The sequence below is a fragment of the Rhagoletis zephyria genome, unplaced genomic scaffold, assembly GCF_001687245.7.
Source record: "Rhagoletis zephyria isolate East Lansing unplaced genomic scaffold, Rhagoletis_zephyria_1.1 Rzeph_scaffold_00225, whole genome shotgun sequence".
NCBI lineage: Eukaryota > Metazoa > Arthropoda > Insecta > Diptera > Tephritidae > Rhagoletis > Rhagoletis zephyria.
Genome location: NW_016157309.1, coordinates 119,898 through 191,986, shown reverse-complemented (window position 1 = coordinate 191,986; position 72,089 = coordinate 119,898). Strand labels below are relative to the sequence as shown.

General features: G+C 33.9%; 1 protein-coding gene across 1 annotated transcript; it reads left to right on the top strand.

Moving 5' to 3' along the window:
- The first annotated feature begins 15,355 nt into the window (after nt 1-15,355).
- serp (chitin deacetylase-like protein serp) lies at nt 15,356-42,675 on the top strand. Its single transcript, XM_017609465.1, has 5 exons — nt 15,356-16,436; nt 25,656-25,816; nt 29,089-29,338; nt 40,495-40,813; nt 41,021-42,675. Exons 1-5 carry the CDS (start codon nt 16,385-16,387, stop codon nt 41,847-41,849), a joined length of 1,611 nt encoding a protein of 536 aa, XP_017464954.1. The 5' UTR covers nt 15,356-16,384; the 3' UTR covers nt 41,850-42,675.
- Nucleotides 42,676-72,089: the final 29,414 nt, after the last annotated feature.

The following is a 72,089-nucleotide window of genomic DNA, read 5'->3' as shown; positions in this document are numbered from 1 at the left end:
TTGCATTTTCCCGAGTTCTATATACAATCAAAAATATTTATTCTTGTAGTTTTTTCTGTTGAATGAACCTTATTTTTTAAAAAATAAGAAAAATTTTATATGGGGAATATAAATAGATATGTACATAAAATCGTCAAGTATGCATATTTTTGAATCACACTACATTTATCGATGTCAAAGTCGTGTTTCATCGATACCACAATACGGCATCAGAAATGAAATATTCATCTCTTCTTATCTACCTATATTCAAACTCAATAATCCGTATTATATAACACTCTTATTGCTTATATAAACTTCGAAAACAACTATAACTAGATATTTCCCTTGTGATACTGTCATTGCAGCATTATCAAGTAAATATTTATTGACTAAAATATGCAAAATATAAACCCAAAATATTTCACCAAAAAAAAAGACCAAACAATAAAGCAAGTACTTACGCTAAGAACACGCCAAAACTTTGTTCGCGCAAGTCGCGTACCCTATACGTCGCAATTTAAAACAAAAGCAAAACCAATACACGGAAATTCATGACAGTATTTTGATATCCTGTCAACGAAACGTAATTTATGAGGCGAAAATTTTACTTCCTTCTTATTTTCCCTACCTCAAACACGACATGACAATGTACAAATTCGCCCAACAACAAAGCAAACCACAAAAGTGGAAAGCCAAACAGCCAAGTGAGCTGATACGTTGTTAGAGATAGCACTAAGGAAGATAGCGTCGTAATCTATTGTCAGCTGAAATTTTGAATTCAACCACAAAATTTGGTAGAGTCAAGGCTACAACGCTGGCTAAAGCTTCAGCCCAATAGCTCCACTGGGTGCATTTCAAGTGAATGGAAACGTAAAAAAGTTGCAACGAATGTGTACATACACCACTAGTACCTCCCTGCTAGTCTACTTTGCAAAAACTTCCTAGTTTTCAAATGTTGTGTGAACACTCGAACGATACGTTAACATATTCAATGTCAACCTTAAATGTATCGACGCTGCCACCTAACCGATTTGGCCAGGTGGTCGAAGCTACTTAGCGCACTTATTGCACTTACTTTCATAAGTACATGTGTATACATACATATATGTATGTGTATATTGCAGATTACATCAAAGAGAACAGCGAAAAATGTCGCCGCCGCCATCCGTTGCATTATTGGTGGTGCGGAAGTAGAGGAGTAACCAGCCGAAGGACAACGACAACCTGTTACAAGGCGAACGTAGTGAAGTGCACTGAAAGTAGAAGAAAAAATTCAGTTTATCACTGTAACAGGTAGTCCGGCTAGGCACGGCTTAACTACTACCTTGTTGCATACCGCTTAGCTTATAATGTACTTTTGCTCATTGTTATTGCAATTTTTTTTTTTATTTTTTTACCGAAGTACAAACGAATGTTGCTGGTGGCATGCAATGAATCATTCGCATTTAAGCTTTTCATAGCTTTGAGTAGAAAGAGATGAGAAAAAATGGTTGAGAATTCAGAGAGTTTCAGTGCGAGAGAGAGAGAGAGAGAGAGAGGGAGAGAGCACACGCAAAGGATGAGTGCATTCAAACAGTGTGTATGACTTAGAATGAATATGGATTTTTATTTTTTAACTCATTGAGCCTGACGATATTATAAAATGGGGTTCAGAAGTTAGATGGTGTGAACGCGTGAAAGACCGTCGTGATAGTATTATAAACAAGTATTTCCCAAAAAAAATTAAGACAAGCTTTTATTCGAAGTTAGTAACAAAAAATAAAAATCGGTTAGTTATAGTTATTTCTTTCCATTTAAGTAATATACGTTATACGTTATACGTTGGATCATAAATACGAATTTTCCAAATATCTCGAATACCGCGCCACCTTCCGGGCAACATTTTTGTGGAGTTATTCCTTTTCAGATAGGTATGTAGCATGTATACGTTTCAAATATGAACCAAAATGGAACGATAAATAAGGGTTTCCAAAATATCTCGACTCTTGAGCCACTTATCGGGCAAATTTTTTTGTATAATTACTCCCTTTTTTATAGGTAATATATATTCCAAATATGAAACATATCGGGCAATACATACAAATTTCAAATATCTCGACATCTGGGCCACCTAGCGGGCTAATTCATCTTATACATTGCATTGTCATCGGGTTCTGTGCTAATTTCTATCTCAATCTCTAATCTCTATCTCATTGGGAAGTCGGTTAAAAGTGTATTGTAAGGTTTGATTACACACAGTTGAAACATAATAAAGCTTGTAAAAACATACGTTGCCAGCCTGGAATTCATCTGGAAGAGGCTACTCTTAGGTTAAATCCGCTGTTAAAACATGGCAAGAAGTACCTGGGAACCGTATTGGATAGCCAGCTGTCTAGGAGGCTTAACGCGAAAATCATATACCACAAACCCACCTATATGCACAGATTAAATTGGTATTCCAATGGAGACTCAAATCAGTTACACTTCTACGTAGCTAGAAATAATCGGGAGATTTCAGGTTCTTGCTCAACATGCAAAACGGTTCACACTCGATCGGCCACTTCATCAAATATCTCACGCATCCTACGCATCTGAGGGGCTTTGGATCCAGTCAATGATGGTGGCTCGTGTCGTAGATCTTACGCCAGAAGTGTCAGGCAAATATAATGTCAGCAAATATGTCGTCAAACGGAGGTAGATCTATAATAGGATTTAGAGCTTCAGTAGGTGAAGAGCATAGAGCTCTGCTCATGCAAAGCTCCGCACTCCTATGTACCCTTTGCAGTTGATTAAGCGTTGTGGACTTGTTGAGGGCAGGCACCCGACTAAAGTATCTTAGAGTAAAATCGGACGCATAACCGCTTTTTTACAGGTGAAGAGCGGTGTTGTAGCTTACTTAATACGTTCCGTTGTGTTGACATTCCAGAGCAGCTTACTCTCGATTATCACCCCTGGATACCTGGCATTCTGTTCTGTCATGACAATTTTGGTTAGCTAAAGATTATTTTACTATATACGTGTGTATATATATATATTATAAAACTGTTTTTTTTTTTACTTTCCCATGTCCAATTGCTATTATAATTTTCCAGTATTCAGTTTGTATGGAAACCCTGTTAGTTTATAGTAAATATTTATATTCAACAATTTTATAATGAGCTCGAGGCCATTTTTAAATGAAAATTATTGTGGAAAAGCAACAACAATTTGAAAAAATGGTAGAAGTGATAGCTATTTCGGAAATCACCACATTTCCTCATCAGACTTCTTTCAGTAGGATTCGAACCGACGATCCCACTGACTCAGCCAGTTGCCCATGCACCGCGCTAAGACGCCTTGTAAATTATCGTTTGCTTATTTCCACTATTTTTCATTTTTGTTATGCCAACACAATGTTAAATGGCCAAAAAATAACAAAAAACAAGTAAATATTTATATATATATTTATAGTAAATATTTATAACAGCGTTACGTTTGATTTCACTTATATCGCAATTTAAAATTCAAATTTAATATTTCTCGCACCATAAAACTTGCTTCTCGCATTTACCAGTTCATCTAATCGTTAAGTCGTTAGACAGCAGACGTCAGAGATAGTTTTCGTGATACAGCAAAGCCATAACACGCCCGAAGTTATTCTATTGCGAAACGGTGTGCGCATGCGCAGCATATTTTTTAAAATCTATGCATATGTACGTATACGAGGATGTATGTAGTATTTTCATATGATTAAGAATGTACTATATATACCATACATATTTCGTTATATTTATTTAAATGAATCTACGTATGCATACAACCATTTATTTGCTATTCTATTAGCAATACACACGTCAATCGTGAGCAGCAAAACAGCCAGGCATCTACATATGTATGCATAAAAAAAGCGGCTCCACGAAATAGCAAACAAAAAATTGAAGAAATAGATCTTGACACTTACACGGCATCCAATAGTATGTAGTATGTACGTACATTGCGCGCAATGTTAGAAATGTAATTGTTTGCTTTAATTTGTTTTGTTTTTTTCAATCACTTTTAGTTTTGTTGTAATGCATTTTGCATATATTTATTTATAGACTGTAAATGTGCAGAAGCAAAAAATACTTTATTACTTGCGCTGTTTGTTACAACTTAGCTTGATTCCACAACTGCAAGAAACTTACTCATATATATTAAAAATATTCAACTGAAATGCAAAATAATAATTTATTTACAAAATAATTGAAATGAAATTTCTATGACATGGGCTATTTGGTCTTCATGGATAAAAACCAAATATGTAGTGTAGTCAATACGACAAGATAGGGGGTACACCAAAAAATCCAACGGCCCTAGCAAAAAATACTAGACGATTCAGAAAAAGTTCCTGAATAAAATATTCAAAAAGTAACAACGAGCGGGAGCAGTATATTACATACTTAATTATTTAAATTATTGAAAAACTAAAAAATGTTGTTGTTAAAAATAGTGCAGTGGAAAATGCCACGACCACTTCCATACACTTCGGCTGTTTTTCAAATCTGAAAGTCTAGAAACCCACGCTTCATCGAGATAGCGTAACCGTTTCTTTCGTTAGTTGCCGTAAAATATGTGCGTATATCTGTTTGTCTGTGTTGCCATCCCACATTTATTTTAAGTATTTAAAGTACAGTTGAACCTTCAAATTCCTGCATAATCCAGAAGAGCATCAAAAGTTTAGGAAAATCTCAAAAGCTTTCGAGGAAATCCTAACAAAACCCTAGTAAAACGTCCGTACATGACCCGAGAAAAATATCAAAAAATTTACAGATCACGAAAATACAGCCCGCATAAAACACCAAAAATCGGGAATAATCTCGACAATGTCTAACACATTTTAAAAGATTCCGAAAAGTATCGTAAAGGCTCGAAATACCTATTTAGAAAACCCCGAAAAAATGGAATATCATAACAATTGATCTATTTCCCAATAATATCCCCAAACCTCTATGGAGTCCGTAATATTCCAAATTAAAAAATAACATTCAAAACAAAAAAACTGTCAACGAATCTCGGCAAGATCACGAGAGGTCTTGAAACGTCCGCGCACGGAAAAAACTCAAACGGTTCTGAAGAAGCTCGAAAATTCCCGCATAATTACAAAGAAAAAGTACCCATACCTCCCCAAAGTGCTCTGAAAATACCTATAAATTCAGGAAACACAAGATATAACGGACTAAACACCGGAAGCCAAAAAAAATTCCGAAAGGTGCCTGGTAATCCTAAAAATTTCAGAATGAAAATACAACGAAAATGATACTCAAATAAAGTTCAAGTCAGGAAAAATCTCAAGAAGTCCCAGAAAAATTATGTAAGGTCTTGAAGAGTCCTTAAAAAAAACTCGAAACGGGCAAAAAAATTTGTTAAGTGTCCTGAAAACGCCAAAAAGTCACGTAGAAATCAAACGAGAACCCTGGATTTTCTTTAATGGTCTGTAAAAATCCTCAAAAGTCTTGGAAACAATAAAAAAAATAAACAAAAATTTCGAAATGTACCGGAAAAGCCAGACATGGACTTAAATCTTAACCATTCAAGTCTCAAAAAATCATGAAACGCCCCGAAAAAGTTATGGAGGATCCCGAATAGTCTCGAAAAGTACCGAGTTAATCCAAAAATATCTCAGAATTCCCTTGAAGGTCCCGAAAAATACTAATAATTTTAAAATCGCGATAAAACTCTGAATACAACAACGGAACTCAAACGAAAGTTTGAAAGGTCACGACAAGGCCTTCAATGCACAAATCCACAGAAAAATGCCGATAAAATTACGCAATCCCCATAAGGGCCTTAAAAAAAATTCCGAAACACACGAAGCGAGTTGCCAAAGGCCCCGAAAAGTCCCGAAGAAATTTAAAGAAAATCCCAGAACGCTCTTAATGTCACCAGAAATCTCGAAAATTAACTGAAACTCCCATAAGCGCCAAATAAAATAAAGGAAGTCCAAAAAAAGTCCGTAAAACCCCATAATAGTCACGACAAGGCCTAAAACTCCGAAAAAGCTGGTGAAAATATCCCGAAATCCGCACAAAAGTATCGGAAAAATACCGAAACGACTAGAAAGAGCGTAGAAAAAATTTTAAAACTAATTTTAAGAAATTCCAGAACTCCCTTAAAGGTCTCAAGAAAGCCCGAGTCATCTATCAAAGCACAAAAAAAAACAACGAGAGTAAAACACCGGAAGTAAAAAAAACGTACCCACCGCAGTCGGATCTACTTAACCGGAACGATCCAGCATCGCTCCCCAAAAACTATTTGGAAAATTTGTATGCTGTTACAACAACAACAACCGAAAGTTAAAATAATTTTCGAAAGGTCCCTTAAGAGCCACGATTATGCCTTAAATATCCAGAATTCGGCCGAAAAATAACGAAATCACGACAAAAGTCTCGAAAGAGTCCCAAAACGCTCATAAACATTTGACAAAGGCGCCAAAAAATCTCGATAAAAGCCGCAATCCGGAGAAAGCTTTCGGAAAATCTCTACAAAAAAAGAAACTTCGACTGTTTAAGAGAAAAGTGGTATGGCAGTGGTTTGCTTTAGCTTTGTAAAGCCTTTGATTATTTACTTCGCCTTTACGAAACGTACTATATTTTAGCACAACATCTATGTATGTATGTTTAACAACTACCCATCAAAACAAGTTTATCAAATCACTCACTCCAAAGTGGTTCATCATGACACGAAAAACGCCTGCTGCAATCAATTGGGTTACTAAACAATCAAAGTTTTAAAACAAAAAAGCAACTAACAGTAGACACTGAAACAGCAGCCATTTTATTTTATATAAGCGCCTAACTAATCGATGCGAGAGATTACGCAAAAAACAACAGCTATACTCCACGCCTCGGTCGATATGCTTGCAACAGCAACAACATATGTAGGTATGTAAGCAGTTTGTTTACAAACCCCGAAAACACAAACAAAAACCACGTAAAATGAATGACTAAAAACTTAAACTTATTAAAGATTAACATTGTATGAAACAAAGAAATTAATGAATAAGCACAGTTAAAAAAATTAACAAAGTGGGGTTGCGACAAAATAAAATATAAAAAAAAAAATGCACACGCATCATTTGTCACAGCTACTGGCGTGGTAAAGAAGATAAAGTCGAGGTGACCGATGCTGCTGCTGGAGATTTGACGGCGCAGCTTTGTGTTGCTGGTATGTGGTGATATTTATTATAGCATTTTTGTACATTAGGACGGGTCAATTTGTATAGGAGATTTTTTCGAATAGGCGCGTATAGCATAGGCGGACTCTCCGTGCAATTCTAAGAAAATTTGCCAAAGAAACCATGGACGTAAAATCAATTTGGAGTTTGCTAAATTAGGAAAATAGGTTTCTTGCTCTAGTATCGTAAATAAGGACTTAAATTTTGTATAAACAAAATTATATAATATATGTTATATATATATAATTTTTTGCAGTGAGGAATCCATTTCTGTACTTATATTATGAAATGGCATTTAATTCTTGAAAATCAATATTTTTCGATCAGAAAACTCTGCTCCTCTTCAAGAGACTTTCAATAATAAAGCCCAGTTATTTGTTTAAACATTTTTCAATACTAATTTTTCGAGGTTTTTGGGGTTTTTAGCGGACCTATAATTTACAGTTACATACTATGAGAAAATGGTTAAATAAACAATTGCGTATTATCCATTATCGGGAATCTCCTGTAGAGAAACAGAGTTTTTCTATCGAAAAATATTGAGTTTTAAGAATTCTATATCATTTCTATGAAAAGTTGTTTTTTTCATATAAAATACATGCACAACTTTGAGCGCTTTGAGCGACCTCTAAATATTTCTTGATTTCAAAACAAAAAAATACTGATATATTTTTTTCGGTATAGAACAATCCTTGGGGAGAGGGAGTAATAATTCCGACTTTACTTTTTCACATGCATTTTTGGACCCCCCTAATCTGCATACTTGTATTTTGTTCGCGTTGGCAGATTGTTTTGTCAAGGTTGACTACGCACGCTTTTTTAATAGAAAAAACTAAAAAAAAATCCTCAAATGACGTCTGGCGCAAAGAATGACAACACTTTAAAATCGTCACGCTTATTCATAGTGAAGCGTTTTTTGAGTCTCTTTTTTATTTTATTTTATTTTTTATTTTTTGCTTGTTTTTATTTATCTTAATTGAGCTTGCCAATTGAACACACCCAAACGCCTTAAAGAAAGCGAAATCGCCACAGCAATAAAATTAACGATTTGCACAAAAGGAATAAGCATTTCAATGATCAATTCAAACCTAACCTGTAGGAGCGACAACTACTAATTTTAAAATATACAAAACTGGAAATACAAATCTTAGTCCGCATCTACATATACACATTTTGATTCAACTGCCATACAAAGCAACGTAATCGATGGCAACAACAATGCTCGTAGCAACAAATGCTTAATAGGCTTGATTAGCAACATCCACTATTGGCAAAAACCACGCTGTTCGATAAAAAAATATATATAGGCTTTCTTGGCGGCCTGTTTTTATATAGTTTTTCTATTTTTTTATTTTTTTTGCCTGCCAACAGATCAGGTCACTACTGCGTCGATTAGCTGATCTACGTCGCCGACGAAAAAGTGTTAAAAGTGTAGTGGCACAGTGTCACGGATCGGCTATGGCTTGTGCCTATTAAACGCTTGTGCTCAAGGCCAGTGATGACGTTTAAAACAGCAGCAGCAGTAAATAAACGAAAGCAACATCAGCAATATCACCGACAACAACAACCACTTTACACACCATTGTCATGCCAATAACAGCATCTGCAACGCCACTCCAAGCTGAGTGATACACCACTGCTGACCAACGCTGCAAGCCCAATGAAGCGTATCGTCGTCATCGTTGCACTGCATAATGCAGTCAGCTGAGAGTGTATGCAATTCAACAGAAAATCTAGCGGCTTACTTTTTCAGCTAATGCATTTGTTATACTTGCTGCTACAGATTTTGAAATGTTGCATTTAAGACGGCTTCGTGTTTGTGTCTCAAACAAAAAGTACTCAGCTTCTAAGTAATGCTGTGGTAGAGCAGAATATCTGTAGCGCATAGAAAATGCAAATGAACCGAACCGGATTTAAAATCACTCCAAATAATTATTTTCTGTTACAAAAATAAAAACCGGTTGGCTAATGTCATCATAAATTTATTATATTTTTTCCTCAATTAGCTTGGCATACTATATTTAACTGTTTTCTATTTCCAAGAAATTTTTTAAAGACGTAAATGAAGCTAAATGAATATTTTGGTGATTTTTTGCTAAGCTGTAAAGTATTTGCGGTTTTACGAGGAACTTCTTTGTTGCGATTCATAATATTGCTATTGATTTGCTGCTTTTTTTAAGCAATGTTTTAGCTGTTGTTAATTAATAAATTTTTCATGGAATAAATAAACTTTCGTCCAAATTTTAGCAAACTTTATCTCCTTTAGGATCCCAATCCTGTGCTAAATGAAATTTTGGTATTTTTCTACAAACTTTCTGAGAAAAATTACCAAAAATTAAAAAAAAATTAATAAATTTTGAGTTGTAGATTTTGATTCAAAAAACTAGTAATTTTTAAGCAAAAAAAAAACCGACTTCAATTCTCATATAAACATTTATGAGCACCGTTAATTTGTTCATGATCCAATGGTCGGATCTAAACCAAATTAATATTGGATCACCTCTGAGAAACCACCATCGGTTAACGTGGTACACAGTTATACGGTAACGGTGATGAGTGGAGGAGGGGCAAAGTGGCCGACAAATATGCAATCTCTCTCTAAGTACGACGACGCCTTAAAGATGGTCTGTGTAATCCGAGGAATTAGGCGTCCCTTGTCTCTCCGTCGAGGGAATGATGCAAACATCTTCCAAATGGAAGTCTTGGGCATCTTTGAAGCCTGTACGGTTCTAGGAAAAGGCATAGGAACGATAAAGAAAGCAACAATATACACTGACAGCCAAGCGTCTCTGTTAGCACTAGCATCACCGATCACAAAATCCCCAGCTAGTACAGAGGTGTAAAACAAAATTATGCTTAGTGTCTGCGCCAATAAGCGTCTCTGTTGTCTGGGTTTCCGGCCATAGGAACATTGTAGGCAATGAGAAGGCACGAGCCTACGTGGAGCAATCCGAGGCTGTCGCACTGGGATGGCCCGTCGGAGTCGCTCATAGAGAAATTGGTTTACATTTGTTGGATTGTCAAGGAAAAGATGGTCGGATATACAGACTTGCAAAATATCCAGGCAACTCTGCAATATTATTTAGAATTGTAGCAACCATTACGAGTCACTGGCTCAGCATTTCCTTTGTGAATGTCCAGGTCTAGCCGCAATTAGGCATAAAGTACTCGGAGGACACATACAAATAAAACAAGCAGATATATCAGGATCTACTATTGGTGATGATTTTGTGAAAGCTTTATTTAAGAAGGAGATGCTTTGAAAATATTCTTGAAAGGGGTTGCCACATTTATAAAAGTCAAATTCAATTTAATGAATAAGTTGAATAAAATGTTACATGATGGGCGCCAATATAAAGAGGGGCATGAAATATTTGTTTTTAAGATATTTTTATAGAAGGTTGCAACCTGTTTAAACGCAAACTACATACATTACATACAATAGTACTGCATGCATATGATATAAAAATTGTTAAAAAAGCTTAAATACGAAAATATGTTTAAGGAGTTGCCAGCTGTTTAAAGTGTAATTAAATTTAAACGGTTAGATTAGGGAGGTTCCATGGGAAAGTGGACCTCAGTGCGAAAATTATTTTCTTTATAAAACTAACAAACGTCTGGATAAGTGTAAAAATCTTCAATCAACCAAAAAATAGCAAATTAAGACTTTACATGAATTTTTATTAAATTTTTTTGCTTGTTATATATTAAATTTTGTGAATCCTTAATCTATATTATGAGTTATAATTAAGCAGTCTTGGTCTTGTCCCACCCGTGACAAGAAAAAGGTAAAAGTTGTTATATTTAATTACAGAAGTTGAGGTTGTGTTTCGTGTTTGTTACATAATGTTAGAAATTCATTGCAAATATTTACCACAATTGCATTGTCGTTTCCACGTTGTTAGATAAGAATAATTCAACAGAGAAGCATGTCCCACCCGTGACAGCTATGTGTCGGACAGTTGTCAGAGGTAGGTTTACGGGGCTGATAAGCTTCATTTGTTAGTTGATGTGGACGTAGGGGAGGAGGGCAGTTGCGCGGACTCGTCCATTATCTATATACTCTTGTGGTCAGCTAATTAAGTGAAGTTACATTTTGACCAGTTTTGATTTTTTATTTTGTTAATATAATGTTTATAGATTTTTTTTTATAAATGTCTAGCACATTACCTAACCAGAACCACATAAGTCCACATTTCAAACTTCTTACAAAAATTATAAAAATTCAACAAGCTTTAATAATTAAACCCAAAAATTTTAAAATGTTTGTTTAGAATTTTTAGGTATGCAGTTTTGTAGTACATTAAATTTAAGTGAAAATTTCAAAACGTTAGAAAATCGCGTTCATTTTTAATAATTTTTTTTTTGCTGACGGTGCTAAGCATTTTCTTCTATATAAAAGGCATAATCCTAAGATAAAACGTGAGTGAATTTAACCTCTACTTCGCTTCTTATATTTTTTAATAACTAATCTTTATATATGCACCACACTAAAGGTTCCTTTTCTTATCAAAATTTGTACGTGTCCTTCCCGTGACAAACGTTGTCCCACCCGTTACAGAGGAATTTCGGATTTTTTGTATAATAAAGCCATCATTTTTTATAGGTTTTGCTTTGTTTGTGTTCCTGGTTCTATTTTTTATTATAAGACATCAAGTTCACACAGAAAAGTGAAATAAATTTGCAAAGTTCCCGTAAAATATATCTGCTCCAAAAAGCGGGTTCTTTTTTCTTGTTCCACCCGTGACAGAAGAAATAAATCAGATTTTGCCCATATAAAAGTAAGCTGGAATATTTTTCGTATTTTGTAATAACTCTTATAATTAATTAGGTGTAGCTTTATTAAAACTAGTGTTCGCCCAGCGGTTGAAATTCAACCTTTTAAAATAAGGGGAGCTGAGGTGGGCTGAGTTGAGCCGGGTTGAGTTAATTGAACTGAATTGAGGTGAAATGCGTTGAACAACATAGCAGAATATAACATAAAATAACATAACAACACCACATAAAACAACTCAACATAACATAACACAACATAACATAACATAACATAACACAACATAACATAACATAAAATAACTTAACATGTCATTCTTCAATTGTATCTCTTTCTTTTTCTGTCTTTGTCTCTACCTTTATCTACATATATTATTTTCTATATCTTTATCTTTTAATTTTTATATTTATCATTTCCTTAACTTTTAACCAGATCTTTATCTTCATTCTTTTCTCCATCTACATATTCACCCACATCTTTGCGATTACATATGTATACTATGAAGAATTTAAATTTACCTTTCTCTTTGTCTTCATGTTTCGGTTTCTCTTACTTCTGTTAATCTTTGCTTTATCCTTTCTTCTTCTCCATACTCAACTCCATACCTTCTTCCTCGTTTGAGTCTAATCTGTTCATGTACATACATACATACATACATCTTATTCCTAAACTGCTGCTTAGCACGTTTCTGTAATTCAGTATCAATATAAAAGCATACATTTAGGAGGCATTTCCGCCCCAACCATGTACATGTATGGCATTGGTATTGGTGTGACTTTTGAATTGATTTTTTCGCTCTATTTTAAACTAATTTGAAATTTGAAAAATTGCCTGCACATCAGCATCAAACTACCTTTCTAATGATATATAATTGTTTATACCTTAGAAGTATAGTTTAGCCGTAAAAGGGGTGTAAAGGAAACATGATTGCCTATTTATATAATGATGTAGAATTGTTCTGTACTTTATACTTAAATTTAAACAAGAAAGACAATTTTTTTCTGCACAAATGTCCAACTTGTGATGGTGGAATCGCCCATTATCGATAGGGGTCTTAGTACTGATCATAACAGTATAATTTTTTTTTTGGGGAAATAATAATTACTGGCGTTATTGAAGTTCAAAGTAGGGAAAATGTAGTTATTCTGCACTCATACTATAAACTTTAACAATATGAATATTAAACGAAACAAGTTCAAAAAATATTTGTGGCAAAAATGTTTTGAAGAGCGTTGCCACTTGTTTTTAATTAAAATTGGATGCAATAAAATACTCGTAATACAATATGAATTGAACAGTTTTGAAGAAGGTGCCACCTGTTCAAAAAATCAAATTTAATGCTCATATACATTTACTAAAAAATGAGGAAGTTATCAATTCGTAGAAGTACTTTTTTATGCATGTTACCTCATAACTTTGGACCACGTTAGTCGATTTATAGAATTATTTTTTTAAAGGAAAGTCGGTACCTACTAACGGTGGTTCCATACTAATTTGGATAAATCTGATCATTGGATCATGAAGAAATTAGTCAGTTTTGTTTTTTTGCTTAAAAATTCTTGTTACGGAAAAGATTTTCAATTTTTCCCAAATTTGAATCAATATATTATTATAATTATTAAACAAATTTATTTGACATGTGCCTTTATCCAGATACATTTTCGAAAAGGATTGCCACCTAAAAAATAATTTAACTGGTCCAAGAAAAATTTAAGCCGGAATTTTAATGCTCTCACTCCATAGGATTTTTCTATATCAAAGAAAAAAAATATACCACGGTTTTTTATTTTAAAATTAACAAAAATTTAAAGGTCGTTCAAAGCTTGAGCCGTTTTCCGTGTATTTTATATGGGGGAAAAAACATTTTTCGTATAAATGGTATAGAATACTTGAAAATTAATCTTTTTCGATCGGAAAACTCAGTTTATATTCTGGAGGTTTCCAATAACAATACCTAATAGTTTGTTTAACTCTTTTTATACCAACGATTTTTATGGGTTCCCCCTCCCTCCATTGCATTTTTTTGGCGATGTTTAATATTCAAAAATTGTTTTATAAACTGTTTGGTATTAGAATAATCGCAGGGGTGAAAACATTAAAATTCCGACTTTACTTTTTTTGGGCCGTCCTTGTGTATATATCGTATAAAATAAAGTATTTCGTTGAAGTTTTACACATTGATCATGGTCTGGAATTTCGAGAAAATAAGCTACTTTTTTGTAAATTTATTTATTTTCGGTGATATATGTAATATCTTTTTTCTTTTTAGTTACATTCGAAATCGTAACGTTGAAATGAACTTCACGCGAGTAGGGCCGCTAGCAAAAGCTAGGTCACAAGTAAATGTTTGATGAGTGCAAATGTATCAAAAATTATTATTGCTTAGAATAAATAACTGTGTATGTATGTGTTGATTTTGGTAAGACACGTTCTAAAAACTCTCTTTTTTCATTTACTTAGATAGTACCAACTTATACTACCAGTTTTTAATTATAATCTAAAAAAAAAATCTCATTATATTTACTGGTTTAGTGGTGTTAATTTCTTATCTTGTTATATAATCTTTCTTTTCTTTTAATAAATTATTCAATGGCAAATTTGAATAAAGAAGGTGTTTATGGTCGATAAAGTTTCGCGCTTAAGTCTTTTGTTTGGAATGTGATTGCATAAAAGCAAGAAAAGTGAAATAGAAAGAAATGTTGTTTTTTGCATTATAAGTGAAGCCAGACGAATCTTGTTTGCTACATATTGCATTAAATTAACTTGGAAGAACCATTTTAAACCAGCTGTATTAATACTTTCTGTGTGTAACTTTACGCTGATACAGTTAGTATGTTATTTTAAAATGAAATTAGCATGGTAGAGATGTCTACTTTTTTGACCATATACAAATTCTTCTTTTACTAAATTGAAAATTTTCACGCAGAACTTGTAAAAAATATTCATTTAAACATGTGTGTTATTTCTTCTTAATATTTCGCTAGGACGAAAACTTGTGTGTCCCTTAAAAATTACGAGCGGTTGTATAATACTTAGCCCCCATCGCGGCATTCCTTTTTAAATTACTGCAATAAAAACGCAGCTTCTACCCAAAAATGTACTTAAAACTTTATATCACTTCATTTGGGGTATAACCAGAAAGCCATTTCCAATAGCTAATCCACATTAAATTCGCCTCACACCCAAGCGTGTAGTGGTTATGTATGCGCACCAAAAAAACCCACCTCTCTTGCCAAGCCAGCAAACCTTCAGCAAGCGACACCAACGCGCTATGGGCCCACATTTCCCCTACCACGCGACTAAAAAATTTATTTGCCAACACCCATGTCAAGAGAAACTCAACATAGACGCGCGCTGCTCAGCCCATTTTCAACCAGACTGCATACCAAAAGCGTTTGACTATAAAAGCGTGTTGTTGTGTCAGACACTCTCTTAGCCTGGCACGCCGCGACACGTACAGATTTTTATAGAATATTCGCGACGAACGCTTTTTATTGCAAATTTATTAAAAAAAAACGCTTTGAATTTAGTTGAAAGGAATTTTTTTCCACAATTCAAAAAAATTTAAATAATGCGAGAAATACACGATCGTCATTGAGAGTGCGGCATACAACAGTGTGTTGAAAGTGCATAACGAATTGTGGTAGAAAAAGTGTGGAACTTAATTAACTACAAATTCCCCTGCAAGTGGGCATGGTGAAGAGCAGTTAAAAGCTTCAAATATAAAAATCGCTCTAGCCCCCTAAAAGCAAAAGAGTTCAACGTATTCACCACTGCTGTCGACGATTGTGTCTATAAAGTGTCTGTGTTGTTGCATTGTTTGTAGAGTGGCATATGCATTTAATTTTTCTGTAATAAAAGTAGTGAACGTCAGTGATTTCGAAGGTTGACACCACACACCAGCATAGTACATCACACCACACCACACCACACTACAATCATTTGGTTATATTTAAAGCCACCTTTTTGCTCCGCTCCTGGCGGGGTATGCTAGTCTTTATCGCTGTTCGTGTGTGTGCGTGCGTTTAAGCATTTCTCGTTCGAACGTTGGTTGCTCACTTTATTTACTTGTTCGCGGCAGTTGCTGCGATCTTTGTGGTGTTGCGCTGGCGCAGTGTAAGTGGAACTCTGCTAGTGATCGGTAGGACAAATTTGCTATAGTGCGCTTTGTACTAAAACGATCTCTCTGCTTCTTCTACTACTGAAGTAATATATAATTTAGTAGTGAGACTATATTGCTCGCTCGTCGCCATCGTCGTTGTCGTCGTCGTCGTGAGCCCCACTTAAACATTTAACACTGAAAGTTTGTGTGTGCTTCGAGTTATTGCAATTTCTTGCGTTGAAACGTGAATACCGTTCGTAGTTAGTTGCTGCGGTGATCATCGCTGGTGTTTTAAAAAAACTTCAGCGCAAGTAAAAAGACACAACGCGCAAAATAAAACGAAAATAAATACACAATGGCAAAACTTTTAGTAGTTTTTGCCATTTTAGCTGTGGCTGCTGCAACAGGTGAGTGTGGAAAAAAAAATTTTGATAAAAAATAAAAGTGATAACATATTAAATGTCGGAAAAACTAGCTAAGTGTAAAAAGGCAAAATATGACAGAGGTTCATATCCTACGTTGGATGCTATCGATTTTGAGTACATTTTTAATAAAATAATAACGGTTTTTTCTTCAGTATGGAAAACATTGAAATTTCTAGAGTTTTTATCAATTTTAACACTGGGATTTTTGGTTTTGCTACTGTAAGTTTTATGCCTTGATTTTTTTGGCAGATCGCGGTTAGAAGCGACTCAGAATAGCCGACATTTTTTATTAATGGCGAAAACAAAAATTAAAATTTTCCTAAAAAAAAATATAAAATATTGAAGCATACGAGCGAAGCTAAAAGCAAGAAAATAAATATTTGTTTAACAAAAAACTAAAAAAATTGCGTTTTTTCTTCAAAGCGCAAAACTAAAAAATCTACATTTCCTAAAAAAATGCATCGGTTAGAAATTATATTTTTTATGACCAGCAAAGCATTACACAATGTTCTTGTTGGAATATTTTAGCATAAAAATATTTTCCAAAAAACTTCAAGGAACGTCGCCCAATTTGCATTTGTTGGCTCAAAATCGGTTCCGTCCGAAGCTTTAAACGTACAGAAATATAATGGGAAATCAACCCAGACTAACCTTGAAAACATCGAAACCTTTGCTGAACTTTAAAATGTAATTTAGAAAAATTCGGCTTTCCAGTTATTCACGTTTATCGCTTGCGGGATCGAGTGAAGTGAGAATTTCTAATATGAATTTACATTTTTATGTTTTTGTTACTTTTAACTTATTAACAATTATGGGTATTAAAATTTTTGTTATTAAAAAATGGGAAAAAATTAAAAAAAAAAATAATTAAAAAATAAAATAAAAATATTTAATACATCTTTAATTTTTTCATCAAATATGTTAACTAGCCTCTAATTAATCAAAACATATAAATAAAAAAATTTTATTATTTTTCGTTTTATAGAATTTTTTATAAAATTTTTACTCAAAATTTTTAAATTTGTAATCTTGTTTTGAAAATATCAATTTTTTCAAAGAATGTATATCAAAAATATTACAAGTTTGATTTTGATTTGAAAATATTATTTTTTTTTAACCTGTGACCGGGTACTCATGCTTGCTTAAAATTTTAAACATTGTTGTTGTATCCGCATACAAAAACTTATACGATTTTAAAATAGGTAGATATTCTAAGTTTGAGTTCTTAGCATGAATTTTCTAGATCCGAATTGTTTTTGGTATCGTAAATGTCTAAGGGTTATGCGAATTCATAGCTGAATGCCCTTAACAATCTAGAAACTTTCGCAACTTTTGCAGAACTTAAATATTTTTTATTTCGAATTTTCAAGTTATTTAAATTTAACAACTTTTTCAAGAAAAATGTGTGAAGCTTTGGCAGTTTAGTTATGAATTCACATTTTTTTACTTTACATTGTTTGAAAAGAATATGGTAAAACAAAAAAATCATCAAACAATGTATGGTTATTTGGTCTCTAATAAATCTAAGTGCAACTGAAATTTTTGTTTTAATTTTTGAGAATTTTTTAGAGTTTTTCAGGTTAAACTTTGTACAAAAATAGCGAAATTTTGTCAATGATCGACTAGTAACTCCAAACTTTACATAAAGAACTTTATATATATATATATATATATATTTTAATTTAGAATTTTGAGCTCTCGAGTTATTCAATTTTAATTTTGTCGGAACCAAATTCAGTATTAGGTTGTTCACACATGCTTTGTTATGAGGTTATCTGCTTATGTGGTTATATTTGTTATTCAGTTTACAACGATAAAATACACTACAGAATAATAATTTTTAACCAGATAACCTGATAACCAAGCAAGTGTGAACAACCTATATGTTTTCCGAAAAATTATGTGAAATTTAAGAAGTTGGGATTATGAACTATCTTGTTTCAACCAAATTTTGTTTGAGAAAATAAAAGTAAAAAAATTTTAATTCACAAAAATTTTAATCAGACGCAAAAAATTTTCATCGAAAAATGTCCATTTGGTTCCTGATAAATCAAAAACTTTTATCAAAAAAAATTCAAACTTAGCCTTTTTCGTTTTGTTTTATTCATTTTTTAATTTTTTCGGTAGATTTAGGGTAAAGTTAGCAAAATTTGGTTTTATTTGGACTTAATAACCTGAAAAGGGTATGCCTTACAGGTTTATTCTCGCTGGTAACGAAAATGTTGTAATTTTTAAATAAAGCTGAAGCCGGAGCTTTTGTTCATAAAATAAATTTGTGTGTTTTTTTTTTTAAGACTAACGTAGATTTCAAATGAATGATTCACTTATGGTAGCTAGCATTTATTAAAATTAAAAAGAAAATTGAATTTTTTTTTCGACAAACATCGCAAAACCTTTTGCCTCAGCCTCATTTTTGCACACATTTTCTACAAATCATTTGGCTGGCACATCGCTTGCATAATTTTTGTAATCCAACTTTCTCCATTTTAGATGTGCACATAATATTTCATTTTTAAGCATATTTACTATAACTCTATTTTCAACGTTAATGGCATTATAAATACAGCATTATGGCACGCGTTTTCCTCAGTTTGCAACATTTTCCGTCGTAAATGTAAAATGCGTTTTTCATCGTCATTTGTCATACTTCACCCACTTTTCAAAAGCACAGACGCAAACTTATACATTCATATCCATGTATATAAGTTGCACTATTTTGTGGATAATCATTTACAAAAAATTTACATACACATAAGTACTGCCAGAAAAAATTGTATGGCAATGCAAGATACCGGAACCATTTGGTTACTCAAGTGCGCTTGCACTTAAACGAGAGTGCACGCAAACTCACAAATGCATTCGTACTTGTATGTGCGCCAATGTTCAAAGAGTTGGCGGATAAGCTAAAAACAAGTTTTTTTATTTTTACAGCCGGCTAAGTGCAATTTTTAGATTGAAATTTTACTCAAATTTAACTTTAATTTTAGTTTTGATTTAATTTTGTCTTTTTTTTTAATTTTTTTTTATAAATGAAATTCGTACAAGGTATCTACCAAGTAAATGATTTTCATCTGCAACTCTTTTTTGCTCTCATTGGCTGTTACAACGCAAACTTAACTGAATAAATTTTCGTAATCAGTATTTCTGAAAATTCCAAGGGCTCAGATATGGACTCCCTGGCTCACCCTTCAAAATTAACCTTGCAACTCAACAATTATGTTCTTATACATATTGTATATACACCCCGTGTCATAAATATAAGCTCACCACATATTGACCAGTTTTAACAATTTATTTTAATTATTTTTTTTTATAAAATTCAAACTGTGTGCAATATTTAAAAATAAATCAACAAACTTTCGCAAAAATTTAGAGTGTTCTAATTAGATTTTTTATTAAAATTTTGGGTATGCGGTTTTGTACTCCATACATATTTAGTAAAACAAGGTGCAATTTTGCAGTAGCTAGGACTTAGCGTTGATTTTTTACATTTTTTTTGCTGACGGTGTTGTGTATGTTGTTCGAGTATTTCACATTTTTTTTATATGGAAAAAAATTGGCAACACCTTCAACAAAAAAAATTGCCACACATCAACGGTAAGTCTTAGCTACTTCGACGCTTCATTGTACTAAAATTGAATGAGCTAAAAAAAACCGCATACTCAAAATCTTTATATTTTTATATTTTGTAAAATTTTTTTAATCTTGAAACTTTTTTTTGTTAAAGCATAAACCATATTTTTATAAAAAAATAACTAAAATGAAATAACAACAAAAAAATTTTAAAACCTCTCAATATGTGGTGCACTTAGTATTATAACACGTGTTGTAATTACATACTTATGTATGTACTATATGGAAACTCTGTGCAAACATTTCACATTTCTTGCAGCTCCTCTGCGCTTTGCTGCCCATTCATATGTAAAGGCAACTACCTACCTACTTATATGCATTGTTCACACTATGCAACTAAATGCGCACTTTGCTCTCCACTCTCCTTCTTAATTTTCTGCATTCCCCTTTTAATAAGCTTGACATTTAGCATCGCCATCGCTTCGTTTGGTTACTCACTCTAGTCAACCTTGACGACTGTGCTGATTAAAATTGTTTGCTTTTGTTGTTATTTTTATGCTTTAGGTGTTTGTGGTTGTTTGTTGTTATTTTTTTTTTCTTATTTTAATAGTGAAAGGTCGTTTTGGTGTTGCAGTGAAACAACTTTTATTTTTATGTGACATCGAGCGTATATTTAGGTTTTATCATTTTTGCATTATTTTTTTTTTTACTTGGTTAGTTGCAAACCAAATTCGCCTCATGCAATAAACTATGATTTAATCTAAAAGTGAACTGGTATTAAAATAAAGCTTCTACTAAGAAACCGGTGGAATTGCTTTTGTACAAATTTATTCAACTCTTTATTGAAATCAAGATGTTTTTTTTTTTTAGGTTTTATTTGAAAGTTAGTTTTAAATTTGAGTTCTCAGTGCACTTCTTATGAAAGTAGTATGAGTAGTCAGTAAAAATGGACAAATATAGAAAAATTTCTAATCTAGTTGAGCATAAAGAGTGAAAACACAGTTTCGTTACGCGCTGAATTAATATAAAATTGTTCGGCATCTGCATTAGGCTCCTAATTCTATTCCACCCAAAACTCTTCAACAGAGGACTAGGAAACCAAAGCTTAATTTACTTGAATAAAATCGAAATTGGATTTTAGGGTTGTGGATAAAAGGTGTCTATCCTCCACCAGCCTAAAGGCAAAGCAATTAGATAATTGTAGTGCTCTACGAGCGAAATTTGCTATCTAAAAAAAAGATAGATTGCTGACGAATTCTCCAGGAACTGATTTTATTAATCAATTAGATTTCCTGGATAAAACTGTAGATGCTAATCTAGACCAGTAAATAAGAGTCAGAAATCACTACTTATGAAGTCAATATTAAATGGTTACCTATCATAAAATTAGTTTTTAATTCGTGTTAATGTTGTTTGTGAGAATAAAGTGTAGTGTCTTCATAACACTCAACTCGTAATTCAACCATAGAAGTTAAATTTAAAGGTGCATGAAATAAATGCTGACAGATCTTTCTAGTTGTTGGTGGCCAAGCAAGTGTGATTTATCCATGGACGCAGTCTATAGTGCTTCCGGTGGCAAGGTGGTCGAGTTGTTGTTGCACGCGAATAATTGTTGGGTATTGTGATGCCAGCCGCGCAGGTGTTTGTTTTTTCTGAATTCAGCTGAGTATGTGGCTCTGATCGTTATAGTCGGACAGCAAGAGCAATAGCTGCAATCCATTTGGCATCCTAGTTCGTCTCTTGATGCCAAAAAGAACGTCTCTTGACGATATATTTATTTAGGATCAAGCCTTTTCGGACATTTCAGTTCCATAGATTTCGTGGCTTTTTGCCATGTTTGATATGGGTCGAAGTCGACAAAAAGTTTTAGTGTCAAGTGAAAGGACGGAGAAGGCTTTGCTGCCCTTTACACTTAGATCAACGTAGCGTTACATCCGTTAGCAAGGATGTGACACATTCTTTTACTACATATCGAGGGCATCTGGGACTGTCATCACTAATATTAATTTCAACTATGCAATTCAATAGTAAATTCTTCTAGTAAGCGATATACAAGGTCATCATCAACCTCGTCGATGACAGCTAGGTCTTAGGTGGATTTTTATATTAGAATCTCATTTCTCTGAAATTTGCACATAGCTTCTATTGAATATAAGCGCTCGATATACTACAGGAAATTTCATTCTCGAGAAAGCTCGTCGAGATGCATAGATTTTTCAATTTGAAGATCTGTCGAGAAAACTCTGCTGATCCTTTTCGTGCGCAATTCAGCTATCAAATCGCCACACACGCGAAAGATTGTTGTTCGTGCTTGTTGTCTAAATTTTTTCACGCGCTGTGTCCTTCTTTTGTGCCTAATGATCTAGCTGTTATCTCACAATATTCGTGTTAAGTGCTGTAGCTATCCATATTACTATTGAAATCTTCAATCAGATCATTACGTAGGACTTGCGCCATTATTTTTCTGTCTATCTAAAAATTACCCGCTCATTTTGAAATTCCCCACGCCAGTTCTTTGCTTGTTTTCGTAACTCAAAGTTTCGTTCTTTTTAATGTCTTCTATATACATATTAGCAAATAATAACCTTTGCTTATTTCACACTTTACTCTGTTCAGATCTAATTAACTTTTGCTTACAAACGACAAAGCAATCAGAACTTAATTTACTTTACAACTCCTTTGCCACTTTGTTGCTACTGTTGGTAACTCGTTTTGCTATTTCTTAGCCATTTTTACGGCTGTCACTTAAACTGGTACCATTTCGTGCCATGTTCATTATAATTTAAGTCATAAATTTAGCTCAGCATCAACAAGCAAAGCCCTCAATGATCAACAACCGGCTGCACCAGTTTCTATATATTTTGACCGCCCAACAAATAGTCTACAAAGGCGACTGGCACTAATGGGTGTTATGTGCCAAAAGCACACGTGTTTTAAAACACAACAAGTACATGTGTACATAAGGGTGCAACACTCGCCATACAAAAAAAATAAATAAAAATTTTGTACTATTGTTTTCATCAGAATTATAAAATCTATTCCATTTTGAAATTGCTGCCGAAATATTTCATAAAAATATTGAGAGTTACATACGTGAGCTGGAACCATTCCAAAAAATATCTCTAAAAATCGCGCTTTTTATAAATAAAAGATTTTTAAAAATCACTTCAAATTATAGAAGAGTTTAAGCTTAGAAGTTCTGCATAATCTGGAATCAAAATAATGAGATTTTACAGGCATTTCCAAATCGCTGCAGCTCGCGTAAATTTTAATTGTTTCCGATATATTTTGACGGAAGTCTTAAAATATAATATTTTTTTTTATTCCAGTGGAAAAACCGCAACTTTTTTTAATAAGACACTCTAATGTACATATGTATGTATGTACTCATTAGGGATGTTAATTTTTCAGCTTTTCCGATCACGGGATTTTCGGGATGTCGTTATGAAAATCCCAGGATACCGGGATAAGTCCCGGGATTAAGATATTCATTACTTTTCAACAACTTAAATCGAAAAAGTTGCTTCTATATTGTTTGAGAAGTCTCCTATCAGGAAATAAATAATAAATAAATGGATTTTAAACCTACTTCTTAATATAAAGTGGCGTTTTTACTTTTTCTCTCTGAAGTCAGGATTTATTTCAAGAAACTTTGTAATATCAAAGATATGAAAATTCAGTGCAGTAGAATACAAATATGGGTACCAAATGCAAGAGGAAATTTCTACAGAATTTCAAAAAATTAAAATTTTTTGGATTCACAAGGACGCATAGGTAATTTTTTAAGCTGATAAAGTTAGGCGAACCAAATTCGAGGATGTTATCGAGTTTATATACATAAGTACTTAACATATAATTTTTTCAAAAACAAAAATATTGCGAAATTTCAAGGATAAAATTTTAAAAGGACATTTTCAATACATACCAGTCCTTCTGCACAAAAAACTTGTATCTGTTTAAACTCTACAGGATTTCCTCTTTAATTTGATTCCCATACTTCTTCTCTAAGCAAATTTCTTTGAATTTTTCAAATCATTTTGAATTACTGTAAGAGTGAAAAACTAAAAACGTAATTTTGCTATATTTAGCCCTGGTTTCGCGAATATATTGATATTTTTGTGTAAAATTTACTATCGCACGGTGTTATATGTATAATGAGCTAGACATTTATAAAAAATATAAATTATTGAATAAAAAAAGAAATATAGCCAATACTGGTCCACCCTTCTTGAGGATATACATATATTTTTATTTAAAAAAATCATTTGTATGATATTTTAATAACTAAATATATTTAGTTTAAATTTTAAGTTTTTTATATGTTGAAAGTTTATTTATTAAATAATCAAAAATTTTCTTTTTGATAACAAGCAAATTCATTGAATCATAAATTGAAAATCAAGAATTTAAACAAGTATAAAAAACTTAAAATTTAAACTAAATATATTTAGTTATTAAAATATCATATAAATGATATAAAGGGGAATTACAAACCTCGAAAATCCCGAGATTATTTGCCAAGAAATTTTTTTTGGGACCCTAAAAAGGCCGGAATACCGGGATTAACATTCCTAGTACTTATTCATTCAGAGAAAAATTGAATTAAAAATATGTATATGCCTCTATATATGCACGTATGTATCTGTGTTCATATGGAAAAGTAGCTTATGTCGAAAGGCTGGCTTTAGTATAATGCGGCATTCCCTTTACTCTTTAAACGGCAAGGAATTTTTTGATGAGACTTAATAAGAATATTGACTTGCTAGTATCGGAACTAGTTCTTGCACGTTTATTTGCCAAAAGTTCTACAACAGCTCAGCGCCAGTGAGTCATTCGCAATCGTATACTGCGAATGCCGATTTATACTAAAGCCAGCCTTTCGACATAAGCTACTTTTCCATACGAACACAGGTATGTTTGACACTCTTTAAGTCCACAATTTTTTTCTTTGGTGCAAATATTTGACGTATGTCAAGCAGGAAGCTTTTATAAAAGTATCCACTTGAAATCTACTTCTCAAATACTCGTACTAAACCAATTTAACCGAAAATGGTTATGTATGACTTGCGGTGGTGCATACACACATATGTATGTACATGCACACGTAAACTTGTATCCATATATATAAAAAAAACAACCAAACCAAAAATTGGCACAAGCGTTTGTTGGCCTACACATCTGCTTCCGGTTTGTTGTTATTGCCGACTAGCGCTTTGTGTCTTTTATTGGGCGTATTTTATAAGCACGAAATGCTCACGGTTTCTTTTGTTGATTTTTGAATTATCGCTTGTCAAACGTTTGACGATGCGCAATAACCGGTTATTTGCTTCATATTTTAATAATGGCAATCATTTTATAGCGTTCAAAATTATTATTCATATTTATTAAAATTTATTTGATTTATTGATGCAATTCGCTTTTCGAAGATAAGTGCAAATTAATCGACCATATCCCGAATTTCACTTGAACAAATACTCCCAAAAATTATAAAGCAAAACAAAAACAATTTTTCTCAATAACGCAACTTTGCCTAAATAAACTCTGCCAACTATTTAAATTTATTTTGCATTCGAATTAAGTATTTAATATCATTATTTATTTTAACTATTTTTTCTCATTCAATTTCAGCTTCTGCAGAACGTGTGAGACGTCAGGCCACAACTGAGGAACCCAAGAAAGAAGAGTCCTTCGAGAAGGAGCTCTGTAAAGATAAAGATGCCGGTGAATGGTTCCGTTTAGTCGCTGGCGAGGGCGATAACTGTCGTGATGTCATTCAGTGTACATCGTCGGTAAGTACAAAAAAAAAACATTATAACTTGTTTCACTTTATTTTTAGCGCTTAAGAAAATAATATAAGCCGTCATCGATTCGCCAGCCGTTAGCGAGTGGCGAAACGAACGAACTCAATGAGGTACAACCAAACTCGCTATCGTCTATCCGTGCTAGCTATCTTTGTTGTTGCTTTCACATGCAAAGTTCTTCTTTAAGCGACCGGAACTCAAACATAGCGAGCGAGAAGTGGCGAATCGATGACGGCTATAATTTCCAAGTAGGAATGGAAATGAAATGAAACGAAATGAAATGAAAAATTTATTATATGATAATAAATGTAATATAATTTGAAATTGATTGAAAAATTAAAAATGGATTTAATTTTAATTGCAATAAAATAGAATAAAATCAAAGTGAATTAAATTAAACATAATTAAATACAAATAAATTACATTAAACTAAATTAAAACAAATTAAGTTAAATTAAACTCAATTAAATAAAATTAAATTAACCAAAATTAAAATTAAAATAATTGAAGTAAAATTTACTTGAATAAAATAAATTTTATTAAATTACTTTAAATTCAATTAAAATCACTAAGCATATTCGAAACACCTGGCTTTTAATTTAGATAATATAAATTAATTAATTTAAATTAAATTAAATTAAAAGAAATTTAATAAAATGAAAGGAAATAAAATCAATAAGTTCAAATAAAATTACAAAAATTAAATAAGTGAAAAGGTGAAACTTTATTTTTTTCTTTTTTTGGCGTTGGAGATGGACATTGTGGTCAAATCTAGAACCAGCGAAATCATCAAATCATCAAAATCGTAGCGAAAAATTAAAATAAAACTTTCCTTCGTTTAAAATCCTCTTACAAATCGAGAAATTAAATATAAAATAGAATGTTTTCAATCAGGTATTAAAGATTAAGATTTTTTATTTTTAGATCATTGTAAAATCGTTATATTTTACTTTATATTTTTCCGCTCAAGAAAATTGTTAAATTTGGATTTCTATTTTTCCGGGGAAAATTAATCGTTATTTTGTGATTTTTTTGGCACTGCTTTCGATCGTTACTCTTTGATTTTTATTTCTCCGATGAAAAAATCGTTAAATTTGGATTTCTATTCGGTCAAAATTTACCGTTAATCATAAATTCCCAAAAATAATACTTGTTCGTGATTGAAAAATAAATTCATAAAACAGCGGTAGAATTTGATCGAAAAAATAAAAACCCTAAAATAACAATTATTTTTGGTCGAAAAATAAAAATCACAAAATAACGGTTGAATTTGATCAGTAACCATGTTTAGGGTAATCGAGTTGGCTTTGCTTCGTATACAGTCCCTAGCGATACCAGATAGATATCGAATCTTATCGCCTTGGGTCCGCCTTTGCGGACATCGTCCAAACTACGTAACCCCCAGCGCCGCATATTGTACGATGGACAAAATCGTAAATATCTCGATAGGGATAATATAAAATTATAGAAAATATCGGTTCGAAAGCTGATATAATGGCCTACAAGGGAAAAATAGAGCCATTATATAATCATTATATTTAACTTTCGAAAAATTTCATTGGAAAATGAACTTTCGAAAAAAATTAATACTTTGCTAAAAAATCTTTTAGATGCTAATTTTTTAAATTGCAAAGTTGCATCTAAATTTTATACTTTTCAATCTGATTTTCAGTATGCAGTTTATAGCCCATTAAATTGTAGTAAATAAAGTTCAAGTTTTAAGTTGCTACAAAATCGTGTTAAATTTTAATTTTAATTTTTTTCTGATTGTGACGCATTTTTTCCATAAAAAAAATATCTGGAATATATTTGTATGGATGAAAAATCCATTAAAATAAATTGCCAAAAATCAACGAAAATGTTTACCAACTTAAAATCTTAATATTTTTATTGAGCTTTGTACCACGATTGTTTATTAGGAAAAATAAAAATAAAATGTTAACAAGCCGCAATAACATTGACAAATTAAAATCTTAACTTTATTGTACTAAAATTTAATGGGCTACTTAGGCTAAAATTAGTTAACTTTTGACAACAAATTTGAATTCCTCGGTTGAAAATCTACAAGAAAAGATCATAAAACCAAAACCTTTTTTTGACCTGGCTAGCAAAGTATTAATTTTTTAATTTTTCAGTGACATTTTTTGGGGGTCGAATATAATAATTATATGTTTGCATTAGTTTTCCCTTGTAGGCCATTATGTGAGCTTTCGAACCCATATATTTCCATACTTTTGTCTTATTCTACTCGAGAGATTTACAACTTTGTCCATCGATGCTCCCAAATCGTACACTATGCGCCGGATATAAGCAAACGAGATATTCCAAAATTGTCTCAGCTCCTTGCTTCATGCATTTCATGCATTCATCACTACTAGTTATCGCTCTCTGAAGTCTTTCCGTGACAACGCTAGTACGAATTGCATAAACGCCCTTTTGCATTCGCTTCCAGACGGGAAAATTTGCAATACTTTTAGGTGAAAAATCACATATGCCTACCAGAGGTTCTCTCCTAAGCCTATAACTCTATACGCAGTGGCATATAAATTTTTTTCATTTCATTTTCACCGAAAGCTTTTCTTTACCCCAGGGCTCAATGACTTACCATCCCTCTGATGATATGTACGTATATCGCAAGTGACACATAGTGCTTCTCACGACCTCTTCTGAGATTAAGTAATCAAAAACTCTGTTTAGCTCGTTTCTCTTACATCTTTTTCAATTTAACTGAGTAGGGAGCGAAATTCATTCATTTTCTTTTTGATATTCTTTTTGGTCAAGAAGAATTGCATTGTAAATATTGAAGTGTAAGAGGAAGTTGTCTCTTGAGAATCTTTTTAATAAAGTTTTATGGTCTTTCCAAGAAAAACACCATTACTTTTTTCAAAAAACTAAGCTTCAGTCACTAGCGCAACAACCCACCATAAATTAGTATGGTTTATGGAACAATGCAAACAACTTTTTTTCTAAAGGGAAATGCAAACGTTTTTTTACGCGATAAACTCTCAAACTAACTACGTGGACGAGTTCGCAGATACATAAACACAATTTAAAAACAATTTACGCCAAAAAAAATTTCAAACAGGGCTGCCATCCTTCTACAAATCAGAATATTTGAGAGTTTAGTATTGAGTGCATAAATATTTCGTTAGAGTGGCCACTTTAGAATTATTATTAAATAAACTTTAGTACTAAATAAACATCCCTCAAGAATTCTCAAAACTAATCGGGATTTGATAATTTTTTCCTTTCCCCCACAGGGCCTGCAAGCTATTCGTTGCCCGGCTGGTCTGTACTTCGATATTGAGAAACAGACTTGCGACTGGAAAGAATCTGTGAAAAATTGCAAATCAAAGAACAAAGAACGACGTGTCAAGCCTTTGCTGCACACAGATGAGCCACTCTGTCAAGATGGCTTCTTGGCTTGTGGTGATGGTAATTGCATTGAGCGTGGACTTTTCTGTAACGGCGAGAAGGATTGCTCAGATGGTTCAGATGAGAACACTTGTGGTGAGTACTGAAGACTGCAATTGATAAACTTCCTGGCACAAAAACAATAACAAAAAATGAATATGTGTTTGTGAATACAACAAATCAGTAACCTCAACATACCTTTAATTGTGCAGCAACAATTCGCATTAGATCAACATATTTAGATATAAATATATACACCAACTACTAAATTTAGTGTATCGGAATTTACCCCCAATGTATGTATTTGTGCAAATAAATCTTCGGCTCACCTAAAAATGTCAAAAACCACTATGAAGTGACAAATCGGCAACTAAGTTGCTTGGCATGCGCGTAAAATTCAATCAGCAAATTCGAAACCGGAATTCATCATGCGCGTTGTTACTCAATTTGAATATCGCGATTTTTTTTTTTAATCTCTTCTTTTGTGTATATGTAATTTTTCTGCTTCTACCACTGCTATGCCAGCATATTGATTACATGCGCGCATGCGTTTGCGGATATTTGAGGTTTTTGGGCTGCTCAGCACCCACCCGCCCCGGCCGCACTAACAGCAAATCAAAATTTTTGGCTTAAAATACTCTACAAAGGTGTAAGAAAATAAAGGCGATTAGCGATTGGCGTGGTCTTGAGCAGCTATACAGCTTAAGAGATTATAATATTTAGCCGATACAAACATACCTATTTGCGTAGATATGTAAAATTACTTGTAATCGAAATGTGAGCCAACAAATCCAGCAGCAGCAGCCAAGCATGGCTAGGCAATAGGCGATTGTTGACACAGACATAACAACAACACTTTTCTTACGTTTTTCTTAAGCAAAAAACACGTAGAAATATTTATCATAAATACCGGTTTCAAGATTGCAGCAGAAATCGAAATTTTTCATTGTTGCCAGCAAGTTTTTTTCCGTCACTTTTCTCACCTATGAGCTTACGGGTTTTACATACCTTCTTCTTCTTCTTCTGCGCATTTCGACACTTTTTCGCTAAGTTAAAAATAAATAAAAATCAATTTGCAACCCCAATACCCAATACATACCGTTGCACTTTGTTCGTCGTCGGCGGCGGCTAAGGTAACCTGTTGTGTTGTTGATTGCGGTTTAACCAGCCGATAACGATCAACAATCGCCGGTGTCCAATATGTACATATGTACATAGTTGTATGTATGCTGCAAGTGTGGCGTCAAAACGAAAATAAAAGGTTGGAGTGCGCGGTAAATTTGAAGCAAATAATCGAGAAAAAAACAACAACCAAAAATTACCAACCAACTGACGAAAGTAAAATTTCAATGCGGTCAAACTCGCATGATTACAGTAATGATTATAGTAGTTGTATAAGTTGAAAACGGGAGCAGCTACAAAAAAGAAATAAAAATAAAAATTGGGTCGCAGCCGAAAAACTTGGCTGACAAAATTAAATGCTGGTGCTAAGCAGAATTGGATGCCATTTTTTGACCGAAAAAAGGGAGTTGTGAAATAGAAATATGAAAATTAAAGCACAGTTACGTGTTACAACTAGGCACCGAAAATACGTTCCGGTTTTGGTTTAGTTCTGCATGAGAAGAAAACGTAATGTCAAGAACGTTCCTACAAAAGAACCAAATGGGAACAAAAGTGATAAGAACAACATGCGAACGAAACTTTCGGTAACATTTCCAATGAGTACAAAATGAGAACGTATGCATCGAGAACGTTTTCAAGGAGGATCAAATAAGAACGTTTTACTAGAGAACAAACGGGAAGACAAGTTTTGAGAACTTAAAGTTAAGAATGAGAGAAGCGTCTGCGTGTTAGCATGAAAAATTTTTTAATTGAGAACCATGATTGTTAATTCTAAGCCAGATAAAAATCTGGATCATTTCAACTTCTGGATCGTTTATCATTAGGGTGAACCGCCTATTTATGATACATTTGTTTTATTTTCTGTGGAAGAAAAGTTGTGCCTTAAGTCTTTCGTTGACCTAATTTATATACTTATTTTTCAGTCCTTATTTGATTAATTTAAATATTGAAACATTTCAAAGTAATGGGGCGCTATGAGAAAAAATTTGTTCTTGCTTCCATTCTTCGCGACAAGTTCACAGAAGATTTGTTCCCGTTTCGTTCTCTGTCAGAAAATTCGTGAGGCTTTAGTTCCCAAATTGTTCTTCGAGAGAAAGTTCCTTAGACTTTTGTTCTTGGTTTTCTCTCTTCCCATTTGCTCCCATTTCGTTCTCTTAAAAATGTTCCGCATTGTTCGCATTTTGTTCTCTTAGGGAATGTTCCACACGGGGTGTTGTTCTTAAATAATTCCCCTTTGAGAACGTGCTCGAGAGTTTTGTTCTCACTTTCGTTCATGTGAAAACACTACCGAAGGTTTTGTTCTCATTTTGGTTTGAGTTTTAGGCGTTCTTGGGAAAAAACTACGAGAACAACATTAAGCTTCAATCATTTGTTTTCTTCTAGGTCCTTGGTTAGAATAACAAAAAAAAACATACCTTAGCATATTGTTTCGACTTTTTACAGCATTGAAATCTATTTGGCGCTTCCTCCTCACCAAGCAATATTGTACGTAGTTAGCTAATTAAAAAACAAAAAAACACGTCACTAAATCAGATTCTCTGCTGCTTTCTCAAAAAATAAAAAGTACTAAAAATCACCCCGTTAAACGAAGTCCTTGCTTTAGTTGGCTCGAAAGTACTTCAAATGTAACAATATTTATCTGGCAGGAATTCCAGCCCTAATTCACATTGCATAACTACTAAAGAATGCATTACCAAGAAACCCAGCTACTCATGGAATCATAAAGTCTGCATCTTTCCAACCCTAGCATTTTCTCCATAATGCCTGTACGGAGCATTTTTTTATAAAATGTATAGCTGGAAATTGGCAAAAGCAGGCACCTGCTACTTGGACGTTTTTAGTCAAAAAAGTTCAGCTTAGGAGCGCCTAACCATATAGCCGCAAATATGTATGTTCTCATTGCACCTGAAACTAAGTCTACCTTTTGAGTTTATTATTATTTTGATCGGCATTTTTTGGAAGCATCGGTAGCGATGATCATTCCACAAGACTACTCTATTAACCTCGAATTAAGATAGCACAGCTGATCAAAGCAGTTTCAGCTTGTCCTGATGTAACTTGTAGTATCTTAGTATTTTTGTGGAAAATGTTATCAAAACCACTTCCCGGGAACGTTTACTAAGACATATAGACTTTTGAAATCCTTTTCATTCAAAACGTCATAAAAAAACTAAAAATACTCGCTGAAAAATGTTGACAAACAAATTTTAAATAACAAAATATCGAATATGATATCGAGCCCTAACCGCCACAAAGACGTAAGCGACATTTGTTTTCAACATTTTATTTTTAATGCAGAAATGTATTTAGATGCTCTAGGAACATTTCTGCATCAAAAAGAAAATTTTGAAAAAAATGTCGCTTACGACTTTTTGGCGGTTAGGGCTCGATATTTCTCTGGTACTTCTTTAAGCAAAAGCATAAATTTTTTTTATCAAATTTTCTAAAAATATAACAATCAATTTAAGGAAGATTTTATAATAAACCGGTTTTTACAACAAGATCCAAATTTAAAGAGCTCAAAAAATATCACACATTTTTTAACAAAACTTCAAAAGTGTAGAATTTTTGAAGTCGTTTAAAAAATATCCAAAAAGTTTCAAAAAAAAACAATCGAATACAATTTTTCTCTGGTACTTCTTTAAGCAAAAACAAAACATTTTTAAATAAAATTGTCAAAAACTATAGCAATCAAAACAAAAATACATTTAAAAAAAAGGTCTTATATAAAAACCGGTTTGTAAAAAAATTTTTTTAATATAACTATCAAATAAAATACCGTAAACTTTTGTGAAACAAATTTTAATAAAAAAATACAGAATTTAAGAAAAAACCTTAAAAGAAACTCTCTAAAAACGAGCAGCCTTTGTGTAAAATTAAAATAAAAAAGTCCAACAACAATTTACTAGGCACAAAATACATATTTTCAAATTTTTTTTTTTTTTTACCACTGAATTTCAAACAAAGTCGATTATCGAGCGAAATTCTCAGATAATTAACCCAGTAACTAAAGAGCCAATGTTAAATTTGTACATATCTTCTTGCGTCTGCGGATTAATGTATTTATAAGAGCGCCCATCTTGGCGCTCAGTTAGCCACCACACGTATTTTAATGCATATATGATTGATAGGTCGTATACGTAATTAACGGCATCGAAACCACATTTGTATGTATGTACCAGTTGCCTGGCTAGGATGCCTACTACAACGACGAGGGGTCAAAGCATGATAAAATAATATCACTCATACGACATGTCAACTGGCTGTACAGTATTTCAATTATGTATGTAATTTGTATATTCGATGCCTTAGGAGCGATTTCGGTCGAACCCGGCGAAAATTTTTCTAAAAGAGCTGACAAAGTTGGCTCAATTTGGGAAAGCCAAGAAAATGTTTCTCTGGCTAAAGAGCTCTCATTCTCCTCTTTTCGAAAAAGCAACTGAAGCAAGTCGGCTAATTCTGTGATATAAAAGGGATTTTGTTGTTAGTTACTTACTAACACTTTATGCTGTCCTTATTTTGTTTGCGTTTAGAAAAGTATTAGTCATGTACATTGAATTTATACTTATTTAGAATGAAAGTGCCGAAAGTGCATTCTGCAATTTTAATGGCATAAACACTCTTGCTGGACCGATAATTATAGCATTTATCCAATAAAAATCGATGACTATAGATATAAAAGATACCTTGATTACGGTTTATATTGCCTACCGTCTTCACGCGTTGCTTCAGTCGGCGACTGATATACATATATAGCCATTTCCTACCACAAATTTTAATTCTATGAATTAAAAAAAAAAAAAAAATAAGTTATTCAATCATTACAAGATATTCACGTCCCTCCAGAAGATATAGCCATAGAACAGAGGTTAAGAATTTTGTTCGACGGCATCGTGCCCTAAGTCCTACATTTTTGTAGAGCAATTTTAAATAGTTACCTGCCAAACCACATTACCTCATTTTTTCTCAATAATGATCAAGAGCTTAAGGGGCTTAAATATGTACATTGGTATATTGACAAGGTAAACAATTACCAAAATTATATGCGTGTTGAGTGGATAAATGGTTTTTTTTTTTAATGGGACATCCATTTTATATGTATGCTGTATGTAAATAAAAGAAGTAAATTTACCCGCAAGCGTTCAGGAATAAATGTAAAACATGTTCAACTAAAGTTTAAATATTCGCTAGCTGCTTCGATAACTCGCAAGAACCGGTTCGATGACATAACCATTTTTGGGTTTTGGCATTTTTTTGACACAAATAAAAGAAAACAAATCCCCGCTTAAATAAAGGACCAGCATTTAATGAATACGAATGCGAATGAGTGAGAGATATGCAAAGATAAGTAAAGCAAAAACTAAAATAAAAAGTAAACTTCAAAAGAAAATAAGAAGCCTTTGTAACAGTGAACAACCTGCCGCCGGGTGTGTATTTCCATATTACATACATATATGCCAAAAACGAATCTGTTCAAAATGTTGAAGTCATATGATATGAACAGGTAAAGGTTCACCGCACAGCAAACAACCAACAGCATTGAAGTCCAGTGTTATGTCGACGTGTATGACATATGTAAATGTCTGCATATACCAACATACAAACGTATGCATTTATTTTGGTGCAATGGTCGTCAATACACATACATATATGCGCCACGATTGCAACTAAAGTGTTGTTTGCACTTTTATTACAAATGTTTTCGGAGTGCATTTTTTTAATTTCTTTCGTACCTACTCGTATATTTGAAACACAAAAGGTGCAGCCAGCCGTTCATCATAAATTTGCGCATCTTTTCCTTTGTTTAGCCATAACAATGCATGGGAGGAACTGCCATACGTTGAGTAAAAATTATAAGCGCGTTGGCTGGGGCTCTAAATCTGGCTTGCAAATGAATCTGAATATGAATTTTTTGCATAAAAAATATTGGCAAAATAAAAAAAATTAAAATTTTCGAATAAAAATAATAACAAAAGTAGCACTTAAACCTTTTGAAAAATTTTAATAGTTTTAACCTCGGCTTTTGTCAAAAAATTTTGTTTCTTTCTTAAAGGAAAAACTTTTCTAGATTAAATTATACAGATATTTTTTTTTTTAATTTTATCGAAAACAATTCCCCGAAACGTTTTTTGTTCAATATATGATTTAAAAAACTAAAAAAAAATCATTGAAAATTAAAAAACAAAATTGTTTTAAGTAAAAACATGTATCGAATAAAATTTTCTCCTGTTTTCCTTTCTGCGAAAACATAATATCTGTAATTAAAATTTTCAAAAAATATAACCAAACAAAGTGGGTTTTAAACTAAGTTTTTATAAAAAAGCGGGTTTTACAACAAAATTTAAAATGAATTCCTTAAAAAGAGTTACAAAAATAGCACAAGTAATTTTCGAATACTTTTAACAAAACTTCAAAAGTGTAGAATTTTTTAGGCTTTTAAATTTTTCAAAAGTTTCAAAATAAAAATTCGACTGAAATTCTTCACGGATACATGAGATTTCTAAGTAATTTTTATTCTATTTAATACAACAATCAAATAGAATATTGCAAACTTTCTTGAAAATGATGTTATCACAAAAAAAAAAACAAGATTTTTATATTTTAACAACTCTCAAGAAAGTGCTACTTTTATGTTAAATTTTAATAAAGAGTATAAAAAAATATCACGCAAAATTTTCGCATACATTTTTTTATATCATACAAAAAAGTTGCGGCTCTTAGCCGTTTAGAAATTTTAAAGAAATTTAAGAAATACAAATTTGCACAAGCACATCTGCAAACATATTAAATTTGTAACTAAAAACCGTTTCTTCAAGTAGCTTTTAAATGTAACTGACCTATAACTACAAACAATTTTATCACAAAATGTGTTTGAAAGCAGATACATTTTTTAATGTAATTAAGAAAACGGCCCAAAATCTTATTTTAAAAATTAAAAAATTAAAAATTCTCGTTAAATTAAATTATTAAAAAATTACAGGATTCTTTAAAATAAATTTTCAATTTAATTTGAATTTAAAAAGAGTTTCACAAAAGCTACAGGGTTCTTTACAAAAAAATTTTAAATTAATTTTCTAAAACAATTCTATGTATTTATTTACATATCGCACACCTAGATCTAAACAGCGATCAACTAAAAAACAATTAATGACGATTTTTTTGCATAAATCAATTCATACGACTTACCTCCAACTAATGCAAATAATTTTTCTTCATGATTATATATGTACATTAACTAAAAAACTAGTGTGATGTATATTTGTTTTTTATTTTGCGTTGAATCTTGGCAATTGTTTCAAAATAAACAAAAACTCCCACTAAAACGAACGAAAAAGTTAGTAAAAAAACTTTTTTTCTAATAAAATTGCGTTGTTTTATCGAAAAGGTATTTAAAAAATTGCACGAGAAATTACTGTAAAAAAAATTGATTGAGACTTTTCCTCTTTTACACAAAGGAACTTTCAAAAATATTTTTCTAAAAAAAAAATCAGGAAAACAATTTTTTTTAATTCATTAATTACAAAAGATATATAAAATCTTGAAAAGGGAATTTAAAAAATGCGAAAACTTGCATAAGCATTTTCTTAAATATTATAATTTTGAAAACAAGAACAACACAAGATGAATTTTAGCTGAAAACGACTTAATTAAATAAAAAATCGGTATGTACCAAAATTTTCTAAAAAAAAATTAGTTTAAAAAATTAAAATGTAAATATTTTTAATTTTATATTTGAGAAAATCATCAAATAAGTATTTTTACTTTGTCTAACAAACACACTATTTAAGAAAAATTATTTCATAAAATACAACCTAAAAGTTAAGCGAAAGCATTAATTGGAAAGGACATTTTAAAAAGTAATGCGAAAACTGCCATACCTTTTTTTAATATAAAAGTTATGAAAAAACANTAGTTTAACTCAAGAGCAGGATGGTATGCATCTTCCGGCAAAACTAGGGGATCACACCGATTAATAGAGGCCTTCGGAACATCATCAACGTAAACGAGATCCAAGACCTTTCCAAACTTATTTGGACATATATTTATTTGTTTGAACTAAGAAATCGTTACATAGATTTTCTAAAAGAGGATAATTATAAAAATTAAAATTAAAATTGTTTTAATTTTTTCTTTTGAGAAAACCAACAAACAATTATTCTCAAACTCATAGTCACATCCAAATTTTTTTCAACAGATCTTTTATATCATATTTCCATTCAAAAGCCACTTTCAGTCCTTTGTCGTGCAATAGTCAATGGCAAATAAATAAGCCAGCGCTACAAAGTAAAAGTTGCCGCTACGCAGCTGCCAACAAATATAAAAAAATGCAGCACTGTAAATTCGCCACAAAACAAAAACAATGCACAAGGTGAAGTCTCGTTAAGTTGCCAAAAAGCTAATAGCCAACACTTTCGTGTTAAATGCACGCGATTGATTGCCTTTCCATTCATACCAGAGTACAATTAGCTAAACCGCTGGCAGAAGAAGCCACTTATAGGTGCATGAATTAGCTATTCATGAAGGTATGAATGCACATACATAAATAGTAATGTATATGTAAATATGTATGTGTGTACTTAAAACTCCAAACGCTTGTTAACTAAACATTCTCCTTAGCGGCCATTTTTTCCAATCAATTGGCATTAATTTAAATTTCCACACACGTTCCACTGCCAATACCACTGCTGCTAACACTAAATTTGTACTTGGCGGCTAGGCTCGTGCATGGTAGTTAAAGAAAAAAAAAAACCTAGAAAAACAAGCCACCAAGTGCATTCATTATCCAGTGCTGATGGGGCGAACCTGAGTATACATAGTACGTATAATCATTTGCCTTTCTATAGGCTTAACATAAATATGCATAGTTTGTAGGTATGACTTCTACGCACTGCGGCGTAGGCATCAAACGCGCTTGCGCAGCTATGTATGTACGTGCCGCTCGTAAGTGATGATCTATGTATGGATTAGTCGTCAACATTTTAAAGTAATTCACCATAAAATGTGCTGTGGCTGTCACTAGCGGCATTTTAGTCACTGCCAGCGACCAACGCCTGCCTGCCTCGCCGTGCCTGCTCTCGGCTGGTCGCGTGTATGCCATCTGGCGATCCACTCTTCACTACAATAAAAGCGATAGCGGTAATAGGTTTTTCTATTTCTGTGTTTTTTACCCATCTTTGTTGGTGCGTATAGTATAAGTATATTTTATTAATTTATAGCATTTCCACGCTTTGTGACTGAATTATGTTTGATTCGTTGTTTGAATAACAAATACGAAAAATAATTATTTCCACTTTCAAACCGTTAAGTTCATTGACACAAGCTTATGTTACCGCTATTTCCCAAACTGTACAGTAAATTATTAATAAATAAAAAAAAACAGAAATATTTATGTAGATACCATTGCATTAAAAAAATTGCCTTGGCCATTGAACTATTGCATTTGATAAACTAAGTTTAATTGCAGTACGATAAAAAATAAATTAGCTGCATTTATTTGTGTTAAATTTAATCATGAAAAATAATGCCAGTAACAACCAAATATCATCAAAAATAAAATAAAAGGGATTTACATAGCGGAAATTGTAACATTTTAATACATAGCAATAAAAAAAAGCACTTTTCGCATCTTCGATAAATTAAGATAGTTAAAAGCGCGGATATGTGAGAACCCAAGATGCACTGCTTCCCAAAGTTCTCTTGAATCTCTAAAGCGAGTTCCTAAGCCTGTGTGCCCCCAAGACGCGCTCGGCTTCCGTAATCAATTCTACTTAGAAGAGTCTGATAGTCGAGCTCTTTATTACTAAGGGTTTAACCATTGGAGCATTAACATAAACGTATCATTGTCTAGCCAAGACCTGATAATTCGCAAGTTTCCTCGTCCTCAAGACAGAGCCGGCATTCCGATTCTGCCATAACACCTTTTCGTTGCATATGAAATCGTAGTTGATTTTGGCCCGTTAGGTATCAGTTCCCAGAGAGTAGCCTGATGTAATTACCGCTTAATTAAATGACATCCGATTTATTGAAAGAGTAGTCGAAGAGTCCGGACAGGCTGTGGCCAACTACCGCCACTAATTATCGTTCTCCGTGGGCCATCTGCCCATAGGAATTGCGAGTTTGGTGCTAGGTCCATAGACATCTGCACCGAGTCTGGCTTCCATTTGCCCAACCTTCGCGATCGTATATTTTCATTTGGAACTGTCTGCCAAAGCAGATTTCTTTAGTTATGGAATCAGAATTTCCGAATATTTCTAACCTTGACATCTTCCCAAGATTACCTGCATGAAACGTCTTTGTGTAGTACCAGTCGTTAGATAGTTGAAATTGCAGGCTTTGATATGCGAAGCTAAAATTGTAATCGGAGTTTAAGCAAGTGTTTTCTCTAACTCGCTGGAGGAAAGAAAAACGGTCTGTCTGCTTGGATTTGTGTAGTACTTTACGCCAGCTTCAAGGTACATTTTTCTTGAAACGAAAGCAGTTTAAGGAGTATAGAATTATTTTGCAAGGACCACATTGACCTCAAGTGAAGATCAAATCTTATTCAAATCGCGATTTTATACAAAGAAAAGTTTCTTTACAAAATTCAACAAACTGAATCGGAATACAACTTCAAAACAACAAGCGACGCGTTTACTGAACTCTGTCTTGACGTTGCGAGATTAGATTTTAGTGATTTTAGTAATAGATTAGGGTGGGTTCCCTTGCTCCGTTGGGGGCGTTGTTATTGTTAAATATATTTCCAATGAACTCAGCTAGAACGCTCAGAGCATTGTCTAACTGAATTCCTTCTTTGTTCCTGCTGCTTCTACTGGCAGACCTTTAGCGTTACTGAATAAAATCAACACCACGGCCTACTTTGGCATAGTCTAGAATAATTATTCGTTTCTGGTCCTGCAACGTCTACAGAATTCCTTGTAGGCTATGGTAAGCCTTCTGGCGTGAGTCATAACCGATTTTTACTGTTCAGCTCAAGGGAATCAGCCAAGTACTTTCGGATGTTGCATTTTTGCAAAATAAACAATTTAATATTATTAATCAAATATTCTATGTCAAAAAAACTCTTATCCCTCACCCTTTGCCCATCTACATATTTTCTCATGCAAATATTTTTCTCTCATTTTGTCTTGCAGATATCGACAATGATCCCAATCGCGCTCCACCATGCGACCCCACTGTGTGCGTATTGCCCGATTGCTTCTGCTCTGAGGATGGTACCTCGATTCCCGGTGATTTGCCAGCCAAGGATGTACCCATGATGATCACCATTACATTCGATGATGCCATCAACAACAACAACATTGAATTGTACAAGGAAATCTTCAAGGGACGCAAGAATCCCAATGGTTGTGACATTAAGGCTACCTACTTCATTTCGCACAAATACACCAACTACTCGGCGGTGCAAGAAACATCGCGTAAAGGACACGAAATTGCTGTGCACTCCATAACGTAAGTGTAAAAGAAACCTCTGACCAATAGTAGCAACACTAGCCAACTAGCAAAAATAATTCCATTACTGTCTTAGACAAAAAAAAATCAACCAATAAAATTTGCATTTAAGAAACTGAAATCAGTTAGTAGCTCAACAGTAAATTTTCAGCAATTATTAATTGCCTTTCCTTCCATTTCTTGCACCTTTTCCCTCCCTCTCCACAGACACAACGATGAGGAGCGCTTCTGGTCGAACGCCACCGTCGACGACTGGGCTAAGGAAATGGCTGGCATGCGCATCATTATCGAGAAATACGCCAACATTACTGACAATTCGGTGGTGGGTGTACGGGCGCCATACTTGCGTGTCGGCGGCAACAATCAATTCACAATGATGGAAGAGCAGGCTTTCCTCTATGACTCTACAATCACTGCACCGCTCTCGAATCCACCACTCTGGCCCTACACCATGTACTTCCGCATGCCACATCGTTGCCATGGCAATCTACAAAGCTGCCCAACTCGTTCGCATGCTGTGTGGGAAATGGTCATGAATGAGTTGGATCGTCGTGAAGACCCCGCCAATGATGAATACTTGCCCGGCTGCGCTATGGTTGACTCGTGCTCAAACATTTTGACCGGTGATCAATTCTATAACTTCCTCAATCACAATTTCGATCGGCACTACGATCAGAATCGTGCACCATTGGGTTTGTATTTCCATGCTGCTTGGTTGAAGAACAATCCAGAATTCTTGGATGCCTTCCTCTATTGGATCGATGAGATCTTGGCCAATCACAATGATGTGTATTTCGTGACCATGACACAGGTCATCCAATGGATGCAAAATCCACGCACCATCAGTGAAGCCAAGAACTTCGAGCCATGGCGGGAGAAGTGCGTTGTCGAAGGCAAGCCAGCCTGCTGGGTGCCTAGTACTTGCAAGCTGACCTCCAAGGAAATTCCCGGCGAGACCGTCAACCTACAGACTTGTGTGCGATGCCCGAACAACTACCCATGGGTGAATGATCCAACCGGTGATGGTTTCTTCTAAGTCAGCGCGCTCACCTGTAATGGCACAACTGCAGTTTTTTTGTTATTTTTTTTTTTTTGTTTAAGTGTTCTAACTTGGCAAAAAGGAGTTGTGCTCTAGCTAGTAATAGTAACTCCTCTCTTTAAAACTACTGCCTACTACACTAATCTCTTTTATTTAAATTTTTTATTTTCTTTCTTTTTCTTTTTCCCCTATTTCCGCTTTCAATTTCTCATTTTCTTATCATTTGTAAATATATTTTTACCGTTAACTGCCGCACACAGTAAACTAAGTTAAATCCGAAACTAGTTTTACGGTTTTCAACAGTGCCACTCTGCTACTCTCCAATCTCCACTTTATTCCTATTCACTTTTTTACCCTTTCAACTGAATCTACATCTCTCTCATTCCATTATCTTTGCTCTAATTATGCAAGACTTTTATTATTTGACTGACCTTCGAGCTGTCAAGTAATTATTGGCAACTACTTACTTACACCTTTCGATATAATGTACTCCGTATTTGGGCCACATAAAATAATTTGGCGCTCAAGGTCGTTGCTGTGTTAATTTTAAAGTTACGTAAATCGAACAAAATACTATGTACACACAAGAAAAAGTAAACACGAAGGAACACAATAAGAAGAAAGAAAGAAAGAAGAAGATGTAGCAGAAAAAAAATATCCACTTATGTTATCTCAAACTTTCGATAAATACTCATTTAGCACCACACACACACTCACACACAAAATGTTAGGGAGAAAAGATGAGACACAAAGGCGTTAATGCGAAAATGTTTAATTTGTAGTATGTTTTATTGTACGTATATTTAAATATTTTTTATTACATAATTTTTAATGTATGTGAAACTTTCCTTCAATATCATTCAAGTATGTTGATTAATTGATTGATATAAAGATTTGTGAAGAAAATAAATAAAACAAATAAAGAAAAAACTATAAATAAAAAACTGTGTTTTTCTACGAAATGCGGAAGGTTTAATGGTACTCCATTTTTTTAATTTCACAATAAATCAAATTAGAAATTTTTGGTGTTTTTTCTAAGTGAGCCATGAAAAGGATAATGAAATGCAGCAGTCACTAAAAAAAACATTTCAAAGTAAAAAACTAAGAGTGAAACTTCGCCTTAATCCTAACCTTATATTTATCTTAATCTCCATCTTCATCTTTGTCCTTATCCATATCTGTATCTTTATATTTAGCTTTATCTTCATCTTAGTTAGTCTTAATAGTTTATGATTTCAAAATATAAAAATAGGTGTATACTTTCTTCGATATAGAACAATCCTAGGGGGTGAGAGCATTACAATTCCGACTTTACTGTTTTCGGACCACCCTAAGGTACATACTTACACAAAATACCTTCACCGTGGCGCTAAATTTTTAACGCAAACATCTCTGAACTCGCTTCAAAAAATTTTATTTGAAAACAGGGCAACGGTTGCATGAAATTCAAAAACTTCCCAAAAAAATAAAGTTCACAAAACAAATAAGAAAACCCATAGTACTCTTTCTTTGAAATTTAAATGTTGGGATCCTTCGTACAGCGTTTTGCGTGAATTTTATTTCAAATGCATAAGATAGTTAAATTACTATTCACTCCGTCTCGTTACTTCCATTATAACCCAGGCATATAACATATATACGTAGAACGGGAGTAGGTCGATGACAGATATAAAACTCTAGAGGGAGGTGAACAATTTCTTTTGTCATGCAAATCCAACAAACGGCGTGCAGTTGTAATTACTGCTAGAGGTGGTCAGAGGTATTTTATTGACAATAATCGGTCGTAGAATATGCGGTGGAATTCTTGACTTTTGGGGACAAAAATTTGCTTCCGTAATTTCGATGCCCTGATTAATCGCACGGCTTCTCTCATTCCATGACTAAAGATATCATCGCGAAGCTTGGGCAAATGGGCTCCCTACACTTGATTCAAGATACTTACACTGGTACACAGACGGTTTAAGAATGGAGGATGGAGGAGGCGCAGCTATTTTTGAACCTAGCACTAAACAATTCTCGGAAATGGCACACGGCGCTTCAGACTGAAAAAGTCGCAATTTTAAACTTCTCAAAAGTAAACACTGAAAATGGTTTGAAGGGAGTCTTTCTGGTTATCTTTTCAAACAGAACTATGAAACCCAATGTGACTGGAGGCTGCCTTGACACGCTACAAATTATGGCAGCCCGAAACACAGTAACACTGTGCTGTGTACCAGGCCATTGTGGCATCGAAGGCAATGAGATCGCCGACGAGTTGGCACGAGAAGGATCGATAACTGCGTTTTCGGGACCTGAACCATTCTGCGGTCTCAGTTGGTGTTCTTCGAGAGCCATTAATACTAAGTGGGTATACTCAGAATGCGGTGTGTACTGGGGAGTGGTGGGGGCCATAGACAAACCAGGCTCTTCGGCTACCCGTTCAGCATAAAGGATATTATTTTAGAAAATATAAATGGCATCAGGCTACTTTCTGGGTGCCTGACTGGTCACAACCGGATTGCGATTCCACTTGTGATCTGTGTCTATGTGATCGCAGATTCGGAATGCCGGTCCTGCCTTGAGGATGTTGAAACTTCAGAGCAACTTTGGCCAGACAAAGACTGATCCATTTTAAATCTTCAATGGTCGAACACTTTGCTACACAGAATTCGCCTAGCAAGGCCCTTTCGGGATTCATTTGGGAAGCCGAAGGTATCGGGTTAGGGACTCTCTTTTACAGAGATACAAAAAAACCTCTCAGGTCGAGGTGTCACTTGTTCTGTTACACCCAAAAAGTAACTAACTAGCTAACTACATGAATCATCATTAACAATAATTTGTGGCGCGCGCCATTGCTGTTGTCACAGAAAGAGGAGGAAGCTACAGTTTTACGCCGACTCTCCACGACGATTGTATTTTTATGAGAAGCTGATTTCATAGTAGAAATACGCTCGGAGGTTTACTATTGCCTGCCGAGGGGGGACCGCTATTAGAAACAACTTTTTCTTTTCTTTTTTTGATGTTAGTCAGAACTTGGGCTTGAAGCCAGGACCTACGGAATGGAAGCGCGTACTGCCAACCCCCACACCACAGCGGCCGCCAATCATTAGATAATGCCACTAGACCGAATTTTCTTCGATCGATTTGTTAACCAAGATCCCATTCAGCGTTAGATTGATACTTGATAGAATTTTCCATAATTAAAATCTTTGTTTACAAAGTCCGGACATCTTCAGGACAAACAACACCAGCCTACAATAAGTATAAATTCCTAGATGGAATTCATGTACAAACATACATACTGATTTTTGACGAAAAGTATATGTACTTGACATTGGCTCCTCCTTACGTTTTAAAAAAGGTCTGAAAAAAAGTTTCTCGGAATTTCTGTATGGTGATTTCCCAGAACGAACGTTACCTTGGGCTCTTGTATAAATTTGTTTTCTTATCAAACAAACGAAACCCAACCATAATGAGCATATCTACAAAATAATCATATTTTTTATGGATTTAGTCAAAAAAAAAAAAACAAAAAACATTTAAAACAAGAAATTTTTCTTAGCTTTAAAAATGTCTAAAAACAAGCCACATGCGATAGACATAAAAACTAAATTCCCACGTCATAACTTGATTGCTTTAATTTGTGCGCACGTTTCCAATAAAATGTCAACAATAACAATAACAATATAACCAGCCAAAAAACTTTAGAACCATATAATTAAATATTGCAAAATATACCATAAATTTATAACAACTTGATTTTATGTATAGCATAATGAAAGTGAAGACAAATCTAATTAACATATGAACGGCATTAGCATTTTTAATTTGTTATCTAAGGACATCAACAGCAAACAGCATTCGAAGATACTCAAGAAGCAGGTTAATTTTTAGCCACCCTGCAGGTATAATATCAAGATGCTTCAAAAGAATTTTGGTTATGCATAATGTGCGTGTACTAGGAATGTTAGTCCTGGTTTCCCGGCCTTTTTAAGGTCCCAAAAATCCCGGGATTTTCGGGATTCGTTATTTGCACTGACGGCATTAATAGAAACTCCTTTTCTTGTCCAGTATTGCCCCTAATTCTTTTTTTATTTACTAACTAAATTTTTTTTATAAATGTCTAGCTCATTATACATATAACACCGCGCGATTGTAAATTTTAAACACAAATATCAATATATTTACGAAACCATGGGCCAAATAGAGTAAAATTGCGTTTTTAGTTTTTCACTCTGACGTCAGTAATTCAAACATGATTTAAAAAATTCAGAGAAATGTGCTTAGAGAAGAAGTATGGGTATCAAATTAAAAAAGAAAGCCTGTAGAATTTAAACAAATTCAAATTTTTGGTGCAGACGGTCTGGTAAGTATTTAAAATGTTCTTTTAAAATTTTATCCTTGAAAACATATATATATACATCAACATATGCATTACGACGAATCAATTTTGTTTTACTATGCGCCTGCAGCAAAGGAGGATTCTACGTATAATTCTAAGCAAATTTTCCAAAGAAAGCAGAGGTCTAAAATCAATCTGGGGTTTGCCAAATTTGCAAATTGTGCACAAGTGCGCTCGGGTATCAAAAACGGTGGAAACCGGTTTGGAAAAACCGAGTCAATCACCCTAGTATGTACATATGTCATTCCTCTATTAGTTTAGCACCGTCTCCTTTTATGGTGAAACTCGCACTTGGACTAATACCTGTACTTAAAAATTGTTCTTTGAAACTAGAGTTGTGGTTTATTTAGCTAGGGAAGCTCCTTAGACGGCTTTTTTTTGTACTTGTGTGCTGACCTAGTCACCTTGTATACAAAATTTTCACATTCTTGACGACTAATATTTTTGCGGGCGTCCGATAAGCTGCTTCTCTTGCGGCAGCTAGAAAGGCATTGCTTCAGAAACCCCCCTTAGCCTTAACGCAACGCGGAGAGTGTCTGGGAATACCCCCAAGTTTCCCACTAACTCAAAATTTGGCACTCTCACCTTTTTCTTGGCCAACGGATCCTTATATTTTGGGTACCACCAAACAAGAAAACCATAAATAACACTCAGTTACCTTGGGAAATATCGTTGCTAAATATTTAAGTCATAAGTGCATTGAATCCACAAAATATTTAAGGGCTGATTTCTTCAACTCAGCTTAACTTAGTTTACCCATTTTTTGAACATAAGTCAAAAGTAAGCCTACTTTTTACACAGCTTATTCTTGACTAAGTCTAAAAAATTGGCTAAACTATTTAAGTCAAGTTGAGTTGGAGAAACTACCTTAGAGCTGAAATACTGACTTTTTCTTTGCAATTTTTTTTAAACTTTTGGATTTGCTAATTTTGTAACCATTTACGATTTCCTATGGGCATTACCGAAAAACAAATTTGGGTAATAATGTGCTGGGAACCATAAAAAATCATTAACAAGTTCCCTTTTTATTTCATTTTTTTTTCAGTTAATTTGCGCTGCAAATAGCTATTCCGTAAATTTACAAAACACCAAACCAGACAAATTAGGCAAATATTTCTTCGCATGTTAACCGTTGCATGCTCCTAATTATGGATTACCATAAAAACCTACTAACTTACTAACCAGTTTCATTCTTTCGTATATTTTTATAAATCAAAGTTTTCCAGTCTTCAAATCCTCTTTAAATTTTAATAATGCATATTCATGTACATTTAGATGCTTGTTAGTGTGTGTGTGCGCGCCAATATAAAATTCCCTGCAGGGAAAGCTATTTACTAGTAGTGAACTAGAACTCTACCAGTTTGCGTTTCAGCCCAACTAGTTCACTTTCTATTCCTTTTCAATATTAGCTACTGGTATTTTTGACATGGCAATGTTCTACGAGAAGTCAATTATCAGGCTAAGCATCAGCATCTACTAGTATAAATACTAGTAGCATCATATCAATTGATGAGATAGTCTGCCAATTCAACCCCAAATCCCCCTCCCCCCCGTTTAGATTGAAATAATTAGATTAACTTACAATAATTTAATTTGAAAAATCTTAACGACCTCCAAGCGGTCTCGAACCTACGATCTCAGAACCAGAACCACTAGATAGTCTTCACGCGACGCCACAGCCGACATTTGTAAGAAAAGCGATTAATTGCGTTTTATTTTTGGCTTTGGCAATTCAAAGGCAGATGTCGCTGAACGCTTAAATGCTTCGAAATGTCGAACTGGTAGACCATCGCTTTAGCACATACTAGTTAATGAACTGGAATATTTTCTGACTGGTTTCGCTTTTCACTGCAGGGTTGTTATGCTTTTCTACGTTTGTGTAATCTTTCAAACGACAGGCGAAACCAGTCCCACCGGCCAGCAGCCGCTAGGTACCAGTAGTGGCTCCAGCCGACGAGTGTTGCCGCATAGCCGCTAAAGCTGACGTTGGGCCGCAAATGAAATTGAATTTAAAATGTGTTTCGTTTTTTTTTAAGTTTTTTTGTTAAATAAAAAGTGAAAATTTCAACAAAATGGCCAGCATTAGCATACTGAACTATTGAAACAAACCGTATGAATGTGTGTTTGTATGCGCGCTGGACCAGCGTGTATGTATGTACCTAGAAGAGAGGGGAGGGTGGCGCGATAGCGGCCGGCCAATTCGTGAATCCAGTTGTGCCACCCCAGCCGTACTTGTCTGAATACCAAATTAAAGCCATTTCGCCGCCGCATAGCATCAGTGGACGGCGTGCGGTAATTATTGGATGTACCGTAAAGCTGGCTGCAGACATCCAACGGCGCCTTGAAGATATCAAGAAGCGAGCTTACTTGCTAGCTGGCTGCTTGGCTGGTTAGTTGGCTAGTCTATCCCTCGAGCCGCTTGCGCATGCGCTTCTTCCTCACCCGGCTGTAATTTCAATTTGACTACAATGTGGTTGCTGCTGGCTGCGACATCAAGAGTAATTTTATTTTAAGTACGCTTATTTTGTATTCAGTCAACGCTAAAATAACATCGTTGCAGCTAATTTGTAAGCCAAAATTATTTCAGTCATTTTCGGTTTTATTTTTTTTCTGTCATTTTTTTTTGCTCACACCAATAAACTAAATACCGAAACAGCATCAGCAACTTAACAACAAAATATCTTGCCATGTTTAACGTCATCATTTAGTTTTGTTGTCTTCATTTTATAGGCATCATAATTATTTTTATTATTATTAACCAGTATTCAAATGCAAACATACCAACATGCATGCAACCATATCTCTTCGCTGGTTTTTTATTTAACTATACAGCAAGCCAGCATTTACTGGGTGCGTTAACTGGTTAACTGTTTTTGGCTGAATGCCTAGTTGCCAAGTTGATGTTGGAATTAATTTTAATAATATCTACATACGTATATACATATGTATGTATGTATGTATGTATGTATATACACGTATGATTGAAGAGTACCAATTGCGCTACGTCCGTTGTTGAACAGCATATCGTCGCCACTTTCGGCGCATTTGCATAACGACAATGTCAAAAAAGAAAAAACCCGTCTCCAAGTACGCTAATTGGTCACCAAAAACTAATCTCGTAGTTTGGCCAGTTTAAATGCCAGAATTTGTTAAAAAGATTAACAATAAAAAGGCTTGTATCTTTGGATTTGATATGCCTTTAAAGTGTCTGAGGAATAACTGCTTAGTGACATGCAATGACCACTGTATGACATTAAAACTATTGCGACAACAATCTTCGTTTTAAGTTCTGGCAGTTTTTATTTTAGTGGTTTTTAATTAAATTGGCATCACATCAAATTAAAAAATTTTATAGATTTCTAATGCTTGTTAATTTATGAATGCTAGGTAGTTATTTGTCCTTCATGTGGTCATAATTATCTGTCAGCGATTTTGTAGCTTAAAGATTCAACTGGTCTAAAAAAATTTGCCAAAACGTTCTATGTCACTTATTACCTCTGGTGCTTAATTGATCTGTTATCTGTATCTGATGACGTCTGGCAATTGTTCATCTTCATCAGCCAAAGGTAGACAGTTTTGTCATTCGTTTATTAGGGTGTACTGATTTGCAAATGCATTCCGGTGCAAGTAAGAGACCATCTAAGTGTCAAGGGTACTAATAGACATGAACGTTTTGCAGTATCACCAACTATATGCTCACAGGAAGTCTCTCAATTGATGTGTGACGACGGAAAAATAAATAGGGAGGCAATATTTTAAGAAGTTTTTGCATTTTTTTTTTTAATATTCGTTATTTTTTTATAACAGCAAAAACTAAATATGTAGCCAAAATTTCAAGCATTGCACAAGATTTATACAAATTCGCCAATTTCGACAAAGGTTCATAATAATTTGAAACATTTTGTTCAGAATTAAATTAGCAAATGCCCGGCGTCATCGAGCTTAAATTTCTGTGCTGTTTGACACTCGTAATGTAATATTTTATTTATTTTTCCAATTTAATTGAATACAATTTTTTCAAACAGGTGGCAACCATCCTCAAAAATATTTTTGACAGTAAACTTTCATAAGCCTCTTCAGTTTGATACCCATATTGTAATATTCAATTTATCTTCTCAATTAAATTAAAATTTTCAAATAGGTGGCAACCTTCGAAAAAAATATTTCGGCTGTAAGCCTTCTTAAACCACTTTTTTTGAGAGCCATATTGCAATATTTACCTAATGTTATCAATTTACTTGAACTTTAACTTTCAAACAGGTGGCAACTATCTAATTTTTCTATATTTTAAGCCAGACTTCTAGCAATGCATCGGTGAAAACTGGATTCAAATCCATGCATTAGTTTTCGAGTGATGCGTTTACAATCATACAGATAAAAATTCTAAAAAATGATATCACCTCTGCTACTCTAATAAAGACCACCAAATTAATCTTTCTTTAATATCTTTAAGGCATCAGCCCGTTTCAATTGTATTAAATATATGTACCTATGTATAGATTAAAATATCTGGGTATGCGATTTTGTAGCGCATTTAATTTTAGTGTGATTAAGTGCAAGTTTGAGGTAGCTGTTTGGCAGTTTTTTTCCTGACTATATTATGCATTCCAGTCCACATCAGTGATACCCATTTTTTGTGCATGAGCAAACAGCAGGATATGCCCCGTAAGCAACCTTGTACAGTGACAAGTGACTAAGCCAATCGTATCAATGAGATAATAAAAGAGTAATGCTCATACGAAGATGTCAAGCCGGGCTCCTAAGTCTGCCTTCAGACACGGCAACTCGAATTGCCTATTATCGGCCAAGGCGTAACTACTTATACAAGGTGGTGTAGAACACCTGATTAGATATTTTTGTCTCTACACTAGTACAGGAGTATGGCGTAACTTAAGGATGTCCATAAAATGAAATGGCGGAAATTATCTCCTATTTTCGTCGTTTTGACATCCTGATGTCAAAAAACAACAACAAAATACACGGCACTAGTCCCGGGATTTACATAGTCATTACTTTTCAACAACTTAGATCGAAAAAAAAATTTCTATATTGTTTTAGACGCTCTCCTACCATACAATAAATAATAAATAAAAGGGTTTGAAACCTACTTTTTAATTTAAAGTGGCGTTTTTATTTTTTCTCTCTGACGTCAGGATTTATTTTGAAGGACTTTGTAGTTTCAAAGATATGATTAATTCCAATTATTTGAAAAGTTCTATGCAATGTATTTAGAATAAAAATATGGGTACCACAATTTTTTGGATACGAATAGGTAATTTTCTAAGTTGATAAAGTTAGAAAGACGAAATTCGTCGATGTTATCGAGTTTAATTTTTTCAAAAACAAATATTGCGAAATTTCAAGGATAAAATTTTAAAAGGACATTTTCAATACTTACCAGTCCTTCTGCACCAAAAACTTTTATCTGCTTAAATTCTACAAAATTTTCTCTATAATTTGACACCCATTCTCTTCTCTAAGCACATTTCACTGAATTTTTAAAATCATATATATTGATTTTTGTGTGTAAAATTTACCACCGCACGGTGTTATATGTATGTACAATGAGCTAGACATTTATAAAAAAAAATTAATTATGAAATAAAAAAATAAATATAGCCAGTACTGGCCAAGAAAAGGAGTTTCTATTATTTCCATCAGTGCAAATTACAAATCCCGAAAATCCCGGGATTATTTGCCAGAAAAAAGGCCGGCAAATCAGGATTAACATTACTAGTACATACATACATACCGCCATAAAAGTTTGTGATGAAAACATCAGTTTGCAGATTTCCAACATTTAGTGCGAAAAGTTTTTCTTGCGTATCGTTTTTTTCAAACTTTTTGGGCAACTTTTTTTCGTAGATGCCTCTTCTGACCGTTGATATGAATGTATGTACATATGTGTGTACGTATGCATGTACAAATATACATATGTACATTCATATGTATGTACATACATTAGGGTGGTCCCTAAAACATCAGCATCAAAACTTTGTACCGAACACCGCTTTTATCAATTCAATTTAATGTTTTCAAGAAATTTTTAGAAGTTGCTATCAGGGTTTGAAAAAATTAAAAATTTTTTATATCGTGAAAATTCGATATAAATGTTTACTTGAAAAACTTATTCATATAAATTCATAAACACGCTGAGTTATAGATGGTCAAAGTCAAAACTTTCTAAATTTTTTTTTATTAAAAAAATCAATTTTTTCAAACCTCCAAATTATTTTTTTATTTTATTAAGAGAATATCTACCTAAAAAAAAATGGGTGACGTATGATGTTGATATTTTTAACGACCACCCTTATGTAAAAAATCACATAAAATTTCGTTGAGCAACTGTGAAGATGCCGTAATTAATTACGCTCTTTGGATTTATCTAACAAACGAGCAAGTCGACTTGTTTAATATGGCTGTTGTAGGCCTTGATTTTTTATTAGCAGCTTATACATTTTAAATTGGATACAAAATTAATTTTATGTTTATCGAATTTTAATTCGACATCAGCAAAAGTTTGAGGTTTTTATAGAATAATACATACATACATATTTACATAGGTATATACGTTATATGTATTAGAAAAGCTAATAAATACACATTTGTGTAGATATATTTATGGTCTATATAGAATCAATACCGACATGTTAATTATTGTATCGAAAAAAGTCACAAATTTAAAAACAAATTTTAGTATCGATAAATTATGATTTAACTTACCGGTACGCTCCGCTATCACAGGAGAAATCACTATGCTGGACTCTGAACCTGGAGCCTTTGTGTCCAAACGTCCAGTGCCCCATTAATATTCCTTTTACAAGCCTAACTTGAAGATATTGGCGGCCAGATAATTGCATGCGCTGACGATATAGGTCCCAAACCACCAAAAGGATGTAAGCGAAATTTTTTTTACTTTTTTATTTGAACAACAGTGGTTGCACAAATAAGATAAGAATCTTTTTAAAGTACATCATCTTCATTTGGTATTTTATTACAGAGTTTGTTCAAAATTATCTTTTTGACGCAGAAATGCTCCTAGAACATCTAGATGTATTTCCGCACCAATATTTACCGATCTGATTCAAAGGACTCACAGGATACCTTATCTAGATAGTATAACTCTATAGGCTAGTAGTCTTGAGGTAAAGAAGGGACCCAATGTCTAGGTCTCCTAGTGGCTAGGAAACTAAATTGGGAGTCCAACATTTTAGATAGAGCGCGCAAAGCAACAGTAGCAGTTAGGCAAATTCCCTATCACGGTATAGTGGTAGGGTGGGATATCTTTGGCAAATTGGTAAACTTTAAAACGATAGATAAACTCCAAAGGCTTGCACCCACACTCATAACTGGTTCGATGAAATCAACACCATCTAAGGCACTGTATGCCCTACTAAGTTTTCTTCCGGTAGACCTCTATGCCAAACAAATGCAAGCGGTGCGACAATTCTAATGAACATTTTAAATAAGTTACGGTCACAGTAGCATACAAGGTAGGGAAGATAGGAAGAGACGCTGTAAGGAGTGAAGAGTCCATTCATTTATACACAGATGGCTCAAAGCTCGAAGTGAGGGTCGGTGGAAGTCAATACACCCATCCCCTGGGGAACTCCCTTAGCTTTCGTCTTCCGGACCACTTTATCATTTTTCAGTTGGAACTGATCGCAATCGACAGGGCCTCAAAACTGGTAAAGTGTGATATGATACTCCAAGCCGATATCTGTATATACACTGACGCAAGGCGGACATAAAATCCTTCACGAAGCAGTCAACAACCTCTATTGTAGCTACGAAATGCCGCGCCTCTCTTAACGAGATGGCTGAGTCATTTCGCCCAAACGTGATATGGATTCCGGGACACAACGACTTAGAACGGAATTGTAAGGCCGAGAATTGTCGCGACTTGGCACAAAACTTCCAAATGAGCACATAAATTTGCAAGCTACTTATCTTCGAGCGGCTTACTAAAGTGGCGAACGGCAGATGGCATGCCGAAATCACTTGCAAAACTGCCAAACAATTGTGGCCGGTGCTCAGCTCTAAACCAGTGGCCTACTACTTACTAAGTAAGTCTAAATAAGCATAATATTAGTTTATTAGTATCTGTGATAACAGAACACTGCCCACTGGGCCAGTATGCCGATCGACTGGGCCTAAGATTACATGACTTCTGTAGAAGCTGTCAAGTTGAAGAGGAAGAGGCAACATTCTGCACCTATTACGCCCGTGCCCGTCTCTAATCAGACGAAGACTCTTCACTCTTGGTATACAATTCTTCGACGACTCGGAGGACCTTAGATGCGTGGAAATGAGAGATCTTCTAAAATTCCTGCGAAGTTCAAAAAGGTTGTTGGAGGGATAAATATTTCCTTCCAAATACAATAACATATTCTGTGCTTAAAGGGATTTTACTATATAAAAGTAAAATCTTTAATTCAAAATCTGATAGTGTTCTTTCACGCTTCTACTTCCTTGATCTTTACAAAACATCAATGCAACATAGTGTTTTCTCATTTAATTAATGACGGAAACATAAATATTTATGTGCAGGCATATGTAGGTGGACTGAGACAAAGCTTTTTTTAGTATAAATTAATGGTAAAAATATTAGCTGCATAAGTCATCAATTGGTTTTATGTCAACTTTCAAGGCCTCACTGCTTGATAGTTTTTTAGAAAAATCCCATTGCACTGATTCAGTGTGAGTCAAACTAAACGGAAGTGCAGCTATAAATCTGTATGTGCGCTGAGGTTTTGATTTAGTAAATAATCAATCAGAAGCTACTTACACATTTAATTTTTTTGAGCTTCTTTCTTGGTTAGTGACTACTGGAAACAGGCTAATAAAAGAAACAATACAACTAAAAACAAATACATATCACGTCTAAACTTTTTTGCGCCACAGCATGAAGGTGCAGCCATTTCTACAAATATTTCTGAAGAGGTGTGCTATGAAATTGTTTTTAATTAATAGTATTTCTTCTCTACAAATTCAATTGAAAACACCTGAAGTGAGCATCTATGAAAAAGCCATATATGTACATATATATGTATGTAGTATGTATATGCAGCCAAAAGATCATCTAATCGAATCGCACGATTCACGCTTAAAGCTTTTTGTTTTTTTTTTTTTTTGATTTTGTATTTGGAGTCAAAACTTCACTTAAGTAAATAATTATTTGTGGGAGTGACAGACACTGCTGCGAGCCAAAACTATTGCCCCATCCTTTGATCATTAAGTGGCAGCCTAACCCACCAACGCAACAGGCAGTCGCAGGCGTTTTGTAGGAAATAAAAATCAAAAAAAGTATTTCTTGAGATTTTTCGACTTTGACAAACGCCAACACAAACAGCTGTTACAATTTTTAGTTGTTACGGTACTGCAGCAGTGTAGCCGGAGAGAATTCTTTGAAGGGGGGAGGGGCTGAGTGATGACTAATGATTTAAGACTAACTACTGACTGACTCAATTTATTGAAAATGCATTGCAGTATAAGTGCAACATAGTTCTAATACCGCTGATCAAGAGTAGCATATATTTTTACTCTCTCCGGTAAAATCTTGGTGACTTTACATACGCGGTTTTTCATTATCGTCATACGCGGCTTTGTACTTTAAACGGCGATATAGTTTAACGATTACTTAGTCATCTACGTTTGATGGGATGGGCACACTATTTGCTCTAGTTTGTGATATGCACTGAAAGGTGATTGCGAATAAACCCACTGAAGACTACCTTTGTCCCATTTACCAAAATAAGAAAAGTTAAGACGGCAATACCCATCTTTGCCTGGACAAAAATTAAGTTCTCAGAAAACGTGAAGTATCTAGGGATAACTCTGGACTAAAAGCTCAATTGGAACCTACATCTCCCGAATGTTTCCAACAAGGCCTGTGGCAAAACTTGGGAAAGTCACCGAAATGGTCGTAACATCTGTTGTTACATGTGCGGCACTGGCGTGGTACCCGAAAGCTGGGAAACTAAGCACGAGTGTCACCTTGAGCAAGCCGCACCGACCGGCCTGCGTGGCCATCATATCCAATCTTTACAAGCACTCTTCCCCTGTCTGTTCTGATTGAAAAGGATGACTGCTGGAACACCCTAAGGCTACCCAATATAATCAGCATGAAAAAAATAAGATCTTCGTGGTCATTTGGCGGTTCATAAGGCATTCCTGGATGGAATCTCACTAAATTATCCTTCTAAAATCTCTACAGCACAGAATTCCTGAAAGGGGCCGCTATGCAGTGATAACATCTATGATTGACGAAGTGTCCCAAGTATGGTACCTATACCGACGGATCGAAGATAGACGACAGGAATACTGACGCAGGCGTACTTGGATCAAGATGAGCACATGGTTCGGCCATATTCTAGGCGGTAGTCTCCGTAGAATGACAAATAGAGCCAGATTAGATATTATGTGAGATAGCCAGACAGCATTAAAAGCCTAATACTCATTTAAAATGGCATCAAGCCTTGTGGGCAACTGTAGAACGCTTTTTAACCAGCTGGGACTTAAAATAGAGTAACGCTGTCATGGATACCAGGACACGGAGAGTTAGAAGGCAATGAACGGGCTGACTGTCTCGGAAAACTTGTAGCCCAAATGCGCTTACATCATCCCTAGCCCTCCTACGGTACATCTGGAGGATGCACTGCAGAGCTACTTAGGAGCTGGGAAGAATCTCAGATTGCTCCACACTGGCGGGAGTCAAAGGGAATGAGAGAATTAAAGAGATTCATAGCTCCATACAGATTGAATCCCGGAAGACATCTTGAACTTAGTCGGGAGGGTCATAGAACTCTTACTGGATACCTGCAAGACACTGCAAGTTAAGGTACCATTTGAATAAAATGGGGCTTTTGCCACTAACAACCGTATACATTGGGACTGCCGATTTTTGACTAAAGGCTCGATTATCGCAGCTTAACGCAACTTTGAGGTTTCCACTTAAAAATTCTCTTAAATCGATGTTGCTTATAACGGGTGATTTTTTAAGAGCTTGATACCTTTNCGAACCGAACACTGATTTTGGTAATAAAATTCAATGATTTGCAAGCGTTGCTCGTTAGTAAGTCTATTCATGATGAAATGTCAAAGCATACTGAGCATCTTTCTCTTTGACACCATGTCTGAAATCCCACGTGATCTGTCAAATACTAATGCATGAAAATCCTAACCTCAAAAAAATCACCCGTTATTTGGACAGGGAAAACTTAACGTAACTTAATCCCACGCGAAAGTCTATTTCATTTGTATTTTCTAAGTTCTATGCTACGTTAAGTTGCCATAATCAGACCTTTAGAATTGTTAAAGGTGGGACGAACAATCGCCCGGAAAAGTTCCTAGACGAATGAATATTATTAAGCTTATGAAACGGAAAATAAAATTTATCTTTTTTATAATAAAAGCTGGCTATATATACCAATGTGATTAAACTAGCAAAAAAAAAGTGGCAAAGTAGAGGTATTATTCCCTCTCATGCCCCTCTGGCAACGCCAGTGGGTTGGATTATTGCATCTGCTTGGTTCAGAGTGCTGTTGGTGTAGATGTCTTGGCAAGGCTACATTTTTTCCATATTTGATTATCTGACATTAGTGATGAATTGATGGATTATTTGCTAAAAATATGTGCTGTTCTTAATCGTGCAGCTACGAGTTTGTATTTATGGTCACAGAGCGCACACCCAATTGAAATTTTGCACATCTCAGTGTCATCTGATGCCGCCTATCCCACACATATGCCGCCAGATATTTGCGTATTTATATGAGTATGACATATATATACATTTACCCGCCGTATATGCAGATTGTAAAAGCAACATTCCATCAACAGTCTATCGATTTTCACTTGGTCACAACTTGCTGCACTCCACTCCACTTCGCTCGGCACAATCTTCCTCCAATCAACAGCCTTGGCTGTACACTTGCTTGGTTCAGTTTTCTTTCGATCAAAATTTACTCATTCGCCATCAACAACTTTAGCCATCAACAGCAATAACGGCGGTAGTTACAGGTTTCAATTTCGTTCGATTTCATTGCTCTGTATGCTCATATGCAGACATAAATTAACCTCACCTAACTTTGCTGACGTTCATGCCGTCACGTCACGCACAGTGGTAGATCCCAAAACATTTTTTGGAAAATTGTTAGAAAAACACCTGAATTTGTTTTTCAAGAATAAAATGTACTTTTACTTTTCTTGTTTTGTTACAAACATAAAATGTTTGATATATGCACATTAAGGTGGTCCGTAAATTTAGGAAGCAAATTTTTACATCAGATTTCCCAAGCCTCAACCCCTACGTCGATGCTGCTATAGTCGAAGATATCACAAATAAATTTTAGTCCCGAAGTCGGTTAAGGCGTGTCGCACAGGGATCAAAGTTCAGATTACCCTATGAAGACGTCTTAACCGACTCCAATCGGGACTAAAATTTATATATGATATCCCAGACTTTAGTAGTACCGATTTTGGCAAAAATATTTTTAATTTTTTGATTCTTTAGAGGAATCTGTACTTTGTCCCCTGTGCGACACGCGAGACTGAAGAAAATCGTACATTTGATTTTTTTAAGACCATCCCTGACCCCAGAATTGAATTGATCTCAAAGATATTTTGCGTATACTGCAATTGCAAAAAATTTGATTTCCGCTTTTTGTGGAAGATAAATAAACGGTACTTGAATATTTTTTGACAAAAAAAAAATTGATTTAATGCACCTTTGAAGAAAGTGCGGATATGTACACTCGAGTTATAAGATTACAAATTAAATTTCCAAGAGAAAGTCAATACTTTACCTACTTTCTAAATACCTTCAAAAATATCTTAATTAACACCCACATTCATAAAAAATTAAAAATGTCTGATAAATAAAAACTGTGTTTAAACATCTCACTTCATAAAGCTCTTTCATATTTTATGAATGAGGCCGTAATAGTTTTGGGAGGGAGTAAGAAAACAAAAAATACTTTTAAGCCGCAGCGAAGTAGGCCAGTCACAAATATATTTTTTTCCGCAGTTGCCCACTGTGCGACGCTGGCATCTCGGTCGTCATCATCGTCTTATGCAATTTGACTTTGGTTATGCATTTTAGTTGAGTTTTTTTTTTTCTTTTCGAATCAATTTTTCTTCTTCAGCAATTACAACAACTGCAACTAAAACAACCACATGTCGCCTCAGCTTTGCTTCTTGTTGTTGTTTTGCATATTTACACTCTTTTTTTTATTTGCGGGCTGTTGGCGTTTCGCGTTTCCTTCATTATCAACTCTCGCTTTCGTAGTCTCATTGCGCCTGGGTATCTGCTGGTAGTTTTCTTTTACATCAGTGAGGTTTTTATGCATTTTTTGCACATCTCAACCCATCGCTTTATGACCATGGCTGTATATACATATGTACATATGTACCTATGTATGTTCCCCGCCGTCATCATTACTAAATGCAACATTATCCGGCACTCTCTGCTGACCACGAGTATCCATCCATCCACTCACGCGGGGTCGTCTACAAGTGTCTTCGCACTCAAAATCCAGCTTCAAGTTTATATCGATTTCTTGCTTATTTTTTTCCTTATTTTAGCAATTACTTTGATTACTTTGATTTTTCGCCTGTGTTTTCGCAACATGTATGCATGTGTGTATGTATGTACATATCTATCTTGCTGCATCGTTTTTCTTTTCATTTTTTTCTGTCTTAAAAATCATTTATAAAACTCGATATTTTTTTTTTTTTGCTTAACTATTTCTTTTGCCTTCGCCTTTACATACATTTTTCAAGCTGTGTTTATTACTCGTAATTGTTGCGAAATTTAATTAAATTGTGTAATCGAAATGAGGACAGGAGCAACGAGCACTCTGCTCCGGATATGGCTGCTGTTGCGCTGGTTTTTCCACAAAAATAATAAATAAATAATAATAAGAAATAAGCGTGACTTGCTAAAAGCAGTTTATCTTCTTGAGTAACCTATTTATTGCTGGTTTTATTTTAGGATGGCTAGAGCATGTGACTTACAGAGCTGGGAACAAGTTTTTCATGCTCAAGAGAAGAGGAAGAACAATTCGTCATTTAATATATGTACACATTTTAAAAACAAGCCATCGTCTTTTAGGGTACTTTTGGAAGTTATGTATAGGATTAGGTGGCTCATGGAATATTTAGTTTTGAGTTCAATGCTCACTGTAAAAGAAATGTCTGCAATATATGCACTTGGCAGCTTAAAACTGTTCACCACAACAAATACCCTATATATATAGTACATTAATCTAAAATTGCACATCAAAACATAACTAGCAGCAGATTACCAAAGGTTTGGTTAAGAGCCCATTTAGGATGTAAAAAAATATGAGCAAAAACAGTTTACTTGTTGGCAATCAATATCTTGCGGAGACGAAATGCTTTGAGATACAGGTAAAAGTAAAAAGTTGGTTCATTCATATGAACCAGGGATGCCAACTCGAATAAGGCTAATTCCCCCAAATTCCTGAAAAACTTCCCCTATTTTCAATGGTATTCCCCCAAAATAACTTTAACTGATTAAGGCACTCCATTCTCATTTTTAATAATTAAAAAAAAACAAATATCATTAATTATTTTGTGTAAGCAAGCACAGTAATTTTTAATAATATGTATATAAAACCAATACTCCTGAGTTTATTTCGTAAAGCATATCTATCATATATGTATATCGGGCATAGATGGACATAGATGAAGTAGCCGCTAATAAACTAATTTCCAGCTTCATACTGACTTGATGGCATTCCCCATTTCGCAACCAGTTGCTGCTTTCCCATAAAATGTTTAATATATGATTACTTAGCATATATATTACCAGCGCATAAAGAACAAAGAAAGTCGTTTAAAAGACATAATGAAAGAAAATCATAAAACCAGCATGCAAATTCTAATTTGTCGTTTACCGTTGCCGCTTATATAATAATTCAGTTTTAAATGAATATTTTAAGAAATATGAAATTTGTGTATGAAAAGTTTGGATTCCAGTTTTGTTGCTTAAGTCGTGGATTTAATACAAATTGATGGATGCAATACTACATTAGACTTTACCACTTGGCATGCAAACAAAAAATAAATTCTCCGTACTCTCCTGAAGTATTTTTACAAGACTATTTCGAAAAAAGAAATTTTGTTGCCGAACCTTGGGGTCGCCTATATATATTTTTCGGTGACATCTAGATATATAATTTTTTTTTTTAATAGTTCTACAGGAAAAAATGGAAATATTTTCTTACAGCCGGTTTCACCAGCAATTTAAATGGAAAATTATTTTTTTATTTTCTGTCAATTTCCATATAAAGTTCAAAAAACTAAAATAATTTTTTTACTTAAGTTGCTTTCGTGATATTGACTGTTAGAAAAAATTGAATAATTTTTTGTGAGCTTTAATTTAAAGACATTATGGTGGTACTTTAGGGTGGTAGGAATTAAGAACTGGTGAGCAAATACTAGAACGGGCTACATAAGATCAATGAAATTTGGAACAAAAAAGGTCTCCTCGAAACAAAGAAATCAATATATCATACTTTAAGATCCGACTGCAGATGCCGAAGATATGACTACAAATGTAAAAAGGCGATTCCTGAATTCGACACAAAAAAAAATAAAAAATTAATTCCTTGTAAAAATACGTTTGGCTCAGAGGTGTTTAGCGAACTTATTTTTCTGGTACGTTCTAATGTGTATGAATTTAAATTTTATTTTATCGATTTACATGCACAAATTTACATTTACACCAAAAAAAAGCTGAGTCACCGTTTTTCCATCGGAATTATAAAATTTCTTATGTTTCAAGACTTGGATTTGGAAAGGCCTCCCATATCTTATCATTGATTCTGTTGATAAAATGTTTAAGCATTTTTATGTAGCCCATTTAAGCTTAAGCTCTTTTATCATTTTTTTAGGAAAAAAATATTTTTAAAACCTAATTATTTTTATAAAATACTCGATATTTGGAGATATTTTCAAATGGGTCGAGGGTGATGAACGCTAATGCGCATAATAATAAATTTCTCGAAAGAGTACCTAGAGTTGTTAAATAAATTACTTCAACTGAATGTACATAAATATTCAAGTAATTATATTTCACCAACAAGTTGTAAGGTCTTAGCTCGATAAAGAAATTTAATGGGGAGATGTGGTGATCACTGAAATAGCAGCAATATCTTCTACCTTTGTAAATTATTATTGATTACCACAAGGGAATTTCATACATAAACGGCCTCTAGCTCAATAATTTGTTCAATACAAATTGCTACTAGGCCACAAATAACAATAGAAATGTAAAGTAAATTAAATTGTTTTCCAATCTAAATTAATTTTTCTTTTAATATCTTTTGTATGAAAACCTTTAATTTCAAACTCTCATAAATTAGATTCATTGACTTTTAGTGCATACTGTACTTTTTTACTTTTTCATGCAAGCATCTCTTTGCTACTCTCAACATTTGCTGCGATCAGCGGCGTCCAAAACTTGTTTTTATTTATTTAAATTTTCTATCAAAATCCGCTTAGTAGTTCCCTAGCACAACTATGATTTCAATAATTAATTTGGCTGTGAGACAAATTTTTTTCATATTGTATTTAAGTAGGCGGAATTCACTGGGCATTCCAGTAGTACAATGCTTATTCGAGGTTCAAGAAATAATCAATGTGAAATTATAAAATACTTTCACTGCATTTCTTTATGCATATTCAAATATTCAAGAAATATTTTAAAGCCGCTGAAAATAAACTTTTTCCCCTAATGCCCAAAATCGATACTACTAAAGTCGAGGATATCACATATAAACTTTAGTTACGACAGGAGTCGATTAAGACGTCTTCCTAGGGTAATCTTAGCTTTGCCCCCTTTGCGACACGCCTCAACCATTTCCAATCGGGACCAAAATTTATATGTGATATCTTCGACTATAGTAGCATCGATGTAAGGGTTGAGGCTTAGGAAATCTGGTGTATAAATTTGCTTCCTGCATTTAAGGACGACCCTAATATACATATATATATATATATATATATATGCAGTTTATTATAAAACAAGTAGTTTAACACAATTCTTCGATACAAGAAAAAAACGAAATATGCTGTTCCAAAAATCGCACAAACTACATATAAATGTATATGTACACTGAGAGAAAAATCAACCAAAAATTGGTCAGGATTACCAAATTCAAACTTGAAAAGAAATCAGCGTGATTTTTGGTTAATATTAACAATGCCTTGGTTGATATTTTCACCAATGATTTGGTAAATATTAACCGCACTTTTGCTTACATTAACCAAGCCTTTAGTTGTCGATTGCGTTTGAATACGCTTAAGTTCTGCACTTCACAGATGCTTTTTCATAATTCGGAGATACAAAACAAAAATTTTTATTATCATCTTAACATGTTGGCTCTGACGGGATTAGCAAATACACACTCGGCTACAGCCCCTTTATAAATATCTATGCCTTTAAATGCTGAACTTGAATAAATTTATTCGTCGATTGATTTGGCTCTGCACTTCACAGAGGCTTTTTCGTAATTAAGAAAACCCAAAAATAGAAAAAAATAAAAATTATGTATCGTGCTGACAGCATTCGTACTGCTGGAAGCCAACATATTACAGCAAGCACCTCTGCTGCTCGTTCAGCCACTGCCATACATACGAATTTGTTCTCAAATGTTCAACTTGAATCACATTTCTTACAATCGGCTTTTTAACCATGAAAAAATCAAACTATAACTTGTTTGAAAAAAAAACCATTGTGCTTTTGGCTCAGTGTATAACTGATGATTAATGAACTACCGAATTATTTGGAGTTTGGGTTTTTCTTTGACCTGCCAATTTTTTTAACATTTCTGATGATTTCGCATTTTTTGTTTACTTTTTCTGCAAGTCATATCATAAGAAAATTATTGTTTATAATTAAAAATGATTAATTGCCAATCATTTAAGCAAAACATAATAATAATAAATTGCTCATCACTCAATCATATTTATTAATACAATGTTATGTAAAAACTGAAATTTAGTTTGAAATTAGTTAATTGACTGTCCAGGTTATTGGCAATGGCTGGTATGCAAATAAGTTGGTCTTATTCGCATAAATAATATGTGTTTAAATGCGACCGCTTAAAGCTGTAATTAACAAGTGGCACAGCAAAAAAAATGATACTTATAAATTATACACCTCTTCAAATAACCGTAATTTTTATCTATGTAGTCATCTGCAATGAATGTGTAGCGTTGCACATACATATGTAACTGCATAATTTTAAGTGCAAGTATAAAAAATTATACAATCTTTTCCTGTTGTTGGTGCCGTGCGTCAATTACCGTCAAGACAATTTACATTACTCAGCTCATTTACGACTAAATTATTGAAACGTGATTGTGTGTTGAATTTTACCATTACAAAAGTTGGCTTAACTACTACTTCTTTGTTTGCATATATGTATGTATGTGTGTGTGTGTGTTTATGTACAGTGCCGGCCACTTGATTATCACTATTGAATTTTTCCTTTTTTTTTTATTTGATATTCGTATTTTTTTATAAAAATATAGCACGTTCAATAACAAAAACCATTTAAATCCGATTTTCAAACTTTACACAAGTTTTATAATAACACAATTTTTTTTATTTCAATCTTTTTTTTTAATTTCGTAATTTTTTTGAATATGCAGTTTAGAATTTATTTGCAGAGGATGCTACCCATTTCCTTTCATATAAAAAATAGGCGATAATACAAAAAAAAAAATATCAAAAACCAACACGCTTCTTTTTAAACTCGAAACTTGCTCCTTATTATTAAATTTTGTATGTAGTTTGAAAATCAGATTGTTTTTGTTGTAGAATATCGAGCCCTAACCGCCAAAAAGATGTAAGCGACATTTTTTCAAAATTTTAACTTAAGAAAATTAAAAAAAAATGTCGCTTGCATCCTTTTGGCGGTTAGGGTTCGGTCATGATTCAATAATACAAGGTTCGATAAACTGACAGTTGTCTCTCTCGCACCGCTCCCTTAGCATTGGCACCGTGTTGCTTCTTTGCAAATTTACATGGAAACAGTGTAGCTTTGGTGTGAAATAAAAGTATAAGCTTTTGTGCAATATGTTTATTTGTATATGCATATGAAGCATATTTAACTGATGAAAACATAAGCAATGGATGTTTACATCAATCTCATAGTAGTCTTATTTTAATTTTGAGTCATTTTGCAATATTTATACGGCTAAATAGCATATAAATTACGTAATTCACGTAGATATATCAATATTACGTTCAACATTTCGTTTAAAATGCCAGATTTCCTGCAAATACATTAGAATTTACGAAAGGAATTTCACTACTAATTGCCTACTTTGCGTACTTTTCTACTACCATTTTCGAAACAAGGGATTGCATTCTTGCCCTTTCTCTGTCCTTCGTAAATGCAACCTTTTGTAAGGGAGTGTCAAACCGCAGCTGTCAATAATTATCTAACCTTGTATTATTGAATCATGGGGTTCGGTATGCTATATATTTTTTTTAATATGAATAATATATAAAATAGGAGGATTGAAAGCGGGTGCTATTCAAGTGGCCGACACTGAACGTATGTACGTACATACACCTTTATGCGACTGCAATTGAATGCGTTTGCTGGCTAAGAAGGTGTGTTTTTGCTCTTTTTTTATATAGAAGTACATACTTTGTAATAAAATTAGTTTGGCTCGCTTGGCATTTCAATAACTAATCCATTAAAAATTCAAGCGTAAACACATACGAGGAATACATACTAGTAGTACATACATACATTTGTACTTTAGTGACGGTTGCCACTTACTAATTTTTTTGTGTACTAAAATGGGTTTAAGCTCCACATTAAATTATTCAAATATTTAAAAAATAAAAAAGGCACATTGCTCCTACATATATCTAGTTGTCGTACTCCTACCCTGTCGGCAACACCAACAACGTAAATGAGTTACCCTTTAGAAATTATTACCTTGTATGGCTACTGGAAGGATAATATTTTGTCTGCGAGTTTAACGAGGGATCCTCCAGATTGCCTTTAAAACTATCAAGAGCCCTTGAATATACGGCTTCCTATGCTCACCAAATTGCTGAGACACCAATCGCTTCAGCAAGCCGCATTATCAATTAGTATAGTATGTACGCATGGCCCCTATAATAACTACACAGGCAGATCGGTGCTTGACTTCTATCCTTCTGGACGGTGCTTAGTACGTAATAATCGGTTTTGTCGCTGTATTAAATGCCCAAAACGTCAGTGCCTCTGACAGCCTAGTTGTTAACTGTAATGAGATAAGACTTCCAGTTGACCCCTGAATACTTCGCCTCTTGCAATAGAAATGACGGAGATTGATTTCTCAATCAGTTTAAAGGCTCCCTGCAATCTAGAGGCAATGTTGTTTCATTGCAGCCCACCACGAAGATAAGCAGCTTATAGTACGTAAAATCCTTTGCTTTTCCAGAATCTCATGCCTAACGTCTCTTTGTTCTGATATTATAGTTCTGGGATTCAACATGGTTATATTCCATTCATTACCTACGTTATGAATAACTTCATGGCCTGTCCTGGCCTTGGATTTTGCTTGAATGTCAAAGAAGCCGTAAAGGACTATCTGCTTATACAGCACGGCCTTTTCAATTACCTGAGTTAGACAATGTGTTGCCGTAATAGCAGATTTCCCAGATTGATATGATCATTGGCCTTCACACAATGGCTTAAACGTTAATTAGGTATATGATGTAAGTAATAATTTTCTCATTTGGTCAGATTAAAAAAATGTACTTATTCTGACAGTTACGCACCTGTGTACCAAACTGGAAAAAACGTACCAAAAATGGTACATTTCGGCCAAAACGGCAACCGTGACTTTGGTATGCAAAATGCTTGACAATGCCCTGCAATTGCACTCCATTAAATTCAATTCACTATAAAGTCATTCTTCTGTACACCAATTCCTGTCGACTTCATTCATTTGCCTTACAAAGGTGAGGACAATGGTTGTTGTTGCTGTTAAAGTTGGTGTTTCCTTTAGCGTTGGTGTTAGTGCTGATTTTTGGTGTTGCTGCACTTAATTTCGTGCTTTGCTTTACACTGCATGCTCTGCACTGCATGCGTCACACTTTTGTTCAGCTTCATTAACCAAACATACATACATACATACACATCCATATTGATGTGACATTATAGCAATTACTATCAACGGAATTACTGCACATTAACCACCAAAAGTTTGTAGTTTTCGTTGGAAATCTTTGAAAACCTGTATCTTTAGCGTTACTTTATACAGTTTTTATAGCTTTTTGCGCAGTCAGGCACTTAATAAGAAATCAGCATTTAAATGCTAACACTTCTGGTTGAAAATCTTTTTTTTCTTGGAAAGAAGTACTATACACAAGAAATTTTTAGCAAAAAACAAAACGACTTCAATTCTCATATAAAGTTATGTGGTAGCATACATACATAAAAATAAAAAAATTAAAACTAAATAAAAAAATAAAAATAAAAATATTCTGACGAACTGATAACCTCCTCCTTTTTTTGAAATTCGGCTAAAAATTTGTGTGATATTGCAATCATACGTGAGCCTTGAATGTCAGGAATGCAGATTTGTGAACTACTTCCACAAGTTGGTTGCATAATTCTGTACTTCAAAAGAGCTTTTTAACCGACTTTAAAAGAGGAGGAGGTTATCTATTTGTCGGAATATATTTTTATGTATGTTACCGCATAACTATGAACCACGTTAACCGATTTCTATAATTATTATATTTTTTTTTTTAAGGGGAGGGTGATACCTCAGAGGGGGTCTCATACTTATTCGGCATAGATTTGACTATTGGATATTAAGAAATTAAAGATAGTCTTAAAATCAATAATCCGGAAAAAGTCTTTAAAATCCTTGAATAAAACGTTCCGCAAAATACCGAAAGGTCCTAAAAAAAATTCGAAAAACCCTGGGGAGTCCAAAAAATTCCGATAAGTTAGGAAAAAGACCCGAAAACTATACAAAGACAATAATCCTGAAAATTTCCAAAAAGTTCCGAACAAATTACGATAAAATCTTGAAAAGCTTCACGGAGCATTTAATTTTACTATCAAAGCATGATAAATAAAAAGCAAGAATTAAATACCCATTTTAAGTTTATTTTTCATTATAATTGTATAATTAAAATATCTCACACTCAATATAAAAAAAGCTAGTAGAATAACAACAGACTCGGGGGATCGCGTGGGTTGCAAGCCGGTTAATTCATACATATGTATGTACATACACGCAATTAATCATAAAACAAAACACTTTACTTTTATTTATATACTTTGTCAATAACCGAACAAACATTGTCTGCTAACGCTTAGTACTTAAAGCTCTACTTCCTTATCAAACACAGCTTGGCCACTCAAGCGCAGTGCAGGAAGACAACAAGTGCAAGGTTGTCCAGTGAACCAACCTCTGACAATTTGGCTACCTTGTTATAGCGGTAGTGGAATATATTGCGTAATTAAATTGACGCAATTGGCGAGGTGGAAAAGAAACAAAAGATTGTAAAGAGAAAAGTTGGAAAACATTGTGGAATTTAAAAAATAACATACATATATCGTTGGCTTCGTTCGCAAACGTGCTAAGTCCATTTTTTTTTATTTTTCAGGAGGGACAAAAAACCGTCTAACTTTTTTTGTTTTCAATATTTTTCTAATCTGTAAATGCAGTTTTATTCCTTAGTTCATCTTGTTTTAGTACCAATAATCGGCCAATTTCCAAATAAAGCTGTTGCAGACTTATAGGCTCTTTTAGGACTTACCACATTTTCTCTTTAAGATTTTATTCTCTTAATGTGGACTTAGCACATTTTCTATCAACCTTTTTTCCATTATTTTTTATTGTTAAAAGATATAATTGTTTAGTTTAAATATATTTTATTGTTTTAAAATGAATTATAAGCTAATACAGTTTTATTTCATTGCTATTAATAAAAATAACTATTTTTATTTTATAAAAGAAAATAATTAAAAGCAAGTAAAGAGGTATAAGTTTGGGCGAAACCGAACTTTATATACCCGGCGCAGGTATCAAATACTGTCGTAAGCAGGGGCTTTTTCCCGATTTCAAACGTTTTCGATAATATCATGAGTTAAACTCAATGAAATAATTGAACCACGTTTAGTGGAAATCGCTAAAGTGGCTACCGAAATACACCTTGTAGTCATAAAGTGGGCGGTGTCACGCAGTCTTATTTATTGTTAAGAGATTGTTGTAATTATTAACTTGAAGTAAATTAGCATCTTCAGTTATTGAAATATCAGAGTTTCCGTATTTTTGAAATTTACTGCTTTTCCGTACCAGGTTTATTAAGTGCTCAGAGTTTGGTAGATTTTGATAAATCGGTTACCGAGTTACACATTTGTGGTCATAAGTGGGCGGCGCCATGCCCATTATCCAAAAATGTATCATAATCTTATTTTCTGCTGAGTGGTTATCGCGATCATCGATTTTAAGTGAATTAGATTTTTAACAGATTTCTTAGCTAGACCCTAAATAAGGCTCGTACCGAGTTTGGTGAATGGGCTACTGAGATACAGCATTTCATAATAGGTGGGCGGGGTCACGCCCATTTTCCAAAAATAATAATAATATTTTTTACAAAAATTCTACTTCACATACTAATTTTGAACAATTTGCATCCAATATTTACTGAAATATCGTAGTTTTTGCATCTTTAGAAAATACCTTTATATCGGAAATGGGCGTGGTTACATTCCGATTCGCCCATTTTTAATACCAACTTACCTTGGATAAAGGGCAACCTACATACCAAATTTCGTTGAGATATCTCGAGTTATCGTGTACACGGACAGACGTGTATATATTTTTTTTTGGTTTTTTTGGCACATTTGCGTACCAATGAAAAACAACAAGTAAAAACGACATTACGATAATTTTCTTTTTTGGTAATGATGTATTTTCAGTTATGCTATCTTACTGCATCAAAATGTCAATTTACATAAAAAGTGGACTTAGCACGTTTGCGAACTAAGCCAACGATATATGTATTAATGAAAATGAAGAAATGATTAAAACACGTATGTACATGGTTAAAATAAGAAATACTTATTCCCAATAAAAAAATAAAAAAATACAAACACTCCTAAAAGTGAGCAAAACAATTAACGCAGAAACACCACACTGCGGCTTGCGGTCTTATTTGGTTATTTCCTAAAATTTCACAAGTGTAGAAGTAGAACCGAAGAGGTTTCAAGTGATCGCGCAAAGTAATAATTACGTAAAAAAATCAATATGTAGTATGTTAGAGCAGATAAATTTTCGTTTCTTTTTTACAATGCGTTTATAGCATAGGACGATTCTCCGTGTAATTCTATGCAAATTTGCTGAAGAAACTGTGAGTCTAAAATCAATTTGGAGTTTGCCAAATTGCGAAAATAGGTTTCCAAGAAAATGTGAAGATGTTCACTGTTTCGCCCTCTAGTGGAAGTTTTAAGAGAAAGATAAATGCAGAAAGGGAGTCCGCATACAAAAAAAGAACCCGTTGTAGCATGTTTTTAAACAAAATTTAAGCACCTTTTTACGACACTACCGTAAGTGCATGGTTTCTTCGGCAAATTTACTTAGAAATGTACGTAGAATCCTTATGCTCCATACGCGCATAGACAAAAAAAATCTTCCATACAAATTGACCCGCCCTAATGTATGTACTCTTGGCATGTACTTACTTACATTAGACTGTACCACTTTACAAGCAATAAAAAACCGACGTTTACTCCGGAGTCTGAAGTATTTTTAACCGACTTTAAAAACTGGAGGAAGGTTATCAATTCATCCGAATTTTTTTTTATGGATAACTTCGGATGACGGGAACCGTTTTCGGAAAGGTGGTACCTTAGGGGGGTCCCATACTAATTGGGTTTTGTTCCGATCATTGGATCGTGAAAAAATTATCGGTACTCCTAAATTTTTGTATGACTGATTAGGGTGGGTCAAATTTTTCGGATGAAAGTTTTTCGCCAAATCGCACGGTATTTTTGGTTTTTATAGATAACTTTAAGTGAAAATGTAGATGAAACTATAAGTCGGAAATGAGCTTCTAGCCTGCGCATTTTTAAAAGGAAAATTTACTTTTTCACAAAATTCTATTTTTTCGTTCTATGCCAATTTTATAAAGTGTTCTCCTTTTGCTACAACTTATGGCTAAAAAATTCCTATATTTGAGTTTATAATATTTTTAACTGATTTACCATATTAACCGTGCAAAAATATAAAGGCGCCACATATTTTCGAGTTTTAACCATTTTTTTTTTATGTCATTTTAGTATTTTTTTAAACATTCTTAAATAAAAACCATATAAATCCAAGTTTCAAATTTTGTGGAATATTAAAAAAAAAAATCAACAAACTTTGGTAAACATTTCAAGCTCTTTAGTTGAATTTCTTAAAAAGATTTTGAGTATACAGTTTCGTAGTCTATTCCATATTAGTAGAACAAAATCCTAGTTTGGCTAAGAGTTACCGTTGATTTGTTGCAATTTTTTTTTACTGACGGTGTTGGGAATTTCACAAAAACGATTTTTTTATATGATAAAACAGAGCAATCTTTTAAGCAAAAAAATACCAAACCAATTTACTGTTAAAACTTGTCAATATGTGGTGCGTTTTTATTTGTGACACGGGGTGTATTTTTGCATAGTAAATATGGTAAATAAATTAAAAATGTTATAAACCAAAATATATGTAGGCATTTTGTAGCCATTGGTAGCCATTTGTAAAACTGGCATAGAACGAAAAAATAAAATAATATTTTGTGAAAAAGTAAATTTTTCTTCCAAAAATGC

Bases quoted from the DNA above. Each gene is read 5' to 3' on its own strand.
- serp (XM_017609465.1), top strand. From the start codon at position 16,385: ATGGCAAAACTTTTAGTAGTTTTTGCCATTTTAGCTGTGGCTGCTGCA. The intron at 16,437-25,655 runs GTGAGTGTGGAA...ATTCAATTTCAG, and splicing joins AGCTGTGGCTGCTGCAACAG to CTTCTGCAGAACGTGTGAGA. The intron at 25,817-29,088 runs GTAAGTACAAAA...TTTCCCCCACAG, and splicing joins TCATTCAGTGTACATCGTCG to GGCCTGCAAGCTATTCGTTG.